The sequence below is a fragment of the Rhamphochromis sp. 'chilingali' genome (assembly GCF_963969265.1).
Source record: "Rhamphochromis sp. 'chilingali' genome assembly, chromosome: 21".
Lineage (NCBI taxonomy): Eukaryota > Metazoa > Chordata > Actinopteri > Cichliformes > Cichlidae > Rhamphochromis > Rhamphochromis sp. 'chilingali'.
In genome coordinates this window covers 29,014,761-29,071,604 of record NC_137949.1, presented here as the reverse complement: position 1 = coordinate 29,071,604, position 56,844 = coordinate 29,014,761, and the positions used below count along the sequence as shown (strand labels likewise).

Genomic DNA, 56,844 nt, shown 5'->3' with positions numbered 1-56,844 from the left:
AAGGGCATATCAGGAGAAGATGTTTAAGTGTTAATTCGCCCAATATGTAAATAGACGAATTGCCTTAAGTTTTGTCTGTAGACATAGGCAATGGTCATATTTCTATAACAGCTGGCGTATATTTCTCAAAATAGAAACAAGTTGTAAATTGGTGAGTGGTGTGAATTATCATAAAAGGAAAACAAAAAAACTCTCCACTCCAGTGGAAACAATGGAAATGAACAGTGCTGGTCCCAAAGAAGGAGAGGCGAGGGAGCAAGAAAATAATAGAGCTCTCTGTAAGTTTAAAGAATATAATATACCCTACCCTTTTTTATGGTTTAGTCTGTGGTCTGTCCTCCTTCCAGCCACTTGAGCAGCGTCCGTTGTGTATTTTTGAAATAGTTTAGTTTTTGAAAACCTCGTAGAATTAAGAATTGTATTCAATTAGATTCTGGACAGGTTGGATGCGTGGATTTAAATGGATTTAATGGATGGATTTAAAACAAAATAAAATCCAAACCCCTGCATGTGTGGCTATTCAAGCGATAGGCTGAACAGTATCTAATTTGGGATGGCAAACAAATCCAGAGCATCGATGAAATAACAGAAAAATTGGGACTGGGGGAAATTGTTTGCAGGCGAAATATAGAGTTGAATATAGAGTTGAATCCATAATGAATAACATTTTAAAATTGTGAATAACATAATGAACAACACCTGGTATATAGCAAGTGCAATTAAGCCAAAACATGAGTGTTAATGTGCTACCTTTTTACTAACTGAAAGCCTATAGCTGGAGTTTTAACCTTTGGATCACCACGTGCAGGACTTCACAGTACTCCAAAAAAGACTTGATGAAAGCATAAGCAGCAAAAAAAATCCCTTTAGGCACAAAGGCCAAATGTTTCTGTCCTCAGTGCTAGATATTGTACCCAGTAGTCATCACAATAAAACTTCAGTAAAATCATAAAAGTGTGTGATATTAAAAATAAATTGAAACAGCAGCAACTGTTTGTTGTGGTTAACACCTGCAGAGGTGTTTGCGCACAAACACACGTGCCGTTGTTTCCTTCCTGTCTCTCTCTTGCACTCCCTCTAATGATCTTCATATTACTTTTCTCATTTTATAACACTGGCTGTGGCATTCCACAAATTCTGATTAATAACCTTTTGTTGTTGGTTGTTTTTGTGCCACTTGGGTGGAAACCCCCAATCGCTGACTTTTAATTAGATGCCTTTTCAGTTTAAATGGTAAATGGCCTGTATTTATAGCGCTTTACTAGTCCCTAAGGACCCCAAAGCGCTTTACACAACCAGTCATCCACCCATTCACACACACATTGGTGATGGCAGCTACATTGTAGCCACAGCCACCTTGGGGCGCACTGACAGAGGCGAGGCTGCCGGACACTGGCGCCACCGGGCCCTCTGACCACCACCAGTAGGCAACGGGTGAAGTGTCTTGCCCAAGGACACAACGACCGAGACTGTCCGAGCCGGGGCTCGAACCGGCAACCTTCCGATTACAAGGCGAACTCCCAACTCTTGAGCCACGATCGCCCCGCCAGCATGGGGTTTAAGTAGTGATGGGACGTTCTGTATCGAGGCTTCGGAGCGTGTGTCGAGTAATGAGGGGGCGTTTCCGCGAAGCGCGTATCGAGGCTTGCTTCATTTATGGGAGGAGCTGAAAATGATGACGTCCGAAGCCTCGCTGCCCGGCTGTACCACGTGACTGGTTCATGAAGCGGTTCGAATTTTTTCCGCGAGCTATGAGAGCGATATAAACCCCTCAGACTTCATTCAAAATGTGGGTGTTTGATGAAGAGTTGCGGTTAGTGAGAGTTTGGAGACAGTTTGGAGGTTTATGAGAGTGAGGAGAGAAAGTCAGGAGAGAATGGAGCCAGCTAAGAAGAGGAGGATGTCCTCCCCTGTGTGGGAACATTTTGATCTTATTCCTCCCAACAAGGTATGTGAATTTCCACAGAAGATGGATTTTCATAATACTGATGGTGCAATAAAACCTATGTTAGGCTGTCTGTACTTTTGTACAAGGTGAGGTGTTTGCTATGTGCCAGGGAGCTGGGATATAACAACAACACCTCATCCATGCTTAGGCACTACAGAGCTATGCATGAGAATAAGGGGAACACCGATTGTGGAGCAAGACCAGGTGAGCCATCAAATGCCATGATACTATAGCATGCTGTAATGTTACTAAATGATATAACAATATCATACAATGCAATAAGTGACGTGTGTGATATTTAAATTTGTGCTTTGTTTTTATTGTGTTTCCATACTGCCAGCATAAATATACACAGTATACTGCATCACTACAATATAGATGTTTTACACACTCCTTTTGTTGTTGACATTTACAGGCTGTGTGCAAAATGCCACACTCTTCAAATTCATACCAGCTATTATTTTTACGTCCAGTAGGTGTCCTGCTAGAGCAAATGAAGCTTCATGAAGCTTCGCGTTGGGGTGAACCAATTGGATGAAAAGCTTCAGTGCTTCATGGGGCTTCATCTGCCCATCACTAGGTTTAAGCATGGGGAAAACATGTTGGACGTTTCGATAGTTTTCCAACGGATGGCGCTAGTGTGACATGCTTCTCTTGTCTGTTACGGGTCAAAAACTGGAAGAGATGATGAATGTGGAGGGACGAAATAAGTATTAACGCATCTCGTCATTTATTATTAGAAAGGCAAATCAACAGAACTTGTTCTAATTATTCAAATCATGAATTAACATTTGAGGGGTTTGAAATGGGAAAATATGACGATAATATATATATATATATATATATAGTTAAGGGACGTCTTTTCGTTAATTATCTTGTTACATTTTATAGATAAACAATGACTCGATTATTCTATATCATAACAGGAAAGATAATCATTAGTGGAAGCAGGAAGGCGCGTGAAAGCAAGACGCGCTGTGATTCGACAGTCAGTCAGGCAGGGGTGGTGTTTTCCGAGGGGGTCGTGAAGGCGGCATTAGTCTCCTGGATCCTGGGTGTGTGCGGGCAGTCCAGTTCAGAGACTGAGAGAGAAAACACCAGCAACATCTCAACGTGAGCCCAGCGGTGCCTGTCATCGTGCTTGTTACTCCTTCTCCAGCGAACGGGTTGAGAATGGCAAACTACGCGAGCTAGTTTCTGAAGAGGACGCAAATTCAAGGGGAACTGTGCTAAAACTGCCAGGTTAGTTAGCTCTCTATAGCCTCCCGATGTCAGCTTTATCTAGTTGAGGGAGTTGCCTTATTTTTAGGTAACCAGGAGCTGTTTCCGCTAACAATTCACTCATTTCTTATGGGCACGTATTACGACTGTGTTCAGCCTGTAAAGCTAGGAAGCTAGCTTGCGTTTCCTAATTGCACGCCATCGGTTAGCTCTGGAGATTGTCACTACATAGCTAGCCAGCTAACGTTAGCAGTTGGGGTTAGCAAAAGAGGGTCAGTGTGTGGGATTCGCTGATGCTCAGCCAGATGCACTGTAATATTACGTTTGGAAACTATATCATGCTAACCACAAGACCGTGAATATCCAAGAGACAGACTGGTAGAAGACGTCACTTATTGCTTTGGAGCAACGTATCAGTAACCGAGCAGTGAACTTAATTATTCCCCAGATTGCTCCCTGGTTGGCTGTTGTGACACTAACGTGTGTGTGTGTGGGGGGGGGGGTCTGTTCTCGTCTGTCCAGGTTGAGTCATTAGTTGCACCATTTACCTGCAAAAAAAGGACCAGGGGCACAGTGGAAATGCAGACTTTCCTGAAAGGCCGGAGAGTCGGCTACTGGCTCAGCGAGAAGAAGATGAAGAAACTGAATTTCCAGGCCTTTGCTGATCTGTGCAGGTTCGTTAACTAACTCCAGTTTATTGTGTGCAGTTGAAATGATTGAAGAACAGCCGTCAAACTACATGCATTCACATAGTTGGCCCCTATGGTTAACAAGTTATGTGACAATTCATCGAAACTTCCCCTTAAGGCTCTGTGACAAGGAGGACTCTTCTCACAGATTTAAGCCCTTAGGCACTTTTCACACAAACGTGCTCACCAAATGTCAGTGAGTGACATCCCTACTCATGCATGCTAAGCATTTAAGGTTGCTGATGTGGCCTGAAGCCGTACTGCTAATCTCCTTTTCTGTTGTATTGTGAAGAAATGTGTTCCCCAAAGGATCAGGCACAAGCCTGTTTTGTGTATGTCCTGGCACAGTGCTTGTTGGTGCATGGTAAATGTGTAACAGGATAAGCTGACAAAACCAGTTTTATTATTAGGTCAGTTGGCTCAGAGCGTTAAACTTTAAAGCAGCTAAATGTGGTCTAAAAGAAAAAGTCTCTTCCTTATTAACGTATCTAAAAAGTAGCATTTGATGTTCAACTCTGACCACCATATCATTTTTTATCATATGTAGATGGAACAGTGCTAGCTCAGTCTGAGGCTTTTGTCTCTGTTTATCAACAGAAAATAAACCTGTTCTTACCAAATGCATCGTCCTAACATGAATTTAGTCAAGGCTGGTGTAAGAATTTGCACAGATTCCCCCAGCCTTGACAGACGCATCTATGTGAGTGCTGTGTGCACACTATTTTGTTGTGTCTCTTATCCAGCTGAGTCAAGTGTTACACAAGCTGAAGGGCCTATATTTTCTTAGCAGATGTGAGCTCGTCCTTGCTGTTTTACGATAGGTGCTGTACAGTATATCAGATTGTCAAAGGGCATTAGGGCGAGACAGCCGCTTTATAGTCTCATTGCAACAGCTGCCTAGCTGCTGGTGATGCAGCAGTCTGACGTTTTCAGTACAGATACTGAAGTACAGTATCGGTTTTGGGTACCATTCGGATACAAGTGCTAATGGACTTGAGATTTTTCCACTAATATGAGCCCTGACTTAGACGTTGTTTCCTAACTTTGTAAACAAAAAAATTTAGTAATAAATGAGCAAATACATTTAAAGTGAGGTCAAAAAAAAAGGGGGGGGAAAGACAAAACTCTGTGCTTTTATTAGTTTCTGTCTTCTACTCTCACTTTCACTTTCCTGTAGGTGTCTTTTTCAGTGTGTGCAACTCCCCAGACACTTCAGACAAGAGATGGGTGTCGTTAATCAAGCAGACACAATTTGTTACCTTTGAATATTTGCAATAAAAAAAAATCCGAGCAACTGTTGAATCTCGCATAGCAATATGAAAGGGTGAGAGAGAGAAGCTCTAGCTGGTTCACTGTGCCGTTTTTTGTTTTAGTAGGTATCATACTAGTTTCCAGTATAAGTATTTGGCTCGATGTGACCTTACCTACTTGCACTGTATGAGGGCTAGTTATCACATAGTAACATGTCTTGAAAATCTGAGAGAGGCTGGACAAAACAATGTAATCTCCGGTCCTGTGATTTTGCACACATGTGCCTCAGTACATCAGATATGTTGATATGTTCCAGAAGGATTTTCACCTTTTCCAACAGTGTGTTGCCTCATAAAGCAACCTGATTGAGTCAGCACAGATTACCACACTGTAATCCACGAAACATTTTTAATCTCTACATAAAGCTCCGAGCATACCTCCCCTCCTCCCTGCATCCTGCTCACCACCTTCTTCCCTATGAGCTGGATATAGGTTTGTTCGATATGTTTGACACGAAGAGCTCTGGCTCAGCATTAAGAATTGGTCTTTGTGACGCATAGCCTTTGAAAACTGCAACAAATGGCACAGCAGATAACTGCAAATGAGCCACAAAGTGAATGTGGCTTGTATATGTTCACACATGACTACTTCTCCCTGTTAGTCAGGGAAACTTTTCTTCAAGTTCTCCTTTTCCTACTCCAGTCATGTAGCATAGAAAACAAATGTTATGAGGAAAGGAAGGATGGCACTAAGAACACCCTACCACCTTGCATGTATGTTTTCTAAAAAGCCGCGACTTTTGAAAAGAGGTACAGGATGTGGCAATTTTAAACTTTATCTGGACCTGGTGTTGTGCGTCTGAGGAAGTCTGTTCCAAATTAAAGAGACTTTATGTAGTTTTAAATTCATTTAGTGACCCTTTGTGCTTAATTTCATGAAGTGCAATTTTTACTTGATGGTTTAAATTTATCTGTTTCCCTGCATCATTTATTATTATGAAAGATAAACCATGTGTCAGTGTTACTTTTAAACAGTGACTGGACAGAATTTCCCCTGTCATCATGTGGTAAGCAGCTGACATTGTGTGTGCATAATTGAAGAGTCTGTCCTGTCTCTTGCATCTGGACTTTGGGGTTCCTGCTGGTCAGAGCTAGTTGAGTTTATGTCCGCATGTCAGCTTGCACAGCAGTTGAGAGGCATCTTTTCAGTTGGCACACATGCCTGATGCTTTAAAAAGCAGCAACCCTGATTTTCATTAGATTATCTGAAAATATTATTTTCTCATTCTTCAGTTTCACCACAACTCTCATCTACATTATACTACAATATACTAATAATAACAAATGCAAGGAGTTTACTGAAATTGTTGGAAGACTTGTATATAAACCTGGAATGAGCAGAAAAAGATAAATAAACAAATAATTAATAACATGTATATTTAAAAGGTAAAAGGTCTCCAATTCAAGAGCAAGAGGAGAAGAGAGGAAGGGCCTCTAGTCTAAAAGTCTGCCAAATCAAATTTGTGAATCCATCTGCTGTGGTGATCCCATGTGAGTAAGGGAGTAGTCGAAAGAAGCTTTGTATTTTTTGACTAGCAAAAATCAGCTGCCTCTCCAGAATGTTCTTCATGCCGTTTAGCTCACAGAGTCGTTGGAGCAGAACATCAATTTCTGAATTTTCAAAATCGAGAGTAATTCATTTAATCTAGGTTTTAAACAGATAAGGGTTAAAATAAATAAATACCTCAAAGTATAGCTGGCTGATCCACCTAAGTAAAGCCCCACGGAGTAAAATATTAACAGACAAATCTTGAATATCCTCATGGCCTACGTTTTCCCTTGGATAATAATTGGTACTTTTTAAAAATTATTTTTTTTAAATGCTCAAAATACTTTTCTGTATGGTTAATTAGCTATGCATAAAATGTTATTTACTTTATGGTCACCATCTCATTTACACCCTTTGTCAACTTGGTAACTGTTAATGCCACACGATGTGCCTTAAATGCTAAACTTCCAGGTTTATAGATGTACAGTGTGCCTGTATCAAAGTGGTTGTGTATGTGTGTGTGAGAGAGAAAGGTTTCCCTTTCACTGTGTTGACCGTGTAACAATATAGCAGAGCAGAGGATCTCCATATCTCACGAAACTAAAGACCTCATTCACGTCGCATGAAACGCACCAGCTGCAGTATTAAATATCCACATTGTTGTGAAGCGGTGAATGGTTGCACTGCTGTTACCATGGGACTGCAACCTCAAAAACTGCTTGCTTGGAAAGGATGAATTGGATGTAGTGTTAGGCTGGTGGTGTTCTCTTTGTGAATTCCCCCAACTAGGAGTCGCTGCATTAAGCATTGGAGTTTTTCCTGTTATGCTTTGCTGTGTAGAAACTCTTTGGCTAACTTTCTGTATTGACCTAGTAGGGTTTCGCCGAGCCAGCTGAACCAGGATTGTACAAATGCCCTCTCTTCTGCTTTCTGTTTGGGCTGAGGTTTTCCTCTCAGTGCAGGTGTTAGGACCGGCATACACCCAGCAGGTTTAAATGTGTGGTGCCAGTTTAGTAATGCTCCTCTCTCAAAAGAGATAAGCCATCTCACATTTAAATTTATGCATATATATTTAAATACTGCTGTGTCCTATTGTTTTTTGTTTTTTTTATTTCTACCCAAAGTCTAGTATTTCTGTGCTGTTCCCAAAAGGTAGAAACTGCACAGAAACTGCAGTTTCTCCAGGTCTGTGGGTGGGATTTAGTATTTCCATCATAATAATCTTACTTGCAGATAAATTTTGTGGCTAAATTAAGATAATGTTTCATTTATTTCCTATCTTCAGATGCAGAAGGCTTATGTGTCCCTGGTTCAGGCATCTTACTGTTCATGAAGTTAAACTATTGGAGAGATATGAGTTTCTGTTTAATTCCTCTTATGGAGGGGAACTCCTTTGATGTGAATTTACATAAAGATTTGTGTTAGATTAAAAGGTAGTGGTTCTCAAAAACCTATTCAAAATTCACATCACGTGTTCTACCAATTTTAATCTTTTTATTTGTATAATTACCAATAAAAAAAAGTGGATTTAGTTGAATTTTAGTTAAGTAAAGTTTGGTGTGATGACGTCAGCACACTCTTGTTTGTTTAGTTTCCCTTAGAACTTAGTATTCGGTCAGCACCCCACAGTTGGAGGAGCCACTGTTATGAAAGCAAGACAAGTGCGGACAAATGATTGAGAAACATGTCTTACATGGTGTAACACAAATGGAAAAATAAATATTTAAAATCAGACCAATCTTACATCATTTAGCTGTGTATGTGTGCACGTGAGCGAGCGTACGCGTGTGTTTTGTTTTATTTATTTATTTTTAATTCTGCTTTTCACTTCCTATCAGTCTTCTGCTCTGAATGTTTGAGCCTACGTCTGTACGACTCAAAGACAACAAAGGCATCTTCACCTACACTACATGATATACTTTTATATAACACGCCTTTAGCGTTTAGGTCCTTAAATAAACAGCAATGTCTGTTTCTGAGCATTTTCATCTTATATCTTCTACAAAATAAAAAGTCTTATTTTGTCCTTTTTTTCAGGAAAAGAGGAATAGAAGTTGTTCAGGTAAGAAGAGCACACAGTTTGATTTTGTGTGTTTTTTACTTCTTTGGTCATGTGTTTGTTTGTTTGTGCTGTGATACTTTTGAATCTCTGCTATTCATATTTGATGCCTGAAAGTCAATCCACCTACAACACTTTACATTTGATATATTTCTTTGGCCAATTACTAAGTGCATAACCTCCTACAGACAGGATGTAGTTTTTTCACAGTCTTGCTTTTTTTGTATGTAGCGTCATTGGTCACAGTATATCACAACAGCCCATGTTCCTTGTTAAGCTGTGATGAAAGTCATCCCAACTTGATATTTCAACACCTGACCTCAATTCAACTTGTTTGTCACAAGAGTCTATTTGGGCGAGCAGCTTCTCATGTTGTGAGTGTGTGTGGAGGGTTGAAGTATTCAGATCCTCAGTTAAAAGTCATATCAGCAGAAATACTTTTATGATATAAAATTGCATAAATAGAAGAAAATACAGCTCTTTTCAGTGGGAGCTGTTGGTGTACCAAAATAAATACTAGTCTGCCTATAGTAATAATTTACCTCTGAGTGCTGAGCTATGTCCCAGTAAATACGGACCTCAGGGAAGGAAAAGCTGCTGTCATTAACGGCTCTTGCCCAGCATACTATGAGTGTAAGTAAGCACAGGCCATTCAGCAGCATAGTAACAATTGTCACGAAGTACTGGGAGCTCTGTGCACAACAGTATCTGTCACTTAGAGTGCTCTCTGAAATTAAAGAGGAAATTATCCTGCCTTTCTCTCAGCCTTTTACTTTGTTTCTTTTTATCTTGTGGGATTGGGTTTTGTTTTTTTTTTTTCTCCTTCACTTTGAGGTTATTTTTTTCCTCTCGCTGTGCTGACAATATCAGCACACCCAGAAAGAGTCTTGTCCTGGGAATAGTCCCAAAGTAAGCAGGGCTTTGTTTCCCACTATGCATTCAGCCCCTCCTGGGAGACCGCAGATCCTCACAGGCCCAAAGTTAGGATGTACCCAGGGCTTGGAACGGTGCTGCTATCTTCTCTGTTACTAGTTCATCTACAACTACCTGCTTTTCACTGTTGTGGGGTTTGTTTGTTTTTTGTTTGTTTTTGTTTTTTTTTCTCCTGACTTCTATAAATCAGCATAAACTTGTTAGTTTTAGCTGGGCTGTCACTGCCAGTCGAGACAGTTCAGTTTACTAACAGAGCCAGAAGTGTTTTTGAATGCACACCAATGATTTGGGTGGCCGCGCTGTGTCCGTTCCTGTCAGTGCCTGCAGTGTCGTGGCCACATCAGAAACAAAGATAACAGTATCCGTTGTCCTACTTTGGCCTTGTTGTACAAAGATTTAGTTTCCTATTGCACTAGTGAATTTGGAGCCTGGGGACTCTTATTTTCTAATCTAGAAAATAAGAGTTTAGACCACTGGGATAGTGTATAGATGGGGAAAGTCAAAACATAGGTCCACGTTAAACCTAGTCTTTCTGGAGAGGACACAGGGAGACAGAAAGCAGGTAAACAAATTAGTCTTGAAGTTTTAATTGGTTTAGAGACTTAGAAAATTACAGTAGTGGGAAGATTATTATTGTTTGGTCACTGTTTTAAGCTTTTAAGAAAGCATACAACTTTTGCTATTTTTGTGGATGTCAAGTCAATTTAACCTTCTCTTGCTGCTTGGTGCAGATTTTTATTTTTATTTTTTGTCAGCCAGTGTAATCGGCTAACCTTGTTCCATGTGGTCTGACAGACAGGCTGGCCCTTGTGCTATCAAGTCAACCCTGAAAATCCAAGGCTAAATGAATCCTTTTGGCATAAAAACCTGTTGATTCATTGTCGGTTTACAGCCTTAATGCACAATAAATTGCTTGTTTTCTATGTGCTGTATGTACGACTTTGATCAATCAGAAGTGTTTTAATGAAACCACCCAACAGCTTCTCAAGTAGAAACTTTTTTTTCTTCGTCTTTTGCTGCTACAGCTACACATGTTTCTTTTCCAACTATTTATTTATAAGTGACTTATGTATGTATGTATGTATGTATGTATATATATATGTATATATTGTACTATTCTTAGTTAGCGTATTGTCTGTCTTGTCTTAATGTTGGTTTAAAATGGAGCACTGTAACAAAAAATAATTTCCCCCAGGGATCAATAAAGTATTCTGATTCTGATTTTGTTATATCAGACTTGTGTATGTATGGCTTTTGGATAGTTTGTTGGACAAAAGAAGCGAAAAATCTTTAAGTTCAGGTCCCCACCAATAGTAAATGGGTAAATCACAGCCCCACTGTGATTTGTTTTACAGACCAGTTGTTTTTTGTCTTGTTTTGTTGTTGTGTAGAAAAAAGCTCCACAGTTGAAGTGACAGAGTTAATGAGGTGCACTTCCCGAGAGGTTGTATTCCCCAAGAGGTTGAAAGTGGTTATGACGTCACCTCGTGTGAACAGATCTTTGCTAAATCTGGCCGCCCAAGGGACTTAATTTTATATTTCTGTTTTCAGTGTGGGAAACCCTTCTGTATGTATATGCGTCAGGACTGACGAAAGTGAAAAAGATTCCATTGTCAGACTTTAATGATTTCTCCTCTAGGCTCTACCAAGGCTTACCTTTGCTGTACCCCTCATCCCTCTCATCTTTCCATTACCTCCCCTGTGCACGTTTTTGAAGCTCATCAATACTGACCCTTTAGCACTGAGTCTACAAGAGCCAGTTTCCCCATGATCCCTACATTAGGTTGTGTATATCATGGGTATGATGAGATTAACTCACCAGGGTTGTTCTCCTGAAAGCCAGTATTCTCTCTCAGGAAAAGGAATCTCAAATGATGAGCCAATTTTTGAGTTGGCTGCCCAGAGAAACTTATCATGTCGCTGTTTTTATTATCCTTAGTGCTTCAAAAATTTAAAGGTAATTTCCGGCATGCTACTTTATCTCTTCCCCCAGTTTTTATGTGACATGTGTGCAGTGTAGTGGGAGTTCAGGGGTGGTTGACGAATGATTTAGTCAATGGTCTGAATACAATGGACTGTGCAGTACCTCCTTTATCTTATCAGCTCTTGTCAGTGGGCTTGGTACAATTATGCTGATGCTTTATTTCTTCATCTCACCTGAAAACATCTTGGCAGTTTGTTCATTTTCATCCTGCATGACTTGGTCCGCCTTTTAAGGAAGTTACTTAAAGTTTTTGTAAGCTACCTACAAAAGAAGTAAAATCAGACCTGTCTAATGCTGGGTAACCTTTACTTACCAAAGCATTTATGTTGATCGTGTGATGAAAGGCAGTTCCTCAAAAGCTTAGATTGCACAATCAATTCAGCAGGGATAAGTCTTCTCTCTGTAAACTGCTGAGGAGAGAGCCATTAGCCTAATTAGCTCCCAGTTTGACCTTCCATACAGTTTTTATGTGGAGAATTTGGAGACTCTCCTTTTGTGTTAATCTTTTGCTGATGTGAGATATGTCTGGCAGCCACAGTTTGTCTTAGACTTGTGCATGCATGTTTTTTTTTTTGTTTTTTTTCTTTGTTGCACACTCACCCTAGCGTGCCATCATTGCAACATGGCATACAGAATAAATGATTTATCACATGTCTGTCTGTTCTCTGCACATACTCTTTGGGTTTGCCTGACAACAAAGCAAAAGTCAGGTGTGATGCAGCTGAACTAGAATGAGACTAAGCAGAGGCATCGCCAAATAATGACTGTGGTCCTTATAATTTGTGTGCAGTGTACTTACTGATGAGCAAAGCACTCCACAAGCTTTGTCTTTGCTGTTTGCTTAAGATCATGAATGTTAGTTTCCCATAGGGGAGAGACTGGCCCCACAGCAGAGCTACATCAAAGCTGAAAATATGTTAGCCCTGACCTACCCTCTCCCTCCAGGACCCAGCCTTTTTTCTCCGCTGTCCGTCACCACTACGGCCCACTGCTACCTCTCAGTCCCAGAGGGACTTTGAAAACCATCAGCTGACATTTCTGCTTTTAGCATTTAGAAGGACATCAGTGACTTTACTGCTGGGTTCTGGGATAAGCTCTAAAGCAGGGTCATTCTGTCAGTGCACAGGGAGGAGAGAGAGCTTCATCCTGTGTGATGTGTCTTTGCCAATGGGTGATGACCCCACAATCTAGAGTCCTGTTTTTGTGGCAGGGCCAGGCTGTGGATGGGCCCTCTGTGTGTCATATAAGCAGAAGATTAAAAGCAGTGCCTCAGTAGAGACAAATCCCCATCAGGCAGGCCCTGTCACACTGCTAGGTAGAGAAAAAAGAAAAAAAAGGTGGCTCTTGCCACTGGCGTAGCCCTGTCATCACTGCTGCTCACAGCAGCTAGTGTTAAAGACTCAGTAGTTGTTTGACCACAGGTGACAACACATTTTATGAGTATGACTTGCTAACACAGCATTGGTCAGGTCATGGCAGCATGTTTATGTGTTTTATACATCTGCCATATGCTTGCACCACAGTGTCTATGTGTCCTATGACCACACGATTCCTGATAAACCTGCTGGATAGGCGCAACAATAATTCAATAAAGCAGTGTTTGTTTTTGAAACCTTTTTTATTACAAATGCTGTAGAAGTTGTTACATAATATGATCGATTGCCTTCCTGTTTCCATTGCATTTCACTTCATGAAACTGGTTGAGTGACTTTTGAATCCACTAGACACTTGTATGTAAAAACTGTACCAGCAATATTTATCAGAAAGCTTTTGCTCTCAGAGGTTTCCAGAGATCTCTTGACTTGGGGTGGGTGATATGATGATTGTAAGATTATGTACTCCTGTGTTAATAATATGTTTAACATCTCGAGCTTAAAACAAAACTGAAAGTTTACCAAAATCAGAGGTTCTGCTCTCCTTAATTTAATATGGTAACAGTAAAGTTACATATGCGATCATGTTCTGTACAGTTTCAACTATGTTGGTACATATTAAGCCTTCAGTTCATGTAGTTACAAACAACACAGATGCAGATTCACTTTTCAAGAATCAGTTCATGTTAACATGTTGCTGAAGGGTGTGAACTGAAGGGCGTGTTTCTACAGGCAGGAATGTTCAGTTCATTACAATGAAATCCAACAGTATTAAGATGGCCAGAGGAAGAAATGCCATGTTGATATAGGATAATGAGCTCTTAAAGAAATTCAGCTCAACTTGAAAAGCAGCATGAAAATATGATGAAGCATGTCTTTTCTTTGGCTTCACCTGCACAAGTGCGGAGGTAGGTCTCCCCTGCAGAATTGGTTTTCCCTTCATTGGGAGCAGCGCTGGGCTCTTCAAATCACGGACAAACAGTATCCCACATTCTTGATATTTAGTTCACAAACACTTGTTGTAATGACTAACTACTCCTGACATTTTGGAGATGTTAGCTCTTTATACAGTAAAGTTACAGTGGGATACAAATAATATCAGGCTGATCCTGCCACGATTTGTCCCCCCGGTTCAAATCACGGACAAACGGTCTCCCACAGCTGTTTATGTTTTTGAACCCATTTTGCACAGAGAGGCATTTTTTTTGAAAAATGTATTGATATGTTGAATATTATTACACAGGAAAAAAACAGCTACACGTAAAATAATGACACCGTGACGCCTCTGCCTTTGTAAATGGAGGGACAGTAACTGCGTGTAAAACCCGAAGATAGTCAGATTAACAGTATTTTGTCTCTATCTGCCATTCTGCAATTCCTCTCATGTAAACAATAACGTGGCGCACAGCTGACGTGAAAAAAGACACATACCTTTGACGTTGCGTGACGAACTCTGTATTCCTCGTCCACACGTAAACGCAGAAAAGGAGTTTTAAAAAATCTCAGTTTTCGGTGATTTGAAACGCCGTTTACGTGTGGACGAAACGGCTGCGTTTTCAAAAATACCCGTGTAGGTGCAGACGTAGCGTAAAAGAGTTAGTAGTTTACTTTCTTACTACTGTAATTTATTACAGATTACTTGTATTTATTTAATTGTTTACTAAATGTTTGAGGTGTGAAATAAACCGCAATGGAGCAAAATATGGGCGTGTGTGGTTGGAGGATGTATTGGGGCGTGCGTGGGAGCGGGGGGGGAACATTTTTCTTGTAAAACAAAGAGGGGCCCAGCAAAAAAAGTTTGGGGAACTACTGCCTCAGATATTTAAGACTGCCAGATTTTTATTACATGTGTTAGAAAACACATTGCTGGTGTCTAACCAGAGTTTTCTAATGATTAATGTGTATCAAAGCATGTCTTCACTGATCTAGACCCCTTTTCTGGAGTTATTTTTCCTGCCCTGTCTTCACGTCACACATCAAAAGGACCTCTTTAAAAACTAACTGAAAACTGCAATCATGACACCAAACTAACTGTCATAACTTTAAAAGTTGTTATCTCACATAGACCAAACTCTGTCATAACAGTCTAAACACAGCGACAGCCCCGTTGTGGTAATAATTTCATCATGTTCATGTTCACTCGACACTGGTTGCTAAATTCTAGCATCTCTCCTCTGTCGCTTGTGATGTTGCTACATGCATGTGCTAACCTGCATATGCTTTATCAAACTTGGTGCCTTGTTTTGTCTACTTGTTAGCTACTTGGTCTCAGCAGACAGCCCTTTTCAACACCGTTAAACTTCAAACAAATGCTAATTTGGCTTTTTCTCAGAGGCTGTCGAATATGCTCAATGAGACTCGAGGTCTAGCCAGAGGGAGGCTGGAGTTTTCAAAGATGATGCCAGAAATAAATCCGGGTGTAATTCAAAGCAAAAAAAACCCAAACTCTTGCTAATCCACATTTAAAGCTGTAAATAAAGAGGTAGAACACTATGTAAAATCAGTCATTATGATGTTTTTATAACCAAAAAGTCAGAAAATAAAATGTGTTTCCTAGACCAGAACTTACAGATTTAAGAGAGATTTCTGTCTTCTATTAGGAGATTAGGAGTGTAAATAAGCCTTAAAGTGACAGATTAATGACTTTCCAAATGTAGCCACTGTTTTCTTAAAAATAATTCATCATCCTTGTAAGAGGGAAGCAGTTAAGCATAAAAGAATGTGTTTTTCAGGATGAAACAAAATCTACCCACTGTTTACTTTGTATACTCTTCTTTTCCCCCCCCTATTGTTCTATATGGTAGGAGTGATTTTGAATAACAGGCTAGTTCACTACAGCCATTATTCTGATTCATGAGTACATTAATTGCAACTATGTGTCTTTACCAGTACCACTTCATACCTGAAGCGATGCATCTACAAGTACATGAATATGTAGATTTTCTGTTTAGCGTGTATGCAAGAAGTAACTGATGTGAATAAATGGTGGGTTAAACAAAAGGAACCCAAAAGGTCAGGCAGAAATCCTATGACTTATTTACTAGCAGTAGGTCTTTGCAGATTTTGCAGGAAATGCGGGACGCCGTGACTTAAGAACTCAACAAATTGCAGGATTGACTTGATGTTGACCTGGCATACTGCAGGTGTGAAAGTGCTTATTTGTAACTGCTGTAGTGTTGGTTTTACACTTCCTTTCTCCGCAGCCAGAGACACAAAAATAACCCCCACACCCATAGCACTTAAAACCCTGACTAAAATCTAATGGGCCAAGAATCTATAATATTGCGTTAGTAAGTCACAGATTTTTCAAAGCAGTTGTGACTTTTTAATATTAACACCTGAGTTTTATAAAGATAAAGTGTGTGTGTGTGTGTGTGTGTGTGTGTGTGTGTGTGTGTGTGTGTGTGTGTGTGTGTGTGTGTGTGTGTGTGTGTGTGTGCTGATGGATATCCATTTCAAAAATGGCTAATACATCCCAGACTGCACAATAATCTTTGACCTGTTTTACACTTCTGTCTTCAGCTGGACCTCAGCCAGCCTCTAGAGGACCATGGACCCCTGGATGTCATCATCCACAAACTGACTGACCTTATCCTTGAGGCTGACCAGAATGATTCACAGGCTGTACTGTTGGTACAAAGAGTACAGGTATGCATCGGTCTGTCTTCCTGCTTATCCCTCCCTCCTCCCCATGTATTCACAAATAGAAAAACCAAAATTTAGGAGAGGACAAGGCCTAGAGAATGCTATTCACACTTTTGGCCTGTTCATTTGGACACACAACAATCTAAAGAAAATAGATACACACACACACACACACACACACACACACACACACACACATACATTAAGAAAAATGAATACACTGTATGTGTGGGAAACCGTCTAAGTTCATCCTTAACCTTGGGAATGGTAATAGTGTAGGTGCCATAATGAATAATCTCTACTAATAGATGGATAACAAATACTCCAACTTCTTATTCATCCATCAATTTTATGTTTTATTAAATATCAAACAGGTCCAATCTAAGTTGTAAAATAGTTTAATACTTATTCTTTGTCTTGATTTCATAGATCCATATCTAGATGAAGCTATTATTGAAGCAATTGCATGGCTAATATTAATATTTATTGTTCTATTTTGGCTGTTAAATAACCAAAAAATAATTTGTTACTCAAAATATTTGACACAGAATTTCACAGGTTATGCAGCCTACATTCAATATTGAGATTAACTGGTCTTTAAAAAGCTTTTTTTTTTTTTTTTTAATGTCGCAAATGCAGAAAAGTCTTGCGACACTGATTGGCTTTGACTGATTGGTTTTGACTGCAGCCCTAGTACCGGCAATAAACATTTATGGGTGACCGAGTTTTACATTTACGATTGTAAATGACCCAGTTCAAGGAATCAGGTAATGTGTTCAAAGAATCAGCCAGGCAGATCACAGGAACATACATGCATTAGCAGCTATATTTGAGCACGTGGTCACTCATAAATCCTTAATGTTATCTCTGAAACTTTTTTTTGTTCTTCCTGAACTAAGAAAAATCTCATGTTCAACGCATCAAATTTGGAGCTGAAAACCTACTTTAGAAACATGCTGTTCTTCTCTGTGTATGCATTCATTAATCTGGCAGTGGTACAGATGGTGTGAAAATGAATTTTATTAAACTATCTTGCACTATGCCTCCGTCTCTCTCTTAGTGACTCAGGAGCTGTAATCGTGATCAGAGTCACGCAATTCTGTCACCATGTCCCTGACTGCTCAATTAAGAAGGGCAAACAGGATGTGAGAGTGGAGCAATCGCTGACATCCTGCAGAACCTGGTCGATATTAGCACAGGCCTGCATTTGATGCTTGACAGTGTACATATAGACTTGTTATTTAGTGAGTTACGTATGATAAAAAGCGCTCTAGATTCCTGTGGATGTGCAAACCAGTGCAATTTTTGACTTACATTTTCACATCTTGTCAATTTCCAGAAGCAAGGCATGGATTTGCTCCTTTGTCTTTAAAAGTTCAATCAAAGCAAAAACTTCTTAGCTGCCTAATACCATGTACTGAGCAAAATGTGGCTGGTTTTCATCAAGCTGAAACCCTCAAGGGCTCAGAAAGAAAACTAAAACTGTAGCTCATACAGTGGCCACTTGAGACTGACTCCAAATGTAAGCCATTCTGCAGAGCTAAAAAGCATATCTGCAGGTTTATACAAAAATTCGACACTCACTTTATAATATTATTGCAATTTTCAAGTTTTTGCAGAATAATGAATGTTGCTTCAAGTTGTGCTCATTGACAGCATTAATATGTTGACAGCAACATATTAATAGGACAACATCATGTTGTCCTATTAATATGTTGACAGCAACATATTAATAGGACAACATCATGTTGTCCTATTAAGATAATAGATTAGCCATTAGCTTGCTCCGAATTAGGAGTCACGCTAAGTATGTCCAGTGTTGGATGGTTTTAAAATTATTATTAGGTTTTCCCCCAAACATAACAAAAATATTGTGGCTCCCTGTGGATAATTGGTGACCCTTTCATAAGTTCTCTGAAGGCTTTTTATTTATTTAAATATATAATTCATCCTTTTGCTAAAGCTTAGAGATTTTGTCACTTTGATTTACCACTACTGTTAGCTGTAGCCGTCTGGCAGCCCTCTTAATCATCATTCATCTTAATGCATACCCTATGCTTAGTAGTGTTCATATCATTATTTACTAAATAAAATTGAACTGTGCACATTCGAATGAGTCGTTTAGATTGAGACGGGAATTTTTCTGTATTTTTTGCGTTGCCTTAATGTTTATTCAGTCAGCCAGTTGATCTTCAAGCTAAAGGTCTCCTCTCAGTTGGCTGTACGAATTACAAAGAAATGTCATCCTGTAAGCATCGATAACATCTTTGTAGGGTTTTCTTCAGTTCAGAGGAAGTGTGTGTGTTTTGTGTTTTATTACAGTATTTTCTTCCTTTTAGTCAGTACTCAAACTTTACCACTGTAGTTAGTGGTTGACTTTAATATCAGCGGGTAAATCAGCAGCCAAGTCTTGTGGCTGAGTCTTCTCCTCTTTTGTTCTGCGTGTTTACCTGAACACAACTGTCATCTGTGATTACATTTCCACTGGAAATATATGTGTTGGCGTAATTCTAATGTTACACAGCTATGATCATAAATAACCCGGTTGTGTCGAGGAGAGAATAAACCGTCATCTCTAAAATAGCTCTTTATGAAAACAAAATGTCGTCCTGAGATGCACTCTGGTTATTCAGTGGCCCTAGGTGCGAGCCGTGTTCGCAGTAAACCTTGGACAAATATCATTTGCGTTCTCCAACTAAACTGCGAAGATAAAATGGCATTTGTAGCTAATTACCAGGCGCTTTTATCTGTTGTAGATTTTCTTTTTTTCGTTTACCTCGCTGACAAATGGGTGTAGATCGCTACAGTCGTAATTTAGGTCTTCCGGGCTTCTCTGTACTTGACATCTTATGTAAGCTGAACTGATGTGGTAAATCGCACCCATCTGGTTGTAGTTGTGGCTAATACAAATGCTAAAAATAATGTATCGCTTCAGGTTTGACAACTGTGGCATCACAGACATGGCTTACAATCAGCAGGACAGATTAGATGCTCTTCTGACCATATTCCCAAAGACAAACCCATTTATTCTTCTCTGGAAACGGATCTGCTCTGAAATGCGAACAGCCCTCTCTTACACCCACGCTGACATACGTCTGGCTCTTTTCCTCTCCAGCACCTGCTAAAAAGCGTTGATCTCTTTCTCAACTCCCCCTCTTGTCTCTGTTTAACTGCATTTCTTCTTCTGAGATGCAGAATTCAGCAAGTGACTGTCCCTATCACAGAGTATTCCTCTGAACTCCTGGAAGATTAGTTTGGATTTATTTATTTATTATTTATTTTTTCCGTGGCAGCATATTTTACTTACATAACAGGTCAACTGGCTTTGATTAGCGTTGCCTGTTAGATCCCGGCAAATCCTGCAGATGGGTCCTCCATGTCAAGGCAAAGGCGTCGGTTTACATTCTTTGTGCTATAGCGTGTGTGTGTGTGTGTGTGCTGAGACTCTGTTCAAAAATAGACATTTATTTCCACTGTACATGTGCTTGATGTTTAATATTGCACGATGTGTTTAATTTCATGTTAAATGTGTGTGACAGCGGAGTTGTGATGTGAGCAGGCGGGCTGTTTGTGTAATGTGTAGGCCAGCCAGCTCCACCTGACAGCGTTTGTGACTCAGTTTGAAATCGCTCGGAATGAACTCTTGGCAAAGGGATCCATGTAGCCGAAAATCAAGTGTGGAGATGATGGAGAGCGGCCGAGAACAGAGAGGTGGTGTGAGGACTGAGTCGGAGGAAAGCCGGGAAGGCGAGAGAAGAGAAGGGGACTGCAGTTATGTAAAATGGCCAGCCTCATGCTGATCTAACAGCAGGTCATGCAGAGATGCAGTGATGTAACCTATAAAGACCCGCTGGCATACATCTCATGCTCTCTCTAGCTTACACACAAAAACAGATTGAGGCATGTTGACCCTTCAACTCAGTGTTTGGATTTGTCTACGTGATTAGTTACGTTTAAAAAAATAAATAAATAAATAAAAGCCACAAACATTTCCATTAGTAAGTCATCAGTTATTTTTCCAAAAAGTCGGTTTATTTACACAGAATAAGAAGTTTTGGGAAATCATAGCCAGGATATCTGGATTCAGATATCCAATAATGGCAATTTTCTTTTTAAGTCATGGCCTTTGACCATAGTTATGTTACTGTAAGCAATACAAAACCTGTTTAGTCATGATGCAGAGAACTGCATCTGTGTGGACATACATGAAAAATAACATTTATAATAATGGTAAATGCTCTCTGAATGTAAAAATTAAGAGGTTTGTAAATCTGTGTTTCAAGGACTACATTGATGCCCATCCTGAAACTATCATCCTGGATCCACTTCCAGCTATCCGAACTCTGCTGGATCGCTGCAAATCCTACCAGCTCATCCACAGATTAGAAAGCTGTATGCGAGGTAAGGTCTTGTCGGTAACTTCGTGAGACTAACTGGTGTGAGGCTCAGTTGCATTGGAGAAATTTTGGAACAAATCAGCGTATTTCAGTGAAGGAGAGGATTTGCTCACTAATTAAAACCTGTACTCACACTTTAGACACTGTCACTAACACCTGGTAGTTGTTGGGGTTTTTTGGGAGGTTTTTTGTACCCGATATAATATATACAATAAAACATACTTGTCATAAAAATATATTCAAGTACAACAGTACATGACAAATTGAGGTACTTTTCTCGTATGTCTCCTATACAACATCTCATAAAGTGAAAGAAGTATCACTGGGGAGAGCTCATAAAAACGCACTAACATTAGTGATAAATTAGGAAATGGATGATGGGTAAAAAAATCAAATCAAATGAATAACAAAGCTGGGAACCATTCCTGTAACATGTGAGCCTTGTCCAGTGAAGACACGGTCTCCCTGCATCACTGACGACTGTGGGAGAAATAAACAAAAAGACACAACCACTAAGTGAGATTTATGAAAATCACCCAACATTAGTGTTTTAGGGTTAACTTTTCACAGAAGACAGATAGTTGGGCGATGTGTTCTGTTCTTTGAGTGAACTGAATGTCCTGCTTTGTATAAACCGTTCGCCATTAAAGATTCAGCTTTGTTCTCGGGCGACTGTGAGATAAGTGGATGGCTAGCACCATTAGTGTCTCTGTTCCTAGCTCGCTATGTGAAAACAGAAGCTGTCTAAAAATAGGCTTTGATTTTGATTTAAAAGCCACGGCCTTCTGTTTAATGTTATTGAGAGGGAAGTTGAGGTTACCTTTAGGACCTCTGACTGTGCTCTTCACATCCCAGGGAAGGGGGAGCAGAGAGGCGCTGTAGCTTCTCACTTGAACTGTGTTACTTTAAGTGTTCGCATTTATATTTACATAAACATGAGCTGAGCACTTTGCTGATATCATAGTTCCTCCTTTCTATTTCTCTCTGCTTTATCGTAGCATGATCAGAACTTGCCTTCAGGTCACTCGAGCAACACCTTCCCCTGTCACTGATCAAGTAAACTTACCAGCAGACGATGGCTTTTAGCTACAGAGGGACATTCCCTACTGACACACACTGCAAGCACACCTGTGACTCATCCACATTTCCTTTAAACCCATACATGGCAGGAGAAAATAAACCTTTATAATTATGATCTCACCAAGTTTGTGTGTGATGAGCTGCAGTCTGATGTCAGAGCAAAGACTCAGAGCTGTATCAGCATGTCGGTGCTTTCCTAAAATAGAAATACGAGAAGACGATGTCTTTTTTATCCAAACAGACACGATTGCTGTTACGCAACAGCGAGTTTAAGATGCATCACTCCGCCTCACTGTGTGTGATCGGTTTGAAGAGGAAGATGCTTCACTAGCTGCATTTTACAAAGCTCTTTTTTTTCCTTTCACCATTCTACTTCCATTAATGTAAGTGGTGCTGTCTGCTCACAGTTAGGCCTGCATGCCAAGGCATCCATGACAATTTAGTCATTTTAGAAGCAATGATACAGTAAACCTGTTGTAATACTAGACTGTAGACTATCAGCATACGCCCCAAGTTAAAGAAGAGGATAGTGTAAGAGATTTTAGGGTTTGGGGTTTTTCTTTTCTTTTCTTTTTTTCTTCTTCGTCTTCCTTTTTTTTTTTTTTTTTTTTTTTTTTCTTCTTCTTCTTCTTCTTGAGCCTTGCTTTCCTAGGCACAGCCTCTTCCTCCTCCTTATCAGCAGAGACCATGGAGTCCTGAAGCAGCTGCCAAGGCAACCAAGTACTTAAAGACCATAGAGAGCCGGCCATGTTTCAGTCTGTATGACTCAGAATAGTACTCAATAGGAGGAAACACTTGAGGTGCGCTTGTGGAAAAGCAAACCTTATTTTGTCACTCGAGTGGCCTCTCAGTATTAAATGGCCTCAGTCACAGTGCATTTAGCTGTTCTTCTCCAAACTGTTTAAATGAAAATAAAATTAAGTGCAAGATTTAGCTCGTCCTAATGCTGTGTTTAATGTAGAGCAGCCAGAAAAGAGCCACACGAGCACTAATGGATCAGCGTCACTGGAAATTTGGCTCCGATCTGTTGTCAGAGTTGCTTTGTGTTTCCTATGTGAGCCAGACCAAGGTAACTGTTTATGTTACTTAGTGGAATCTGCTGGTTCCTGTGTATACACGAGTTTTTGATATCTTAGTCTGTTTTTTATAGACAGAAACCGTTGTCACACCAACTCTTAGTCTTAAACATTTTCCTCTCCAGCTCAAGATAACAACAGAAATTAAACTGAAACTATTTATACAACAATCCAGTTGTGCTCCCTGTGCTGCAGTATTATTCTGTCTCTGTGAGGACCAGCAGAGCCAGTTTATGCAAGTGATCAATATTTAATTATAGATATTTCTGTGAATGACAATGAGAAACAGTTGTGAGCTCAAAGAGTGCCACCTTGAGTTTCTGCCTGTCAGGTTCACCTGCCCTACTGTGCTTTGATCGTCATTACATAATACCTGGATTTGCATGTTGTGGGAAAACAATCACATTTTCCTTTTTTCTTTCTTTTTTTTTTCCATAAATGACTCATAATTTTAATCGGAGCGTAAGCCTCTTAGAGCACGACATTGACACAAGCAATGCTCTCGGGGCATAGCCGTGTTTCCAGTTCAATTTAGAATATTAAAAAATCCTGCTGCTTTGCTTTGGAGGGACAAGAAGAGAGCAGCAAAGAGAGGATGCTCGGGTTTCTAGGAAAAAAGCTCTAAATAGCAACAAGAGAGTCTAGCCTTTCACTTAAACAGCACCACAGTTTAGCAAGTATAATGAAACTTGGCTCTCTGTAGTTCCCTATACCTAAATCCCCAAACAAGAGAATAGTGTCGTCTGAGTTTAAGTGTTAAAACAGGCCTTTTGATTATTTTCTTTCCTCTTGAGTGACCGGTTAAGGCCTATGCATTTGGAGTTTATTTGACTGTGTGTTTATGTTGTAATCTAGTGGACGAATGACTTAATATAAGGGATGTCCTGATCCTGAAGACTTCATAACTGTATAATCCCACTTTAAAAAGTACCTCATTGTCCATTGTAGAGGCCCATAAAGACTGTCCTCGGCTCCGTTGGGTCTGCTGCAAGCATGTAATGTTTAGACAGAGCCAGAGATTGATCCTCCCCTCCACCTCCTTCCCCCCTAAAGTGTCAGCCAGAGCCAAGCACGCACACTGTTACAAACTTGGCTACTCACGCGTGTCCACCAGTCTCTGCTCTTTTTATTATAAAACCTGAACTTGGAGCTTGAATTTCTTTTCTCATTTGACAAGGCTCGGGGCTTTTGATGGTTTTTGTTTAGCCAAATGTAACACTATCAATCTTTGGGAACTCAGTGACGTAATGGGCATGTTTTTACATCAGGCTTTTCTTTTTATTATGATGCTGTTCTTGACCTGATAAAATAACATCACTAAAAGGGAACACAGTTGTAGGCAGTGCACAGATGACTCATGGGTAACCCTCCAGGCTTGCTCCCAGCACTGGCGGGTATGAAGCCAGCCCTGGAATGGTCCCAGCTTCACAGGCAAAGGTCGTAGTGCACAGAACAAGAGTATTGAAGCAACCAAAAATAAACCCTTTGTGGTTAAGTCTTTCTAAATAACCAGATTTATTTTCTTTGGACATAAAAATCAAACGCATTCCTGAAAATTAGTTTTCTAAATGGTGTGGAAACACATGTTTGCCAGCAGCAGAGCAGGGGAAGGTTTAATGTCTTTTTCTCTGACCCATCACGAGATGGAGGTACCTAAAGGATTTTCCTGGGTTATTAAGACATTATTTTCACAGCTGTAGCTAACATTTCACCAGAATCACCGCTGCATGTGATAAAACTGTCATAGGATCAGACTGGTAGAGCCTGGCTATGTAAATCACTTTATTTCAAGGTAGAGTTATTGCACTTGAAATGTCAGCACTATAAAGAAAAAACATTTAAAGAAAAACTGCTTGCAAAAATTCAGCAGTTTAAAGTTGCAGCAACATAATCTCAGTCTTAACTGAAATGTGTGTTTACAATATTAGTTTTGTACAGTAAGATTAAGGTTATTTCATCATTTTCTTTGGCTAAAGAAGCTACTGTATATAGTAACATAAATGCCTGTATGCATGAAATGAAAAATTATACAGTTATCGTGTTTATAGACTACACTGAATCTCTTACAATCTCTTATTTTAGCTACAATTGTATGATTTTAATTGTTGCCTGTTAATTTTCTGTGAAATAACAGTATAAGAGGATCCTTAACACCAAGCATCTTTATATGCTTCGTTATCACCTCGCACAGCAACAGTTGATATAACACCTCTGCACCAGCACCATTATGTTTTAGGTTTATCCCCATATCAGTTTCTTTTCATCTCAATCAACTGGGTCGGGGCTCTTGAATGTCAATGTCGGTGGTTTAAAGGTCAGCGTGACCTCTCAATAGCATTACTGCTATGCTCCTAATAATGAAATATCCCAAAAATGGATAACGGAATAAAATGATAAATTGTCGTTTATTTCCAAAAGGTCAAAGGTCAAATCTGGACAGACATACACTAGGAATTTGGAAAATATACAGACCTGATTCTCCTGAAATTATTCATGAGTAGCTCAGAGCTGGGGATGCTCTCCTTCAGTTTGCACATCTGGGAACTTCTGTAGCTTTAAGTTGAGTAGATGCTCGTAGTGAGTGTACCAGAATATTAGCCCAACGTCACATGAGCTCTGTACTGGGGGGAGCCAAACCAGCTGTGGACATTTTTGTTCGCACATGCACCTCTGTTGGTTTGTTTTTGTCTTTTTATTGAAAGAACTGTTGATGGTAGGTGAAAGCATAGAACATCAATATGATAATTCTGCTTCCAACAACTTCATTTAAGTTGTTTCTGTGGTTCCTTTTGGCCACTTGTACATGGTTTCTGTAAAACTCTGACTGCACCCAGAGTTCAGCACTCTGCACTGGACATTATTTAAGCAAATGAGATTCTCCTGACCTCAGCACTAGCATCAGCTGAGAGCCCTGCCACTGCTGAGGCCCACGGCACACAAAGACTGGCATGTTTCTATTGTGTTTTGGTCATTAACATTTTGCCAGCTGTTGTTTTGGCCCAGCCAATGATTTCCTGTGGCGTTATCTCCAACCCGTCCGCCTTATCGCCCCCATATACCTACTGCGGAGGGGAAATTACAGAATACAAAACATTAATATAGATGCATCCCCAGTCCTGATATGGTGCCGCTTGTCAAAGCTGCAGGATGTTTTTAAAATTTTTTTAGTCTTATCAGAACTGACCAACTTGCTGCTGCAGGATGTGATGGAAAAAAAATACTTGTAAACAGACAAAAAATATAGAGATGGGTGAAAAAGAAGCAGAATTTCTGTGGTTAATACTGGAGAATTTTAAAGACATTGTAACTGCAAGTGTGTTTGTTGTGAAATGTCAGGCCTGTGAGTCCATCAGGTGACGTGCCTGATGACTCTGCGTGTCCTCAGCTGGTTTATCCTTAGTTCCTCATTAAATTGGATGCTTTCCTATATTTCATCATTGTATTTGTGTGGGTTTTTGTGGTGACCTGAACTTAGATATTTTATGGACATAAAATAAGTATTTTGGACATGAGAAGGGATGGTGGATTTATTGAACAAAGGATGTTGAAGATGGATGTCACAGAGAGGATTCATGGATGTAGTGAAGGACAGAAGTGACATGACAGAAGACTGTACTAGGAATAGGAAGTAATGAGTCACTGCTGTGATCCCTAAAGGGATCAACAACAAAAACGTGGTGGTTAAGGTTAAGCAAGTAGTCGCTATGATTAATTTAACGTATGTGTTTGTAAGGAGCAGAAGGACAGTACCAGATGGCCTCTGCTGTGTTTCTTGTGTAAACACATCACAGGGATGAGTTATAAAAATAACTTTTTGACCTAGTACTACAGGTCATAGCATATGACTTTTAGCCATGTGAGTTGCTGAAACGTTATGTTGAAACTGTATGTTAAAGCTAAAACTGCAGAAGAAAATGAGTTTGATGTCTTAAATCTTCCAAAGTTGAACTGTGGATTAAACAAAGCAATAACTTTTATAAGTTTCTGTAGTGAAAATAACCAAGAGTACACATCTCCTGAGCATTAATATAGTCTTTCACCTTTTTCTCTTATTAATTAATTAATTAATTTTTTAAATATATAGATGAGAGGATTTGCTCTCCTCCATTCATGGTCCTCAACACTGAGTGCAGCCCAGACGTGCTGGAGCAAATCAAGAGGCAAGGACTCTCATTCCCCTTCAGTGAGTAGCTCCGCTGTTGTCATCTTAATTCCTTCTACTCACCACACATTTTTTTTTTTTTTTTTTTTTTTTTTTAAAAACCTGTTGCCATGTTTCTTTGTTCATCATCATCTCAAATATAACAAAAAAATTTAAGGGTTTGTGCTCTGCTGTAAACTCTGCGCTTTTCTTTGTCTTCATTTCTTCCACAGTTTGCAAAACACGGGTGGCTCATGGCACCAACTCCCATGAGGTAAGAGGCCCGCAGGATTCAGAGGTCACTCACACCCTCAAAAGTTTGCTTTAGCTAATACCTGTTCTGTTAGAGGATTGTCATTTAACTCTAGTCCAAACAGCAAAATCTGATAGTGTTATACCTCATGTAGGTATAACACTGTGGAGGCATTAAGTCTATTTGGCTAGCTTGCCAGGAGTGTCAATTTCAGCGGCACAAGCAGCACTGAATGAAGTTAGATTTTAACCTGCCTCTAACTGCTGATTGACCTCAATGTTTCCTGTCAAGTTCTTTGTCATTTATTGTGTGGCCTCCTGCCCACAGATGGCCATTATCTTCAGTGAAGAGGACCTGAAGGATGTGAAGCCTCCTTGTGTGATTCAGAGTTTCATCAACCATAACGCAGTGCTTTACAAAGTGTTCGTGGTGGGAGACTCCTACACTGTAGTGGAGAGACCTTCCCTTAAGAACTTCCCTGCTGGACCTGCAGGTAAGGTTAAGAACGGACACACAGTGAGAGGGAGAGTGACAGGTGGGGAAGTCCGAGCGCTGCTTACAGGCACACTGGTCAGTCTGTGCAATCTGCACAGCTTCTCCAAATTACCCAATAAAAGAGCTCATAAAATGGCTTTATGGTCCCTGTGATTGGACCTGTTCGCCCTTTTAAGGGGTGCAGCAGAGTGCAATTGAGTTATACCCTGTTGGTACATGTTGTCAAAACTAGACAAGAGCAGCAGTGTTTTTCTCCATAAACATGTCAAAAGCTTTACCCATGACGTGTCTTTGAATAAAGGGTTATCCCCAGACACAAACGACTCCAGTATTTGCATGTGATACAGCAGAGGCCCACATGCAAATCATTTTTGCCGACAGCGTAGTCGTCCGCTTTGTGTAACCATGCAGACAGGATGGCTGGTTTCAGCCTGGAATGCTGGTACAACAGAAAAGCTCACCACAGCACAGCAATACACCTGCACAGCGCTTAGGTCATTGTCCCCCACAGCCTGAAGCTATGCATTATGTTTTGTACCTAGAAAGTGATGGAAAGGGTGCTTTGAAAGGTTGAAGTATGGGTTAGTGTTTGGAAAGTGAGAGATGGGCTGTCCTAGTCAGCCTTCCTTCTTAAAGTGAAGCTTTGCCCATCAAGCCAGGGAATGAATGAGCCAATCCGCCGAACATTTCATTACCGCGACCTTCGCCGTGCCGAAGGGCAGATTTATTTGGACAGTGATGGAACACAGTTTCCCTCCACTCCTTTCTCTCGAACACTGATTCATGTTAATCATTACAAGTTAGAAATCAGAGAAAACGTAGGTAAAAATGTTGTGATACATTCCTGTCACATTTATCAAAGAAAATTCCTCACCCGAGCCCAATGAGTAACCTATTGATGTAAACATATGGACAGTGTTGGGAAGGTTACTTTTAAAATGTATTCCGTTACAGAATACAGAATACATGCCCCAAAATGTATTCTGTAACGTATTCCGTTACGTTACTCAATGACAGTAACGTATTCTGAATACTTTGGATTACTTAATATATTATCGTGCTTTTTACAACTACGTGAATGTACTATTGCTGTGTGATTTATTACTATTACTGAAGGTCCGCGACTCCAAACTGTAGTAAAGGGACCTCTGACTACTACGGTGGGGTCCCTGTCGGCTCGTAGCCGAAAAATAGCTTTACTTTGTTGTGTGGGTCAACTTTTCTTGCGAGAGACAGAGAGAGGCGTTGAAAGACTGCTCCAACCGAACTTATTGTTTTTGGAGGAAAACACGAACACGGTGTACAGTCGAGTCTTAATAGCTTACTTACAACTGGGCTCGTCAGGCACTCTTCTTGGCTGCAGTGGTTATTATTATATTTACATGCTTCCAGCTCCCGTTTTTCCTCGATGACAACTCGTACCTTTCCACTCCCCTTTTTCTCTCTCCCTCCTCGCGCTCACAGACCCATAACGTGTATGGCAGTCCATTCTCCCTGCAACACGGACTACACTGCCCATGATGCTACATTCTTTAGAGCTATGCTTGTAGCATTCTGCCTGTTAGCTTAGCACAACAACAACAACGAAAAGGCGCTCTCTCACCCAGGAAACACACAGTCGCAGAGAGAGAGAGCGTCGCCCTGTAACCATGGCAACCGTAACCCTGCCGCCTGGAACAACAGAACGTAGCTGTCAAACAAAACCCAAACAGTCCTGACCCGCGACAAGATGAAACAGGAAAGTACCGCCGTGTAATCCATTTATTTCAACAAAGTAACTGTATTCTGAATACCACCTTTTTAAACGGTAACTGTAACGGAATACAGTTACTCATATTTTGTATTTTAAATACGTAACGGCGGTACATGTATTCCGTTACTCCCCAACACTGCATATGGAACACTCAACACATTGTAGGTATGACTGAGAGACTTGTCTTGAGAGCTTAAAAAATGGCCAACTGCAGTTCTTTAGGGTTCACCTCTCATCCAAGAGGCTTCTTCAGTTCTAAAAACAAATCATGCACAGTCCTGGGCATTTTACTCCTAGTGGAGGTTGTCCCGTTTGAAAGTGGTCCATTCACAGTGCATGTAAACTGCCTCCTTTACTGCTCTTTCAAACCATCTTTGTTCAAAACAAAGTGAATACTGGGATCCTCGACAGTATTGTTGATCCTTTAGGTGCAGGTGTACAGCCGAGTCTTGTTCTGCTGAGGTGGCTGGGCTATGCATTTATCAAGTGGCTGTTTGGTTTATCCTTTGTGGAGGTCTGAGCACGCCAGGATATGATGTTGTCTTCAGCTCACAGACTCGACCTGGATGACTTGAAAACTTTTTAAGATGAAAAAGAATTACATCAGTGTGGTTTAGTTACATTCTTTTTTGGGGGTTTTGTTTGTTTTTTAAATACCAGGTATTCAAATTTAGAAAACATGAGTTTTACTTACTAAAGGCCATGGTTGAACTGTGGCGCCACCTAGTGCAGATGATGGAAAATCTAGACAGCTGCACCGTTACACCAGGACTGCAGTCAAATAGGAACTTTCCAATGAAAAACGACTGAGTGAAGTCACCCAGAAGCATTTGCATGGCAGCCTTAATAAGATGTGTTTAAAGTATCTAAATACTAAGAAAAGGTCCTTCGGTCTGGTGTATCCTCTATTGAGAAAATTCAAAACAACATACTGTCAGAGGGTTCATGGAAATAAGCAAACAGTATAACTGGCAGGCAAGGTTGTTCATTTTTAAAATAATTAATAATTTGCTTCCACTTCATGCCCTAACTTGCTGATATTTTTTAAATTTGAATAACAGACTGGTAAACCCACAGCTGATGTCTGACATAAGGCTGCAGGAATAAAGCCGCCTTGTTCTGAAGTTGTTTTCTTGCATAAACAGTCTGTTTAGTTCAGGATCATGAGCTACATATTAAACTGATTGTTTGCATTGGTTACAGTTCCTCAGGCTAAGTACTGCTGTTTTGCAGCCTTTATGATTATCAATAATTAATCCTACCTTTAGTCACAGATATTGAAAGCCTTAAAAAATGTAGAAGTCACTGTGGGGACAGGAAGAGAACATGTATAATTGGACATGATGAGGAACTAATCTCAACGGGTCAGCATTTTTTGTCACATTTTTAGGCTTAAATAGGTTTCTCAATAATGAAGTTATATTTTTCACCAGTTCTTATGTTTTATTTGATCTACATGAAAGTGTATGGTAGGAACACATGGAGCGAACATTTTCCATTGATGTCGGAAAAGTGATTTGGGAACTAATTCTTTGGGAGTTTCTTATGTTTCGTGTAGTCAACACTCTTTAAAATTCCGCCTCACCCTTTCCCTTTGTTTCTGCTTCAGACAGGAGAGCCATTTTCTTCAACAGCCACAATGTTTCCAAACCAGAGTCGTCCTCAGACTTGACCTCGGTACGTCCAAAATGTCACTGAATGAAATGTCATCTCGTTTCTTTTCTAATGTCTTTGTTCTTTTCAGGGCCACAACCCTGACTTTTAAAGGCTGTGTAGCTAATGCACATTTTAATATTTGTTTCACCCAGAGAGAGAACGTGGAGGGAGTGTCTCAGCCACCCAGTGATGATGTCATCAGAGAATTGTCCAGGTCATTGCGAGAAGCACTGGGCGTGTCCCTGTTTGGCATCGATGTAATCATCAACAATCAAACAGGCCAGCACGCTGTCATTGACATCAATGCATTCCCAGGTAGGCACAGCCTCAATCTCACAGACACACACACACATAAATCATCTTCTTTAAAGTATCTGCTCATTAAGTGGAAAATAAACCTCCGATTTTACTGGGAGTTATAATGAATCCATCCTTAGAGCAGCCTTCACCTGTGTAATCCTAAACTGTTTAAGCTACAGGTTCTGCTAACTGCATTTCTGCTTTTTATTAACCACAAGAGAGCATGAAGCTTGTGCAGAAAACCTTAAACCTGCATTCTTTCTAATGGCCAGCAGGGGGCGACTTCTGTTTTTGCAAGGTGTATGGGAACACAGACCTAGGCTCTTTTGAGCTATGACCTCAGAAACCTCTTTAAGTATGAGTCTTATTTTAATGTAATATGAAGTTCAGGGTCCTTCTGGACACTAAAGGGAAAAAAATTCTTTTATGTTCCCTTTAGTGTCCAGGAGCAGCTTTATAAGAACAATTTAGGTAGAATATTGTTTATTTAGCACACAGCCAGAAGTCACTGCTTTTCTTCTTCTTAATATTGCCTTCTCTTTCCAGGTTACGAGGGCGTCCCCGAGTTTTTCAACGACCTCCTTAACCACATCAGCAGCGTGCTTCAGAGCCACAACCCTGACTTTCCTCCTGCTGGCGAACAGCCCAAAAGCCTCCCGGTGAGCACCACGGTACCCAACACTGCCCCGCCAGCCCCGGGCTGCTGCAGCATGCTGGGAAAAGAGCTGCAGAGACTGGGCTGCAACTCTATGTCACCCAACTTCCAGCAGCACTGTGTCTCCACGATAGCTACCAAGGCTTCCTCCCAGTGACTGACTTTCTTTTTTTTCTTTTATTTTCTTTCTCTCCCATCCCCTTACCTCCCTATTTGATCCCTGAACAAATAACGGATGACAGTGGTGATAATAATAATAATTAATAATCATAGTAAATATGATGTTAATGATAATATATCTAATCGAGACACAAACCTTTTTCCTATATAGTTATTGGAAATAATGGTGATTGGATGTAAGCTTTTTTTTTTCCTCTGCCTTTTTTTCTCTCCTCGTTTTGTCTAATGAGACTTTAACAGTACTGTAATGTGAGCTTTGGGAACTTTTGTCTAATAGCTGATTTTTATTTTTCTCTCTCTTGCGTGAGGTCTCTGTGATGAAAGGGTCCAGAAGAGGTAACTAATTAGAATGGCCGAATCAGGACTGGAGAATGATGTGCCACTAGATGTGCAATGTATGATCCCTTGTATCTCTCTCACACTCACTTACACACAGGCACATTTACACTGTGGCCAACTGTGCCAGTGATGTGTGTTTGTATTCTGGTCAATACCACTGAGTGCTACGTGCAAGGGCGTAGAGAGAGGAGGCGTTTGGGCATTTGAACACTACTCCACAGATCCCAGGTTGCTATGTGACTGTGGCCAATCGACTGCAGAGAGTGATGAGATTGTTTTATTGGTTTAAACAAACAGGGGAGCAGTGTTTTGTTTTTTTTCTTTCCCGAGTGCCATTAAATATAATTTGAGTGTAGGAGGAGAAAAGAAAAAGAGCATTATTTTTCAAATCTTAAGAGGATAAAATCTCCATGACCATGTGACCAAGTTTCTTTTCGTAATGATTGTTATGGTGTGTGGGTGGGGGTGTTTTTCTGTGTGTTAGATAAACAAACTACATCCTTTTTGAGTCGCAGTTTGAGTCGCTCCAGTGCAGTAAGATGAGGATCACATTCCCATGTTATCTGTCTGTGGATGTTTTCCGAGAAATTCCATGATTTTTCAGAATTCCAGTGGGGGTTGTAGTCTCCTTAAACAGACTCCCCAAGTGTCTTCACTGCTTGTATCTGTCACGCGAGCAAACTGAGGCAAACTTGACCGACGGACAGACTTGGGGCTGCTGTATAGCTTGTCACTTGGGATTAATAAGAAAATCAGGTGTGTGTGTGTGTGTGTGTGTGTGTGTGTGTGTGTGTGTGTGTTTGTGTTTGAATACCCAACTAAAGTGAGTATTCATCTGAACAGTCTGAGATAATTGAGTTATTTGTTCAGCTTTATTGTCTCTCAGCGCTTCTTCCAGTTAACTAAACCAACAGTCCAATCCACTCATGTGCTTCAAACCTTATTCTCTGACCTGTCTGCTGTTCCAGCTGCTGTATTTGTGTCACATTTTAAGTGAAGGGAGTAGGTGGAGGTCCAGCTGTCGTTCCCAGTGTTCACTGTGAGATTTTTTTTTTTTTTTTTTTTTTAACGAGTTTGTTAAAATCTTATAATGTCCTTACATCTACTAAGAGCAACTTTATTTTGAGATTTTATGGGGGAAATGTTTTATATAAATGAAAGCAGTGATGTTTTTGAAAAAGTGGGGATTTACGTAGAGGGACGGTAAAATTCTGGGTCTTGCTGTTCAGGTGACGTGAAAGGGACAGATCAGCTGAGCGGTTGTTGCATCCCTCTAGCATCTAGTGGGAAATGAGTGCCAACCTGCAGCAAATACAGATTACTGCGTTCCTTCTCTTGTCCCAGAGAGCTCCCCTTGCTGTTTTCTTTCCTCCATCAGCATCCAAGGGAACCCACCGTCCTCTTGCTTGCCCTGTGAGCGGATATATTTGTGTCATTGCGGCCACCTCACCAGCATCTCTCTGGGACAAAAGAAGAGCGACGGCACAGTGGAAGTTGGCCTTCGCTACATGTGTAAACAACCCTTCTGAGTATCCTGGTTTTGATTTGCCTTCAGAATGTAGTGAAGCAACAATAAATTCAAAAGTACCACACCAGGTTAAAATGAGTCTAGGTGTTTCCTCACCTAGGAAGCTGTGGTCGAGTCCCTGTTTAAATTGGAAAAGGCTGAGTATCTGTGTACGCCACTATACTGTGTCCTATCTCGTGTTCTTTACTGTGCTTCTAAATGGGAAATATAAATGGTTAATCCCACTCTTGGTCATTTCTGCAACCCAGATGGTGTCATCATGCTCCCGGCTTCCACCTGAATGTGTACTTCTTGGGTGTCTTGTACAGTACGTGTATATGCGCCTATGCTTGCATCCGTACAGTATGTCGTTTTGTATCGGTTCTGTAATCGAGAAGAATCCTCAATTTTGTGACTTTTTTAATTAAATGGCCAATTCAACAGGGCAAAATAAACATGTGAAACTACTCTGGGTGTGTTTCACTGCTTTTTTTTTTTTTTTCTTAAAGTTTTACAACAATCATACTCAAGTGATTCACCTGCTTATAAGAGTCGGAGATTTGAGTCCGCAAGGATATCTTTTTGATATAGCCATGTGCGTATGAGTGTATGGGATGGATAAAAAGCACTTCCAGTACATAAAATGTGTGAGTATAGCTTGTAGTGCGAAGTGTTTTTAGCCGTCACTAAGAGTGAAAAATGGCTCCACAAGTACAACTCCACTATTTACATCATGTAGACGACAGTTTAGTTTTATTTTTAAATAACTTATATTTAATGGTTTGCCTTCCTTCTATATAAATGAGTTGTTGACAAAAGAATAGTAATATGATCCTTGAAAGTTTACCCAAAATACACTATTTTATCTCAAAACAAAACATCCACTCTAATGACTTTCTATTACAGCAGTTTAGCTCTTAGCTCCCAAATCTATAAAGATGCTTCATTGAGCTAATCGGTGATGGGTTTGTATTATATGAAATGTCTTAACCAAATAAAACCAAAGCAGTTTCTGTGTGGTATTTTGGTCTGGAAAAATTTGAATGATGCAAGAATAACGAGTTAGTAAGAGGTCTTGGTGAATACCATTTATGTTTAACCGCTAGCAGGACTCCACGTACATCGACTGAAATAATTAGCACCACATTTCCAAAAGGAGCTCGTCTGGATGCAAATATTTGAGCACCAAAGAAATCGGTATTTACTTTTCTTCCTGTACCATGTGAATTATCAGGGCTCTAAAACTTCAGGTCCACTGATTTTAAGTGACAGACTTTACTTTGAGTAACTAACCTCATTTTTCTCCTTTAGATATAAAGAGAGGTAACTGCCAGCTAAGTTTCAGTTATATTACCATAACTATGCTTATGAATTCTCTATTACTGAAACCATAAACTGGCTATAAATACTTTAATTTCTTTTCTACACAGTTCTGTCATAATACGGAGTGCAAAGAGAAGACTGCAAAAGAAAGTGCAGCGATCCTCCACCCGGCCTCCAGATGTTTTATTGTTTCAGCGTGTATCGGTCGCACATTTCATAGTAGTAGGAAACAGTAAAAAAAACAAGACACACAAACACTAAGTTTTCCAACAGGGCTAATGTAGACACTATACAAAATAGCTGCTTATTAAAATAAAAATATATCTTTTCATAATCTCAGTCTTCTGTACATGTAAAAACAACACAAATAGAAGATATTTACAAGAAGAAAAATGACGGTTTCTAATGCTACTTCCAGCTTTTTGACAGGCCTCTATACACAAGGTGTTAATGGGACTGCAGGTGACGCGCTGCCGGGCTCGCCAACAGGCCGAGAATGGTCGAGAGACAGTGAAGCTTTTCCTTAACGTGCTCAGGCAACTTCTCGTTCTCCTTATACCTGCAGAGAACACACCACTTCTTACTTTTTGTGCCATACAAATATACTGCAGCTTCTTCTGTGTGGAAAGCTGGCCAAAGATCCAGCAAATAACAAGCTCTGTATTTTTATTCTCGGGCTACTTTGTCCTCCACTCTGCGTCTGTTACAGCACTCAGTTCATCAACTGTGTGAAACAAGCCCTTCAGCTCCATTTCCATTATCTTTAAGAAAACTTTCTTCTGATTGGCTGCCACATGCAAACAAAAGATGTGAACAGCAGGTGGATGGGGCTTCTGAAATGGCCATATTAAAAACTTCTACTCTCACAAAAGTTTTTAAAACAGCTCTTAAAGGGAACACGGAAGACATTTCTAATGTATTTCATACCTGGTGATCTTCCCTTCTGGACACGTGTAGGTGATGCAGGAAACTCCTGCCTGAACCACCAGCTGAGAACCATCGTTGAACTGCACCCAAACCTCTCCGCTCGTCAGCTACAGATACAAACAAACAAGGATTTGGTTTTTGTCAAAGTGTCAATTCACATTCCCAGTCTTAAAATATTAATTAGTCATCTATTACCTGGGACGCCCATCCAACATTTGGCACAAATATCGACTTGACCACCTTTCCTGTGCTCTGGATGAGGTCCTGTCGCACTGGGGAGCTTTTCTTACTCAGGCTGGCTGTGGTGAAGTCAGACCCATCGTAGGAAATCATCTAGAAATAAATCAGTAAAAATCAAATGCAGATCTCATCACGGCCTGCACACCCACACATGACTCCAGGTGCTGTTTTTATGTTTTGATTTTTTCACTATTAGTCTTCTGGTTGTACTGTGGAAAGAATCCGTCTGCCTGAAACCAGTGAACACTGCATACACGACATGTTTTTGCCTGAGACGTCTCAGCGTCTGGCGTGGAAATCCACATTATTCTTCATTTTATCCTGTAATGTCAGAACTTACCGAAGGAGTGATTTGTGGAGGTTTAGGAGGTGATGCTGTATCTGGAGGAACCGGGTGCGAGGGCGCAGACGATGAGCCTGGAGCGTCTGAGCTGACGGGTCTCCTGGGAAGTAAAAGAAAACAAACATTTGTCACGCAAGACGAGAAATATAACAAAAAAAAAAAAAAAAGGAAAGCTGTCACGAGGTGGCCAGAATTTTCCTGTCACCTGCCAATCGTTATGGGGAAGAAAGGGATGTCCTTGGTGCTGCGCTGCTCCTCTGCAGTGATGGCGGCCTCGAGAGATAAACACATGGCGTGGCCCTCGTCCGACAGCTCCACATACCTCCGGCACTCGGGGCTCAGGCCGCTCAGCCCCGCCTCGCCCTTCACAGTGTACGACTTCCCGCTCTTCTCCACCACTCGCACAAGTTCGGATGTCTTGTGGGTCTTTGCGCCTGCACGATGCAGTTATTACACGTTAATTTAGACTCATCAGCTCAGCCACCTCATTACTGACGTTCAGCAAACACCTCGGACTCACCATCATAAAAGCAAACTTCCAGGTCCGCGTTAGGAGAGTTCTCCATCAGCATGACCTTGGCATACTTGGTGTAAAGGGTCACTTTAGGAGTCTTGGATTTAACAAGCTGAACAAACTTGGAGGCATACTGGTACTTTTTCCAGTATTTCTCTGTGACAAAAAAAAGAAAGAAAAAAAAAAGCTCAATTACAATTTTATTTCACTTTTTTTTTTTTTTTTTTTAAAATCTGATATTAATGGGTGGGATGCATCCGTCAGAATACCTGGAAGATCCTCGTAGCTACAAATGAGAATATCTTCTGGAGGAGCTGGCGGGCAGTCCAGCACAGGAAAACCTTTTCCACCATTAGGCTGGTATATCGTCACCTACAGCAGATGGTCATAATAAGCCACAACTTACAAGACTGGAGATTTTTTTCAAACATGGAAAGATTTATTAAGTAACTGCATGATAAATGCTGATTGCCCTACAGAAACTGTACCATTGAGCCATCACAGGAAATCCGGAGGACTTCTTTGACTCTTTCTTGACCACTCTGACATTTTAACAGCTCCATACAAACTTCACCCGTGTCCAAAATGCTCACCTGGATAGAAGACAAGAAAAAAGATGAGATATCTAAAAATATATCCACTGTTCACACATAGAAATTTAAAAAAAAAGGAAAAAAAAAAAAGATTAAAATCTTACAACAGCATTTTTGGTCTTCTGTCTGATCGGCTTCAGTCGGGAGGCGCACAGAGGCGGGATTACGTCTCTCAGCGTTTTCTTCGGCTTATCTGTACTAGGTTTGGTTGAAGAGAGCTTTAACTCTCTGTCAGGAGGAGGTTGGAACTCTAATCCAGGGATGTTCTCCCTGTATGAGTCGGAGTTGGAAAGAAGCTGGTGGTGCAGGTTGGGGTGAAGGTTCGCGCCTCGGCTCATGGGCTTATCTGACCAGGAGTTGTGAACACCTAAAGGTCCTCTACTGCTGTGGGCGCTGCTATCTGCGGACCTCTGTCCAGAGGCTGAGAAAGAAAGCAAAACCTTTGGAAAACTTTGTAGTCATGATTAAAACAACCAAAAGAGCACAAAAGTGTTATTTTACCTTCAGTGTTGAGCCAATTAGAAACTCCCTCTAAGTCCTGAAATTGCAAATTTGGTGGAAGTGCGGTCTCTGTGGAAAAATACCCAGAACTGAAATAGAGAGTGTCATCTGTTAGTCTCAATAACCTGAGAGAAAAAAAGATTATCAACAGACTGACTGCTTACTTTGCTGGCTGCTTGACAGGTGGAGATGGGAGTCTTCCGTGCTCTGAAAACGGGTGTGGAGTGGAGGACACGGGGAAGACTGGGCGTCCTATACCAGCCAGAGTCTCCTCTGAGTGGCATCGCCCCAGCTCAGCATGAGTTGAACCTGTTGAAGTGGACATGGGACGGTCTGAAGAGTGAGCCCTCCTCAGGTAGCGAGAATGAGGCTCTCCGCTTTCTACACCATGAGCCGCCCTGCTCCTGCCCTCTCTGTTGAACCTTTCCAGCGGATGCTGCTGCTGCTGCTGCCACTGGTCTCCATCCTCAAAACAGGCACTGTTGGGCTGGCGTGGAAGGCTTGGGATGGGTGCCATGCGATTAGGCAGAGCAGAGCCTATCATGTGCTTGGTTCGCTTCTGGAGGCGACTGCCGCTGCTGGCAGAGGTGGAGGAGGTGTAGGCTGTGGAGATGGTGGCAATGCCACTGTCAATGGACCCGTCATCCCCAAGCCCCAGCTCTTTGGTCCTGACCAGCAGGCTCTGGGTCATGAATGGGTGGTCCAGTACTGCAGAGAGGCTGGGTCGCTGGCCGGGGTCTTTCTGCAGCAGCTGATAAATTAGGTCCTGAGCCTCCAGAGAAACATGGGTAGGCATCTCATAGTCCCCGAGAACCACTTTGGACAAAGTGTGCTTGACCGTGTCTGTGTCAAATGGAGGGCGACCCATCAGGAAAGCATAGAACATGCATCCCAGTGACCAAACATCTGATTCCAGCCCGTGGGCGCTGCGAGTGGCCACCTCTGGGGAGATGTAGTTTGGTGTGCCACACATGGTGAAGTGCTTTTCATTTGGGAGTTTGAGCTGAGTGGCCAGGCCAAAGTCTGCTATCTTAATGTTCATGTTGCTGGTCAGCAGAAGATTGGACAAAGTCAGGTCTCTGTGCAAGATCCCATGAGTATGTAAATAAAGCATCCCTTTCACTGTTTGGTCCATGAAATGTCTCGCTGTGGGGCGAAAATAAAGTTGTTGTTGGGGTTTGTTTTTGGGGTTTTTTACAGTAGTAGCAACTCACAAAGCTGACAACACAACTCATATTTAGGCTTCTAAACAAAAACACATGTGCCTGACCTTCATCTTCAGAGAAAGGCATCTTTTGCTCTTTGAGGTACCGACTCATCTCTCCATTGTGGCACATCTCCAACACTAAATACACATAGTTGCTGTCCTCAAAGTAGTTGTAAAGCTTTTACAAAAACAAAAGACATAACAATATGATTCATTTACCATCGTCTCAAAATATGGAAACATTGAGAAAGAACAAAATATAGAATATATCTGACTGGATTTTAAAATGATTGTACTACTGTGGTCCTGAAAGCTGTGTCAGTGGGACCACCACTGCCTGCTTTCCTGGTTAATCTTTAAAGCTGAAGATTAGCCAGACTACTGATTAAGTGAAGTGGAAACAAATCGGTGGCGCGCCTACACAAAGTACTATCAAGGACGCCCTGTATAACCATGACAACAATACAGAAAGCTGATATATGCATCATCAAACACAACAGTCCCACAAAGACACAGGAATCCCTACAGCTACAGCACTGGTGTTAACTTTAACTGTAAATCTCACACTAAGCAAGCATTCACACGTTTCAAATTATTAAAGTGCATCATTAAACTGTGTGTGATGCATAAAAAAACAGAAAATGTATATTGTATAGATACACTACAGGAGAAGGCAAATTTAAATAAACAGCAGGGTTGGTGTTGTGTATCAAGCACTTCATGGCAAGAAATCATCTGTGGCTTGTCAGCGTTACCTCCAGTATGGAAGGATGCTTCAGTCGGCAGTGAATCTCCACCTCGTTCCTCACACGTTGGACCATGCCGGCTTTGTGCATTGCTTTTTTGTCAATCTGCAGATGGGAACAACAGAGATAATTATACGCCTGCCACTCATCGGCTCAGCGTGGCATGTTGTACAGTTTGGTTTGATCCTAATAATCAGTTTCCCACCCACAATGGCAACGAAACACTGAGAGCTCATCTGTGGGGCGGGTCAAGAGACCACAAGAACCCCACGGGAGGCAACATATGTCATAACCCAGTAGTTCCAAGTTTACAATTTTACAGCATCACTGATAAAGATGTAGATTATCTCACCGTTTTGATGGCAACCTCCAGACCAGTCTTCACCGATTTGGCCCGGTAAACACACGCAAAGGAGCCCTTCCCGAGCAGAGTGAGGACCTTGAAGTCCTGCGTGCACAAAAAGAGAAGTTGTACAAACAACGCATCTGCAGGAAAATGTGAGCATGATTTCATTTTTAAGTTTAAATCCCACGGGAAGCGAGAGCTTTAAAAGCAAACACCTCGATCCTCGACTCCTGATCATAACAAAAACCTCCTTTCTCATCTCTGCTAGCATGGGAGTCAGCAGTCAGGTTGTTAAAGCCATGGCGAAGAACTTGGTCAAACATCCTTCCCGTAACCTGCGACCTGCTGGATTGTTCTCTACAACCACCAACGACTCCACACGGGAGAAATCCACCCACAACAAACGTTAACTGTCAAACAAGCCACTAACACCTGACGCCGTCATATGGCCAACCAAAACCTTTAATTATCCCGGGTCTCTTCCCGCTAATGAGGACCCACTTGTAGCCGTTTCCAAGCAGCATGACGGGTCCCAAACTGACGCGACACAACAATGTCTGTCCTGGGGGAGCATGGTTACACACCCGCAGAGACGATGTTGACATTTTCTACTACATTAACTACTACTAGTACTACTAAATAATAATAACAACAATAATAATAATAAGTAGAAGAAGAATACATTTAGGCAATCGTAAAGAGCGATATCTTTACGACACGTGAAACAAGCTAAAAACGAAAAACTGAACTATCGCCTTAGTAATTGATGTTAAGTAGTATAATATTTAGCTATGACTAAATAAAAGTTTAACATATCCCCATTATATTAAGCAAACAGTGTTTTTTTCCTTCTCAGTGCGATATTGTTTAGCTAACTTGTAACTCCAGCCTTTGACTTGACACGAGAACAAGCCATCAGTCCGAGTGGACGCTAGCTTGTGGGCGTTAGCCCAACAAAAGCACTCACCTCAATTTTATCTCCGATCGAAACACTCATCGTGGCGGCTTTTCGCCTCGCAGACGCGTGCAGGTTTGTAATAATGTTCCCCGATAGGCAGAGTGCATGGATAGCCGCTACAGGAGTCCTCACACGACAAATAAATGTTGTTCTCGCGTTCCCCTCCAAAACTTTGCCATATCTTCCATTTTGAAAATATCCGCCCGTTACTCCGTGGCTACGTCACACCCCGCGTCACTTGACAACATTAAGCTTTGTCACGCCTCCTCCAAGCGCCCCGTGTCTGCGATGGAGTTACATGAAGCTTCAATGATCTACATTTAATTTAATATCAGTGGTCGTCCAGACACAGGAACTGCATATATGGAATCAGCTACTACTTTTAAAATTATAAATTTAAATGATACGTGTATTATTAAAGAAAATGTTATCTAATCGTGAATTAATCCAGTAACTTTCTTTTAATTTTTTAAATCAGCTTTAATCACAGGACTCGACCTCTCATTTGTCTTGGTTTGCTGACAAAGAAAGTTTGTTTTAAAACAAAAATGGAGAACCATAATGTGCAGTAAAGGCAAAACATTCCTCACAGTAAGAGGATCCTGGGTTTAAAGTAACCTGAGGTACTTTCTCCCTGGACTCATGTTCACTCTGCGGGATCTGGTTTCTTAGGCCATCTATAAACATTACAGGTTAATGCATGTTTAAGAGTAAATGACTGCTACAAATGACTTTCAATATATATATATTGAAACTTTCCATATCACATCTGAAAACATAAGTACAGCACAGATGGCCACTTTCTTCTGAAAATCAATCATTTCACACGTACAAATTAGTCTTGCAGACAAATGCGTTTATTTTTTCCCCCACCTTCAATTAAATATGGAAAAATGCAAGAAAAAAAAAAAGGAAATAGGCAACCAATCACTAAAGGAAACTTGGTATATGAGCATTTCCATTGTAACACTAGAATGTGTTCTCTATGTACATGTCTATGCTGGCTGCTTTTGTTTACTAAAATAATATTTACAGTTTGTAGACACGGACATATCTCTTCGAACTCGTTGAATACAAATATAATTTGTATTATTGTATACTAACTAAAAGGTTTGCACTAGCAGTGGCATGGACAGCACTGTCTATTTCTCTTATGGGTGATATTGGACACTTAAGAGACACGTGGAATGCAAAACACAAAGCGTACCTTCCTGTGAGATACGAAGGAATCGGTTTTACGACAGACTCATATTTTCATCTATTGTGGCATTCTTTAATTTTTTTAGTATGGCAAACCTTTGAGAGACTAAAGCACACCAGTGTCACACGTAAGGATGAAAACAAAAAACCTCAAATGGTAAAATCCAATGGGAGAGGACACAAAAAAAACAGATCCACATAAGTGGTTGATGAGGACTGAGAAATGTTCCCAGGTGTTGATTTTTCTGCGCCTGTCTAGATGCCGTGTGACGGTAAACGCGTTGATGGTTGCGGAGTCTGCGCGTCGGACACAGATCTCAGTCCACCTCCATCTCTTTTGTGCCCGGCTTCGTCTGCTGGCTCCCCTTTGCTTCCCTCTTTCCTTCCGCTCCTCCCTGCTTAGCCGTCGGGCCGTTGTGAGCTCCGCTGGTTTGGTCGTTCACCTCGGGGGCCTCCTCCACTGTGGGCTTTGGCCTGTTGATCACTGGATTACATATGTCCTCCAGCTCCTGGAGAAGAAGCAAGCAAAGGAGAATCAGAAGATGTCATTCTCACTAAAGGAAGAAGATTATTAGATCTTAAAAAGCGGATCACACACCTGGATTTTAGCGATCATGTCTGCTACTTTGACAACTGGGTCTTGAGTTAAAGCAAGTTTACTCTGCGCATTCATCTTGCTGTTCATCCAGCCCATGCTTTCAGTCACACACTTCTCCACAGTGCTCATTTCCTCTGCACTCAAATGAAGGAATCGCTCGTCCTGGGAAAGAGTTTTTGACGAAGAAAACCTTTAGCAGGTCTAAAATGTATCTCTTTTAAAACAAAGTCATCCTATTATATTTTTCCCATAACAAAATACACTTTAAACTATATAAGCTAAAATACGAAAATCATTTAAACACTTAGAATACAAGATCAAGGATATAAACATAGTAAGACACCATCAACATATTCTCTCAGTAAAATATAAAAATAAATGGTTATTTTGTCACATACCTCAAGTATCAGTTACAGACTGTATTTCTTATAAGTGTCAAGTCATCTATGTTTATATGTCTTATCACGCTTCCTGTTCGCATAACACAGTATTTGTAATGCACTGCACAAAACATGCAGTTCCAAACACAAATCCTACTTCTGTCTTTTTCCTGTAAAGGAGTAATGGAAGAACATCACAGTCAGAAGAGGGCTTACCTTCTGTTTGTAGGAATCTACAAACTTCATGTAGAGTTGCAGTTTCTTTCCCAGTTCCTCAAATGCTCTCGGCCTGTCCTCATGCTCCCTGTGCCGGTCCTGAATGGGCTGGCCCAACCTCTGGAGAATAAAAAAAATTTGCGTTAACATTGAAAGCTACTACCACTTTAAAATATTCTTACATCTTTACTCTTTATTCAACGTAACTTTTAGAAAGTTCCAAATCACAGCATAAATTACAATCTATAAGATTATATAATGAATGAATGAAACATGAACATAAAGCAACAATTCTGGGTAAAGTGCCACTGAGATTTATAAAATCAAAGGTTTATTTAAGCAAGTAATCATTAAGGAAAATATGCGTGCTAAGTAGTAGCTGTGGCTCAGGAGATATAGCAGGTCATCTACTAATCATAAGGCTGGTGGTTGTATGAATGGGTGAATGAGACATGTTGTATGAGCGAGTGCTCAAGCAGAGTAGCAAAGCGCTATATTAGAACCGGTTTATTTACTTATGTAACAAAATGGAAAATTTACATCGAATCAAATTACTAAAAGTTAGCATTTGGGGCATAAATATTTTTTTGTATGCAGTAGTCTGCAAAATCTTTCTTGTAATAAATGTAAACATACCATAAGTGCATCTAGCTTCTCCTCATAGACTTGTTTGGGTTGGTCTTCCCCATCCTCATAGAGCCACTTCTCTGTGTCCTCCAGCATCAGCGTCAGCCGGTTGCTGTCCTGTTATTAACAAACATGAAATGTTTATACAGATCAGTTCTTCATACATCGTCTCAGATATAATAGTCGTTTACTGCAACATGGGGGCTGCTATAATAGATGCAAAAAGTACTACTTACCCCCTCAGTGATGTACTTTTCATAAATCCCACAAAGTTTGTCCCGCAGATCATACACATACTCCTCCACAGCATTCTTTGCGTCGTTCAGCTCTTTCACAAGTTTGTCCTGGATAATCATCTGACGCTATGATGAAAAAATTAAAATGAATGAATAAAAATAAAAAAAGTTACGGATGATTCAACCAAGGCGTGCCATACAATATTACAGTATGACATTTCTGAATAAAACCTGTGCTTGTCCTGATTTCTGTCATAAATATATTACAACAGTAGATGTTCATACATAGATATAAAATTCCTTGTATCAGAGCATGACTCGGCTTTTTCCAAAGGCCACCTGCAACACTCACCTCATACTCCACAAAGTTAGAAAGGACGTCACTGTCAAGCTGTCGAATGTTGTTGATCACAATGGGAAGATCGATACTCTTCACCTTGACTTTGGGCTTGCTTCCTCCTGCTGCTGGGTCCTGCTTCTCACCAGCTGCTCCCTCCTAAATTTGGAAACCAGAGAACACAATGAGGCCTTTTTGGATTTCCAAACATGGGGCACCTTGCCAAAATAATCATCTATTTTTTTTTTTAGACTAATTAATACTGCATGAGTCCATCTAATTGTAGCACAGATGCATCAATGAGCAGCGCTGACATGAATTCAGCAGCTCGCATACAGAATCTGTGACAATACATGAATTACTTAATACTTAATTTAATTGAAAGCATGTCTCAACAATATCAGTATCAGGGTTCTGCTTGTCTTATTATCAATACAGTCTGATATGAGCAAGAACAAACAAGAAAAACATGCAGTTTTAAAGCATCCTTAAATCGCAGCCTGACTAACCTTACTGCTGGAACTGGCATCCTCATTCTGCGGCTCCCCTTGGGTTTGGCCTTCCTGATCCACCTGCATTTTGATCTGAGACACATACATAATTATTTTAACGAAGATTTAAGTCAGGTGTCACAGCATTAGATATTTTTCATTGCATATAAAAGATCAATTAATGATAGTATCTTTCAAAAAACTACAAAAAAGCTGATTTTTAAGTGGCGGAAATCCACTGATAAACAATAAGGAACATAAATTTTATGAGAATAGTACCCATTCTATCCAATAGCTGTTGTGCTTTAACTCTGAACGGCTCAAAGAAACTGACCAGCTGACATCTGTGGCATCACAAGAGTGACTGTGGCAACAATAATCCTACCTGCTCCTCTGCTCTGCTCTCATTCTGCACCACTGGCTCTGTATCAGTTTGCATGTCCTCGCCCTCTCCTTTCTGCTTCTCAATCAGAGAAGCGCCGGACACGCTGAAGATGCCGTGGATGTTGACGCGCACTTTGACTTTCACTTTAGAGCTGTCACCATCTGGCTGGGGAACCACATTCTGTACTGAAAAAAAGCCTGGAAGCAGATGGAAAGAAAAGGAGCGGCTTCTTTAATAGGACCTCAACATGTTCTTGTGACAGGAAACTGGCAGTTGCATAGAAAAAAAAAAAAAAGATATCCCACTTGAGAAAACACACCCACCCACCATATGGTGATACACATACAGTACAGATAATTATGATGTTCGGCTGAGTCACACGAGAACCTGCTTCCCTTACTCCTAATTGCCATCCAATTTGTTGGGCCAGCTACTTAGCGCACCTACATTAGCCGCCTCTTTCTGCATACTTGTGCAGCTGGTTAAAGGAACCTGATACATGCATACATGCAATGTCTATGTAAAACCAAGTAAGGACTGATCACTTTGATGCTAATAGAGCAGAATTAGCACCATTACCTATCCTGTGGTCGGAGTAGGGCAGTTCTTGAGGGTTGCTGTAAAAGGCTTCAAGGTCGAAGGGTTCCCTCTTGTGGAAGGTAATCACTTTGGAAAAAGGAGCAGCATGATTCTTACTGAACACCTCGCACTCTCTGTAGCACAAATTAGCCAAAAAAAAAGCAAAGTCAGGCAATGGAAAGTAATCACAGTCAGCAGATACTGTGTCCTAGAGCTGACTCGTCTATTTGGAGGAGCAAAAAGCAGTAAGTATACATACAGTGGCCTCCATAATGTTTGAGACAAAGACACAGTTTTTGTGTTTTGTACACCACCACAGTGGATTGTAAATCAGTCAATATGTAATTGAAGTGCAGACTTTTAGTCTTTAGTAATGAAAAAGGTCACTAGATTAATGCCCATATAATCAACTCTTATCTAGACCTCTTAGGTATTTATTATATTTTCGATTAAAGTACTGTGCAAAAGTCTTGAGCTACCCCTCATGTTTTTAAAAGTGGTCTTAAGCAATAGTTCTTCAGGCTTTCTGAAGGTCTTTCAAAGTTCTTCTTTGGACACTGGCTGCTTTTTCCCTCAATTTCAGTTCAGTCACTGACAATTTTCAGAATGTTTTTATTTACTGAACCAGTTACACTGACCTATGAATCACTCTAGCATGAAAACACCACCTAACTCAGGTGACGAATCGATGCTGTATCTACACATAACAGACAACTTAGCAAAGGACCAGTTTTAAATGGTATTTTTAGGCACTTTGTTACCATCAGAATGGTGTGCAGGGTGTCCTTAAAAAAAAATCTGAGAATAAAGTGACAAGTGGAGCGCAGGAGAAAAAGGTGACAGGCCTAAAAACCATCTACAGAAGAGGAAAAGTCATGTCCTTTCCAAGTCCCCTCATCTTTACTGAAATGAACTAAACTGCTGAACCTATTTCCATTTTTTTCCCCTTCACCTTGCATTTATATTTTTTTACAAAATATAAAGAATTGAAAGTTAAAGATTGAATTGAAAGCGGTTCAAGATTTTTGCACAGTACTGTAGGTTAGGACTACCCTATAAACAGGGTAGAAATACATATATTTATGTATACATAAACCAGTTTTTGTCCTCCAGACACATAATCACAAAAAACACTGTCTCTTGTAGAGTGGTGCTATCTTTACCCCAATCCATCCTCTGTGGGTGATTTCCAGCGCATAGTAATCGGGAAAGGAACCACATCAGTGATAGAGAATTCCCGAACCTTAAATGCTGGTGACAAAATTGCGCACTACACAGACACATACGCACAAGCAAAACCACAAAGACGAACACATATTTACTCCATTTTATCACTACTATTTTTTTTCATATTACATTGGAAAGAAATACTGGGTGTTAATATCTGAGGATCTTCCAACCTGCAGTGCACAGCCTCTTGCTACAGCTTCGTCTGCATTGAGTGTGGTGCTGATGTCTTTGCAGAAGAACTTGGCGATCCTCTCTTTGATAGCCGGGATCCTTGTGGCTCCTCCAACTATCTCCACTGCACAGATATCATCCCGACTCAACTCTGCCAGACAAAACATACACATTCCTGAGCAGATTCTTCCTTTGTTTAACATTAATATCAATTAATGAATTAATAACTCTAAGGGGCGTACTTGATTGTTCAAGGGCCGATTTCAATGGAATCTCAACTCTCATGAGATACTGAGCACACATCTCTTCAAAGTGTAACCTGGAGGATTTAAACATTGGAAAAAAACAATTTAGATATCCACATTAAGTGTGCTTATTGAGATGAAAAAAAACAACAACAAATAGGTTTTTACCTGTTCATCCTGCTGGAAACATCAATGTCATTCATGAAGCACTCTATGTTTAGAGGCAGGTCGGAGGAGTTGGCACTCATGAGCTTCTTCAGTTTCTCGCACTCCTGGTATAGCCGCAGCACAGCCCTCGGGTTGTCCCTCACGTTGAGCTTGTACTTGCCCTTAAACTCCTCGCAGAAGTAATCTACCAATGCCTCATCAAAATTACGCCCTCCAAGGTATGGATCAAATGCTGTGGCAAGAACCTGACGCACCAGATTGATACGGAGTTTAGAATTTAAGAACAAAAGAGCAGATGCAGCTGGAGGACGAGAAGGAAGGCAAAAGGCTAACCTTGAGTTTGCCTTTGTGGAAGGCAGTGATAGACACCTGGAATGACGAATGCCCCATGTCCACAAATACCACGTTTCTCGGCCTCTCTTCTGGTGTAGGAAGGTCTTGCTTGTAGATCCCATAAGCCAAAGCCACTGTTCATAGACAAGACATTTATTTTCAACCCTTACGTTCCATGTTTGACTATGGCCACTTCATAAAGTTACTAATGTATCCAAGAACACCGACCTGCAGTGGTGTCATTAATTAGCCGCAAGCAATTCAGCCCTGCAATCTGAGTTGCATCGAACACCGACCGCCTTTCAGCATCTGTGAAAAAACTTGGGACCTGTAAAGCAGAGTACAAATCTTAATGTTCTCCTCAAAACCGCGTTCTGAATTACACCGACAAGTCTTGTGCACCGTTTTCATCACTCACAGAGATGACACAATCCACCACCGGCTTCTTCAGGGCGCTCTCTGACGTCTCCTTCAGCTTGGTGAGCAGCATCCCCGTGATCTGCTCAACTGTGAACACTTTATCCTCGTCCAAGTAACGCACCTAGGAACACTCAAGCATTTAGGGAGACCCGAAGCAAATTAAAAACCAAAAGGGTGAAGGTGATCGGTTGCTTGGAAGTTGATGGAAAAAGCAAAGATGGGGGGAAAAAAATGGGAAGTGGTGAAAAAGATGTAAAGTACTTTACCTTAATTCCAGTGGTTCCATTGGCCAGCTTATGCAAGCTGTAAGGCAGTTTAGGTCTTTCTGCTTGGATAAATGGGTCATCGAATGCTCTGCCGTGGAACTTTTTGAAGCCATGGACTGTATTTTTGAAGTTTGTTATAATCTGAAAGAAAGGAAATACTTAGCAAAGATTAAAAAAAGACAACTGTTTGAAGATGTAATGTGTCTGCCAAAAATAAAATTTCATGGATGATCTTACTTGACTTTTGGCTGCATTTCCAATCATGCGATTTTTGGAGGCCAAAGACACACAGGCCCTTAATGGGAAACAAACAGAAGTAATCCTGTTAACAGATGTGGCGTACGAAGAAGAACTGCAATTTCGATGGCTGCCAACTGAAATGTTGAGCATTGCCATGAGGGATAGTTCACGGGGGAGAGTGTCTGAACAAGAACTACAAACTAGGGCAGTGAGACATAGCAGATCACCTTGAAAATTAAGCTTTTTCTATCCAAAATAAAGAGAGAAAAAACAGGAAAATCGTTGTGTTTAATGACAAAGACCAACGCTTCTCCTCACACAAGGATTCATTTCACATTGGCTAGCAGTGACAAGTCACTCCCTAGCTTCACCTTGCCACAGAAAAATATCCTCATGCACTTAAAGGTGCAATGCTCCTCTCAGTCTCCTTTCCACGGATGCTGCAGCAAATTCAGTTTACAGAAACGGAGACCCACTTGGAGATGATTTGTTTCAGTCCGCCAAGTTGATTCCTTACATTCACCCTGGGATTTAATCCTCTGTCACTTCTGATCAAGCACTTGCATGCGTTAAAGATGCAGTTTGTAGACGGGCCTTAACTGACGCATTATCGTTATACCATGTCAAAACCTATTCGTTATCCTTTGATGTCTGTACAGTATGCAAACACTTTAAAACGCATATTAAACAAAATAACATGTACAATACAAGTAGGTTAACTGAGTCAGCTTGTCGTGCACTGCGCAGCTCGGTGGTGATAGCCAGGAGACATCTCAACTACCTACAAAAATAAACTGTTATTTAAAAAAGACCTATAATAACCTGCTGTGACGGGAAATGAACTAAGGCCGCATCACTACCGCCGCCACCATCCCTGCTGCCTTCCTGTGCATCACACCGCTCAGTCAGTGCGCCTCCAGTTGCAAACATTGCGTAACAAACTCACAGGCAGACCACACTTACACGGCGATGATGTCTGTCAATATTTCGGCTATACTTACGGCGTGCATCTGTCACTGTATTCATTGGCAATGGTTTCAATGCCACCGCTCCTGGCCACAGCGATGTAACAATTTTGGAAACCCACATCAATGCCTACCACTGACATATTGAGCGCTCTTAAATTCACCCAAGTTATCCTCCGCAAATGACCGCACTCACACCTAGGAGGAAGGGGGAAAAATAACACACAATGGCGGTCTGTTCCTAATTTTAAATTTATTTAAGCGTGTCGTCCGCTCTGAAAATATACGACACGGCTAGCCGAGCGTGCACTAACTGAATTACTAGCTGTTATGTAAGTAAAGCTGTTTATAGCAAACTCATTCAGTGTAATCCCAGAGAGCAATGATGTCCAGAGCGGATTCTCCCACTCCCAGGCAGCCCTAACATCACCCAGCGGCTCCGACTGACTGTATCTCCTCGGACCCGCCCACGTACGCCTGTGATTGGCTGCGTCACACCCAATGTCCTTACGTGATTGGTGCGGCAACCAATCGATAACAGAAAAATCTAGAACCACCTGGAAAAGGGGACCATTGAGTACGTCATCGGTAATCAGCACGGGCCTGACGTAAATTTTACCCTAAATTTAACCTGCAGGTACAGTTTCTACCTTCACATCTCACGTGCCTCAAAATCAATACGCATACAACTATAATATCTATGACTTTAACATTACTGATAGCTAGATCATATCTGATGAGATAGTGGTACGTAAGCGCTACCTGAAAGCATTGTTTGCGAGAGGTAAAGCTTAGAGTGCCCTAAGACGATATATTGCTTATACATACAAGTTTATTAAGTCGGTACAGTAATATTTACTGTTATTGCAAACATTTGTTTATAGCGACATATGACGCTGCTGTTTACGTGTCTTATCTCCATGGAAATGACAACAGAGGGTTGCACTGCGCGTAATCACATTGAATTATATTCATTTCATTCATTGGTTTTATTTCAATGCGTTTTATCTGTTTATGTTTACTTCTTTGTTTAAACAAAATATGATATACATAACTTTTCTGGCTAAGTTGTTTAGGTACCTACCATAAGATAAAATGTTCCAGATAAAAGGCCTAAATGTATATATTAATTATATTATTGGATTAAGGAATCGTGTTTAAGTTAGGTAAGCGTGTCACACAAAAGGCAATTTCCAGTAAAGATAGAATCACACATAACAGCCTTATGCCAACCGGTGCATAGTAATAAAGACATGATTTTATATCAGTAGAAAGAAAACAAAAATTAGTTTTAGGGGGTGTTTTATATTATTATACTTTACCCAATATATTATATTATTTGAATATTTTTAAACTTTGACTACAGCCTATTCAGATTTCCGCAAGTTGTTAGCAAAGCAACACAATAACGGAAAATTGCTGTCATATTGTTCTATCTATCTATCTATCTATCTATCTATCTATCTATCTATCTATCTCCAAAATAAATGTTTAATTGTGAGTTTTGGGGGGGTTTCATAGTGTTTAAAGTCATGGTATTAAATGGCACAACAAAACAAAAATGCACACATTCTTTAAATTCTAAGGTTTTACATAATTAAATAACATAATTAAAATATTTATAATAATAATAATAAAATCAGGTCCTTAGCCAGTTTTACAAGTACATAAATGCAACCTGAGATGAACAGCAGCACATGACATCGAAGACCTTGTTATTATTTATTTAACACTATATTCATAAAAGATAAAATATAATAATATAGCAGACTCTTAAAATGATAAAGACTAAACTAAAATGAGAATAGAGAGATTTTTTAAAAAGAAACTGTAATACCTTTCTTTTTGATTCGATCCAAATGCCTTCAGTTTTTTTTTAGGGCAAACCCATAACACGTCACTGCTGAGTGTCTCGTTCGATTTCAGCTTTATTTGAACACTTGTTCTTATTTCCCTGTTTTCTTGTTGAGGACGTGAATGTTTACTCATATTCGGACTCAGCCCGCGGCGCCCCTTGCCAGAACAGGAAGTGATAGTTTAACAGGCTGTGCTAGCCAGCTAGTTCAAGTCAAATAGGTTAGCTTGCCTTTTAACACATTGTTTACGATGGGACTGTTCGGGAAATCACAGGAGAAGCCAGCAGCTGATTTGGTAAGTACTGACTGATGGTGACCAGAACCTGTCTTTAAGAGCTGTGTGGACAAAAAGCAAAGAAAGACAGTGGCTCTAGCTATCCTTGCTAACGTTAGCTGTCACACAGCTAGGGCTTGTCCGTCCTGTATGTTGATACTTCAGGCTGATAATTAAGTAGTCAACAGCACTCTAGTTGAAAAAACAACAACAACAAGTTTGACATTAGCTTACATAGTTTTTTTTTTACACTATTCAAGATCACACGCTTGTATACGGTGTCCATTAGCCGATTTATGCTTTCTATAGTAGTGTGCCTGTTAGCATACATGCTAATATAAGTCTTCACTGTAAACAAACCATTGCTGTCCTCACTTTAGCCAACCTTATGAGCCATTACATATTAGCAGCTGTACATGGCGTCGTTGTATTGCGACACCCGTGTTAAAACGAATATTACATGTACATCCACCTGTAGCTGGCCGAGAAACAGAGACTGTGTCATGTTTTAATAAGATAATGTGCTCTTTCAGGTTAAGGAGTGGAATCATAAAATCAGGAAGGAAATGAGAGTGGTGGACAGACAAATTCGAGGTAAGACTACAGCCAGAGTTTGACACTTCCAGGACCGTTTACATTCAGTTTATATCACTTTCACCTAAATATCTGATAACCAAACTGAGGAGTTATAAATCTAGTGTAAGTACAATGTATTTGAATTGTCTGATAATTGCTGTCATTTAATTATTCATCTGGAAGGTGTAAAATAATCATTTGACTCAGTAAGTCATAAAGATACCAAATTAGCTTTTTGTAAATGTAATAAATATAATCAAAGACCTGATAAATTGTGTGTTGTCTGTGTAATGAAATTGACATATTTTGGTTTCAGATATTCAAAGAGAAGAAGAAAAAGTTAAACGATCCATCAAAGACGCTGCCAAAAAGGGACAGAAAGATGTGTGCGTGGTGCTTGCAAAGGAGGTGATTCAGTCCAAACGAGCTGTCACAAAACTTCACGCTTCCAAAGCACAGATGAACTCTGTAGTTCTCAGCATGAAGAATCAGCTTGGTGAGTGTGGCAGCGCACAAGATGGGGAGGAGGGCGTACTTAGTTTGTCACTTAGAGCAGGTTTTCTAATGACATTGTGATCATCAATGCTCTTCTCTGTCACTGAGGAAATCTGTTTTGCGTGTTTTCAGCTGTGGCGCGTGTTGCTGGAGCAATGCAGAAGAGCACAGACGTCATGAAAGCCATGCACAATCTAGTCAAAATCCCAGAGATCCAGGCCACCATGAGGGAGCTGTCGAAGGAGATGACGAAGGTCACTGTTTACCATGATATTATTGTTACGTGATTGTTACACTGTGTCACTGATGTTGTCTAATATTTTAATTCTGTTTATTTTGCTTTGTTGAATTTGAGATATTATTTTAGTTACAGTTGTGTTAAATTTTTGATCAATTTAATTGTTGTGCCAAAGAAATTTCACAACTTTTCATAGTAAAGCTAAAACTTGGCATATTTACCTTTCAGGCTGGTATCATTGAGGAAATGATGGAAGATACTTTTGAGAGCATGGAAGACGGAGAGGAGATGGAGGAAGCAGCGGAGGAGGAAGTCGACAGGATCCTCTTTGATATCACAGCAGGTGACAAAAATAAAATCACAGCTCAAAGTCACATTTTTGTTTTTGTTTGTTTTGGGGGTTTTTTTTAGGGAGTTTAAGTCTGAACCACAGATCAGCTATAAAGTCAAAACACTGAAAACGCTGGTTCTGCTTTCTCTTGTCAGGTGCCCTTGGCAAAGCACCGAACAAAGTCACAGATGCCCTGCCTGAAATGGAGCCCGCTGGAGCCACTGCGGCTTCAGATGAAGAGTCAGAGGAGGACATTGAAGAGATGCAGTCAAGATTGGCAGCCCTGAGGAGCTAAGGTGAACTGCCGCTGTGCTGCCTGTCGAAGTCAGGTGGCTCACTCCGTGAAGGACAGAGATCATTCTGGTGCAGAGGTTACAGTTTCGAGTATCCTCATCGCTTCTTGTTATAAATTCACATAATCATTTGGGGTTAACATTGTGCTACGACAGTCAATTTTTCGATAGTCATCTGGTTTACTCAGCCAGAAGAAAATACGTTTTTGCTTTTTGTGTATAATTATCAAGGGTAAACCCTGGGTAAGTCTTTATTATCCAAAGTCAAGCAGAAGGGTAAGAAGGTGTACATATTGTAAGTAAGAAAAGCCTGCTGTGCCTACAGTGCTTCATCATACTCTTCTTCTTCTGTCCAAAGTTATTATAGACTGGTTGTGGAAGTATTTATGATCCCAAATGCAACAGACTGAATAACTGTTGATGACAAGTCACATCAGAAATGGCCATTCAGCTGTATTTTTAATCACTTAGGATCAAATTATTATTATTTTGTTTGTTCCGTTTACCTGTAGTTAACCTACAAAATCCGAAACACTAGATGTTGGTGGATGGGGTTCACTTTTTGTTTTCTGTACAGTCCAGTCAAAATGTGTCTGTTCGTTCTGTGGCTATACACGTTACACTGATCGGAAACTCCACGCATACTACTTTACTTTTTTTTTGTTTGTTTGTTTTTTTGACATTAGCAGTCAGCTCGTTAAATGTTTGACTTCATCCCCATGATTCCCTCCTAAACAGAAACAAGCAGAGGAAATAAGTTGGGTGTTCAGAACGTATGTACTGTGGATGTACTGTGTGTATATTTTTTCTATGTCTTGGAGAAAAAAAGAAATTAACTTTTAAGAATAAAGCTGACAGTTACCAGTAACTTGTCTCTGCCTGTTTCTGCTTGCAGCACTGATCACGCTAACCTTTCTTTTTTTGTGTGTTGTTTTTTTAACATCTCAGGTCTCTTCTTGTTATAGTAGGCCTTTTGGGATATGTGAATCAGCCAATCAGCGGGTCAGAAAAAGTAGTGCACACAGTCGGTTTAATGCTGTCTGGCAGATAAAATGGCTCAACCGGCACACAAAAAAATAGCCTATATAAACAATAAAGACCTTAATGAGACTACTCCAAAGACAACAGTCTATCTAATTAAATGCAGGAGCTATGTGTCAAACTATAATAAACTAATGCCGCCTTCTTCTTTTTTTTTTTTTTTTTTTAAAGGAGCAGAATTTTAATTTTTAGGAAGGGTTCATTTTCAATTCACCCCATTTCAAACCGGCTTTTTCTTTTTTTGTTTGTTTTTGGGGGTTTTTTGGTCCGTTTTGTTAAAATGGACAAAAGGGTCAAGTTTCTGCCAGCCACGGCCCTCCCTTGGCAGCTTTTGTTGGACGGTAACAAAACCTCGCCTGTGTGCTCTGGCTGCAGTTTGTGTGTGAAAGGCTAGACAAAGCCAAGGTACTGTTGCTCTGGTAATGCAGGTGTTCTCAGGTTTGGGACCAGGGGATGAGAATTTCGAGGATAG

At 40.6% G+C, this 56,844-nt stretch overlaps 4 protein-coding genes and 1 long non-coding RNA gene across 7 annotated transcripts; 3 read left to right on the top strand and 2 right to left on the bottom strand.

Annotated features, from left to right (window-relative positions):
* The first annotated feature begins 1,569 nt into the window (after positions 1 to 1,569).
* LOC308390179 lies at positions 1,570 to 2,523 on the top strand. 3 transcript variants are annotated; one of them, XR_013970411.1, is made up of 3 exons: positions 1,570 to 1,948; positions 2,035 to 2,152; positions 2,364 to 2,523. It is a non-coding gene; the product is annotated as an uncharacterized lncRNA (long non-coding RNA). The 3 variants fall into 3 exon arrangements; XR_013970412.1 differs by having other exon boundaries at positions 2,422 to 2,519; XR_013970413.1 differs by lacking the exon at positions 2,364 to 2,523 and adding an exon at positions 2,289 to 2,307.
* Positions 2,524 to 2,977: 454 nt separating this feature from the next.
* Positions 2,978 to 34,951, top strand: LOC308390178 (inositol-tetrakisphosphate 1-kinase-like). Its single transcript, XM_080871893.1, has 11 exons — positions 2,978 to 3,190; positions 3,692 to 3,843; positions 8,695 to 8,719; positions 16,529 to 16,654; positions 20,935 to 21,052; positions 27,289 to 27,387; positions 27,579 to 27,619; positions 27,926 to 28,091; positions 31,456 to 31,523; positions 31,655 to 31,817; positions 32,349 to 34,951. The coding sequence occupies exons 2-11, from the start codon at positions 3,749 to 3,751 to the stop codon at positions 32,612 to 32,614; spliced, it is 1,167 nt and encodes a 388-aa protein (XP_080728019.1). The 5' UTR covers positions 2,978 to 3,190; positions 3,692 to 3,748; the 3' UTR covers positions 32,615 to 34,951.
* plk4 (polo-like kinase 4) lies at positions 34,442 to 42,391 on the bottom strand. The gene is made up of 15 exons (XM_080871892.1): positions 42,191 to 42,391; positions 41,230 to 41,325; positions 40,887 to 40,982; positions 40,195 to 40,309; positions 39,089 to 40,070; positions 38,925 to 39,013; positions 38,528 to 38,844; positions 38,319 to 38,423; positions 38,100 to 38,202; positions 37,837 to 37,986; positions 37,522 to 37,750; positions 37,314 to 37,416; positions 36,929 to 37,066; positions 36,734 to 36,840; positions 34,442 to 36,365 (listed from the first exon to the last, which is right to left on the bottom strand). The coding sequence occupies exons 1-15, from the start codon at positions 42,218 to 42,220 to the stop codon at positions 36,254 to 36,256; spliced, it is 2,772 nt and encodes a 923-aa protein (XP_080728018.1). The 5' UTR covers positions 42,221 to 42,391; the 3' UTR covers positions 34,442 to 36,253.
* A 629-nt stretch (positions 42,392 to 43,020) lies between these two features.
* Positions 43,021 to 51,698, bottom strand: hspa4l (heat shock protein 4 like). The gene is made up of 19 exons (XM_080870013.1): positions 51,305 to 51,698; positions 50,301 to 50,358; positions 50,064 to 50,204; positions 49,796 to 49,918; positions 49,606 to 49,705; positions 49,378 to 49,511; positions 49,045 to 49,289; positions 48,874 to 48,950; positions 48,631 to 48,782; positions 48,394 to 48,500; positions 47,231 to 47,364; positions 46,652 to 46,848; positions 46,285 to 46,359; positions 45,791 to 45,934; positions 45,439 to 45,564; positions 45,212 to 45,319; positions 44,576 to 44,695; positions 43,980 to 44,141; positions 43,021 to 43,890 (listed from the first exon to the last, which is right to left on the bottom strand). Exons 1-19 carry the CDS (start codon positions 51,409 to 51,411, stop codon positions 43,699 to 43,701), a joined length of 2,502 nt encoding a protein of 833 aa, XP_080726139.1. The 5' UTR covers positions 51,412 to 51,698; the 3' UTR covers positions 43,021 to 43,698.
* A 1,563-nt stretch (positions 51,699 to 53,261) lies between these two features.
* chmp3 (charged multivesicular body protein 3) lies at positions 53,262 to 56,193 on the top strand. The gene is made up of 6 exons (XM_080871002.1): positions 53,262 to 53,419; positions 53,932 to 53,992; positions 54,291 to 54,470; positions 54,602 to 54,723; positions 54,936 to 55,050; positions 55,194 to 56,193. Exons 1-6 carry the CDS (start codon positions 53,375 to 53,377, stop codon positions 55,331 to 55,333), a joined length of 663 nt encoding a protein of 220 aa, XP_080727128.1. The 5' UTR covers positions 53,262 to 53,374; the 3' UTR covers positions 55,334 to 56,193.
* Positions 56,194 to 56,844: the final 651 nt, after the last annotated feature.

Bases quoted from the DNA above. Each gene is read 5' to 3' on its own strand.
- hspa4l (XM_080870013.1), bottom strand. From the start codon at position 51,411: ATGTCAGTGGTAGGCATTGATGTGGGTTTCCAAAATTGTTACATCGCT. The intron at 49,706-49,795 runs GTGAGTGATGAA...TCTGCTTTACAG, and splicing joins TGGTGGATTGTGTCATCTCT to GTCCCAAGTTTTTTCACAGA. The intron at 43,891-43,979 runs GTGTGTGATCCG...CTTCTTCTCCAG, and splicing joins ACATGATCGCTAAAATCCAG to GAGCTGGAGGACATATGTAA.
- LOC308390178 (XM_080871893.1), top strand. From the start codon at position 3,749: ATGCAGACTTTCCTGAAAGGCCGGAGAGTCGGCTACTGGCTCAGCGAG. The intron at 3,844-8,694 runs GTTCGTTAACTA...CCTTTTTTTCAG, and splicing joins GCCTTTGCTGATCTGTGCAG to GAAAAGAGGAATAGAAGTTG. The intron at 28,092-31,455 runs GTAAGGTTAAGA...TTTCTGCTTCAG, and splicing joins CTTCCCTGCTGGACCTGCAG to ACAGGAGAGCCATTTTCTTC.
- plk4 (XM_080871892.1), bottom strand. From the start codon at position 42,220: ATGAGTGTTTCGATCGGAGATAAAATTGAG. The intron at 40,983-41,229 runs GTGAGATAATCT...TCCCATCTGCAG, and splicing joins TGGAGGTTGCCATCAAAACG to ATTGACAAAAAAGCAATGCA. The intron at 38,424-38,527 runs GTAAGATTTTAA...TCTTCTATCCAG, and splicing joins AGAAGACCAAAAATGCTGTT to GTGAGCATTTTGGACACGGG.
- chmp3 (XM_080871002.1), top strand. From the start codon at position 53,375: ATGGGACTGTTCGGGAAATCACAGGAGAAGCCAGCAGCTGATTTG. The intron at 53,420-53,931 runs GTAAGTACTGAC...GTGCTCTTTCAG, and splicing joins AGAAGCCAGCAGCTGATTTG to GTTAAGGAGTGGAATCATAA. The intron at 55,051-55,193 runs GTGACAAAAATA...TTCTCTTGTCAG, and splicing joins CCTCTTTGATATCACAGCAG to GTGCCCTTGGCAAAGCACCG.